The sequence below is a fragment of the Sarcophilus harrisii genome, chromosome 6 (assembly GCF_902635505.1).
Source record: "Sarcophilus harrisii chromosome 6, mSarHar1.11, whole genome shotgun sequence".
Classification (NCBI taxonomy): Eukaryota; Metazoa; Chordata; class Mammalia; order Dasyuromorphia; family Dasyuridae; genus Sarcophilus; species Sarcophilus harrisii.
The window spans coordinates 176870836-176942924 of NC_045431.1; the positions used below are offsets into that span (position 1 = coordinate 176870836).

General features: G+C 41.6%; 1 protein-coding gene and 1 long non-coding RNA gene across 3 annotated transcripts; one reads left to right on the forward strand and one right to left on the reverse strand.

Annotated features, from left to right (window-relative positions):
- Window positions 1-19256: 19256 nt before the first annotated feature.
- PPP1R3B (protein phosphatase 1 regulatory subunit 3B) lies at window positions 19257-30676 on the forward strand. Of its 2 annotated transcripts, none has more exons than XM_031941457.1 (2): window positions 19257-19454; window positions 27115-30676. In XM_031941457.1, the coding sequence occupies exon 2, from the start codon at window positions 27135-27137 to the stop codon at window positions 27987-27989; it is 855 nt and encodes a 284-aa protein (XP_031797317.1). In that variant the 5' UTR covers window positions 19257-19454; window positions 27115-27134; the 3' UTR covers window positions 27990-30676. The 2 variants fall into 2 exon arrangements, with proteins under 2 accessions (XP_031797317.1, XP_031797316.1); XM_031941456.1 differs by lacking the exon at window positions 19257-19454 and adding an exon at window positions 20277-20520.
- Window positions 30677-39204: 8528 nt separating this feature from the next.
- LOC111721561 lies at window positions 39205-43062 on the reverse strand. Its single transcript, XR_002770683.2, has 2 exons — window positions 40189-43062; window positions 39205-39491 (listed from the first exon to the last, which is right to left on the reverse strand). It is a non-coding gene; the product is annotated as an uncharacterized LOC111721561 (long non-coding RNA).
- Window positions 43063-72089: the final 29027 nt, after the last annotated feature.

The window sequence follows — 72089 nt, forward strand, 5'->3', positions numbered from 1 at the left end:
ACAGGGAAAATCATAACACAAATTCATAAGAGGATAGCAATGGAAAAATACCTACATGTGAAGCCTCAGAGGGGAACATGAATTGATCTCAAGCTCAAAAGATTCTCTTGGAAGAGCTCAAAAGGTTTTCTTGAAAGATCTTGATTTTTAAAAATCAAGTAAGAGAGGTAGAAGAAACATTGAAAAGAGGAATGAGAGCTATACAGGAGAATTATGAACAAAAAGTCAACAGCTTGGAAAAAGAAGCACAAAAATCAAAAACAATTCTTTAAAAATTAGATTTGACAAAACAGAAAAAGCATAGATACTAAAGAAAACAATTCCTTTAAAAATAGAATTGGTGAAATAGAGAAAAAAATCACTGAGCAAAACAATTCATTTAAAAGTAGAATTGGCCAAATGGAAATCAAATGACTCAATGAAATCAAGAATCAGTCAAACAAAGTGAAAAAATAGAAATGAAAACAATAGAAGAAAATGTAAATTACTTCCTTGGTAAAATAACCAACCTCGAAAATAATCCATGAGAGGCAATTTAAGATTTATTGGACTATCTGAAATACATGAATAAAAAAAGAACCTGGACAGCATCTTTCACGAAATTGTCAAAGAAAACTACCTTGATGTCTTAGAAATAGAGGGTAAAATAGTCATTGAAAGAATCTATCAATCAGCTCCTGAAAGAGACCTCCAAATGAAAACTCCAAGGAATATCTAAATTCTAGAATTATTAGATCAGGAAGAAAATACTGCAAGCAGACAGAAGCAATTCAATGATTCAAAGTTATCAACAATTCAAATATCGAGGTGCCACACTCAGAGTTACACAGGGACTAGTAGCTTCCACAATAAAAGATAGGAAGGTCTGGAATATGATATTCAGGAAGGCAAAGGATCTTGGACTACAACTAAGAATCAACTACCCAGCAAAATTGAACATTATCTTCCAGGGGGAAAGATGTACATTCAGTGAAATAGGGGATTTCCAATCATTTCTGATAAAAAGACCAGAGCTGGCCAGAAAATTTGATCTTCAAATATAAGACTCAAGAGAAGTATAAAAAGGTAAACAGGAAAGAAAAAAATCACATTAGAAATAAAACACCTTAGTATTCTTATAAAAATAATTTTGATCTCATGGACCCTTAAACTTGGAGAATTGAATTGTGTTGCTGGAGTCCTATACTTTAAACTGTTTACATCCTCCACCAGAAAATGATACTTGTAACTCTTGAACTGTATGTTTGTTAGAGCATTTAGAAGAGATATACATAGCCAGAGGGTGTAGATATAAGTTGACTTGATGTGATGATGTAAAAAAAAATTAAAAAGGAGGAAAAGAATTGTCCTGAGAAAGGAGGAAAGGGGAGGTAAAATGGGATAAATTAAATCGCATGAAGAGGCCCAAAGGACCTAGTATAATAGAGGGAAAGCAGTGAGGAGGATGAGCATTGTTTGAATCTTAATCTCATGAGATTTGGTTCAAAGATAGAATAATATACATACCTCATTGGATATAGAAATTGAATTTACCCTCTAGGGAAGAAGAAGGGGAAAGGGGAAAGAAAAGAAAAAGAAAAGTTTGATGAAGGGGAGGGAAAAAGCAGAAGGGGAAAAGGATAAGAAAAAGAGGGTGCTGATAGGAGGAAGGACAGATTGGAGGTCAGAAGTAAAATATTGATGAGGAGGGAAAAGGTGAAAAAAGAGAGAAAAATATAAATGAGGGAAAATAGAATGGAAGGAAATAAAGAATTACTAATCATAACTGTAAATGTGAATAAAATGAATTCTTCCATAAAATGAAAGCATATACCAGGGTAGCTTAAAAGCCCAAACCCCACAATATGTTATAAGAAAAACATTTGAAGCAAGAAATACACACAGAATAAAGATAAAAGGCTGGAGCAGAATATATTATGCTTCACCTAAATTCAAAAGAAAAGCAGGGATAGAGAGCCTGATCTCAAACAAAGCAAAAGCAAAACTAGATCTAAAAAGAGATAAGGAAGGAAACTAAATCTTGCTAAAATATGCCATAGATGATGAAATAATATCAATATTAAATATATATGTACCAAGTGGTATATAGCATCCAAATTCTTTGAGAAGTTAAATAAGCTGCAGAAAGAAACAGATAGCAAAACCATACTAGTGGGAGATCTCCACCTCCCTCTCTCCAAACTAGGTAAATCTAACTACAAAATAAACAAGAAAGAAGTTAAAGAGGCGAATAGAACTTTAGAAAAACTAGTTATGATAGATCTCTGGAGAAAACTGGAAATAGAAAGGAATATATGTTTTTATCAGTGGTGTATAGCACTTACACAAAAACTGACCATACCTTAGGGCATAAAATCTTCACAATTAAATGCAGACAGGCAGAAATATTAAATACATCTTTTTTTCCAGATCATAATGCAATAAAAATTATGTGGAATAAAGGGCCATGGAAAAATACACCAAAATTAATTGGAAAGTAAATAATTTAGCCCTAAAGAACAGATGGATCAAACAACAAATCATAGAACCAATAATTTTATCCAAGAAAATGGCAATAATGAGACAATATACTAAAATTTATGGGATGCAGATAAAGACTTAGGGGAAATTTTATATCTCTTGGTGCTTACATGAATAAAATAAAGAGGAGATCAATGAATAGAGCAAGCAACTAAAAATAAACTAAAAGAAGAAGAAATTAAAAACTCCCCATTAAATACCAGGTGGGAAATTCTGAAAATCAAAGAAGAGATTAATAAAATTGAAAGTTAAAAAAGTATTAAACTAATAAATAAATAAAACTAACAATTGGTTTTATGAAAAAATTAATTTGATTAGAAAAAGGAAAGAAGAAAACTAAATTACCAATATCAAAAATGAAAAGGATGAACTTATCACCAATAAATAAGAAATTAAGTAATAATTGGGAGCTATTTTGCCCACATATATGCCAATAAGTCTGACAATATAATCAAAATGAATGAATATTTACAGAAATATAAATTGCTCAAATTAATGTAAGAGGAAATAAAATATTTAAGTTATCCCATTTTAGAAAAAGAAATAGAAGAAGCTCAAGCAATGGACTCCCTAAGAAAAAAAATCTGCCCAACCAGATGGATTTACAAGTGAATTCTACCAAACATTGAAAGAACAATTAATTCCAACACTATGTAAACTATTTGGAAAAATATGCAAAAAATGAGTCCTACCAAATTCCTTTTATAACACAGATATGGTATTGATACCTAAACCAGGAAGAGACAAAAACAGAAAAACAAAATTATAAACCAATTTCCTAATGAGTATTGATGCAAAAATCTTAAATAAAATATTACTAAAGAGATTACAGCAACTTATCAACAATTGGGATTTATATCAGAAATGCAAATCTGGTTCAATATCAGGAAAACTATCAGCATAATTGATCATATTGATAACAAAATTGATAGAAATCATATGATTATATCAATAGGTGTAGAAAGAGCATTTAACAAAATATAGTACTCATTCCTAATAAAAACACTATAGAGCATAGGGATAAATGGAATTTTCCTTAAAATGATAAGTATCATCTATCTGAAACCAGCAGCAAGCATTATATAATAATGGGAATAAGCTAAAAACAATTCCAATAAGATCAGGGGTGAAACGGTTGCCCATTACCACCAATATTATTCGGTATTGTAACAAAAATGTTAGCTTTAGCGATAAGAAAAGAAAAATAAATTGAAGGAATTAGAATAGGTAATGAAGAAACAAAACTATTACTCTTTGAAGATGATATAATAGTATATTTAGAGAATCCTAGAGAAACAATAAAAAAACCCTACTTGAAACAATAAATAAGTTTATTAAAGTTGCAGGATATAAAATTAACCCCCACAAATTATCAGTATTTCTATATATTACCAACAAACCCCAGTAGCAAGAGATAAACCCATTTAAAATTCTGTAGACAATATAAAATAGTTGGAAATCTACCTGCTCAGACAAACTCAGGAACAATTACAAAATACTTTTCACACAAAGTCAGATCTAAACAAATGGAAAATATCAATTGCTTATGAATATGCTGAGCTAATATAATAAAAATTATAATTCTACCTAAATTAATCGACTTATTAATTGCCATTACCAATCAAGGTATCAAAAATTTGTTTTATAGAGCTAGGAAAAATAATAATAAAATTCACCTGAAATAATAAAAAGTCAAGAATATCAAGGGAATTAATGGGGAAAAAGTTATAAAGAAGGTGACCTAACTATACCTACCTAAAACTATTATAAAGTAATAGTCTTCAAAACCATTTTGGTACTGACTAAGAAATAGATAGCGGAGGCAGCTAGGTGGCTCGGTGGATAGAGGACCAGCCCTAAAGTTAGAAGGACCTGAGTTCAAATCTGGTCTCAGACACTTAACACTTCCTGGTTGTGTGACCCTGGGCGAGTCACTTAACCCCATTGCCACAGGGAAAAAAATAGATAGTGGATCAGTGAAATGTTCTGGTTGGTTTTCTGGAGGTCTTTGGAGCAGCCTTCCTTTCAGTAGGGTGATCACCACAAGAATAACCAGGTGTTAAAGTCCAAATCCTTTATTATCTCCTTCAAAGTCTTGTCTCCTTGCCTGGGGCTTTGGCTAGCTTTCTGGAGGCCCTTCAGACCCGCTTTGGTCTGTGTGGAGGAAGTAAGAGGACAGGCCAGCTACCATGGTGGTGTGAGATGGAATGAATGAATCTGTCTCTGAGTCCCACCCTGGCTGAGTTTGTTCCAGTTTATATGCTCTGTTATAATTAGATCATTTACAGTATACTGAGTATAAACCAATCATTATATCACTAGGGAAGCATTATTTGTTGTAAGATTAAATCAGTCATACTGAACTAGAGAACTATTAATCACCAAGCTAAATTAGATAACCATTGTCTTATCAATTCCACTGACTTAACACCTTGTAAGAATCCTTATTTCAAGTACAAGAGCTCTGGCCCATAATAGATCAGTGGAATAGGTTAGGTACACAAGACACAATAATTAATAACTGTAGTAATCTGCTGTTGGATAAACCCAAAGACTCCAGCTTCAAGGATAAGAACTCACTATTTGACAAAAATTTCTGTGGAAAATAGATAATAGTATGGCAGAAACCAACATCTCACATCCTATATCAAGACAAGGTCTAAATCAGTTCATGACTTAAACATAAAGGGTTAATACTATAAGCAAATTAGAAAAGCAAGGGATACTTATCTTTCAAATCTTTGGAGAAGGGAGGAAATTATGGCCAAAGAAGAACTAGATTACATTATGAAATGCAAGGTGGATAATTTCAATTACATTAAATTGAAAAGTGTTTTGCACAAACAAAACCAATGCAGCCAAAATTAGAAGAGAAGCAGAAAGCAAGAAAACAATTTTTATAGCCAGCGTTTCTGATAAAGGCCTTGTATTTAAAATATAAAGAACTGAGTTAAGTTTATAATAATACAAGTTATTTTCCAGTTGGTAAATTGTCAAAGGATATAAACAGACAATTTTCAGAGGAAGAAATTAAGATCATCCATGTGCAAAAATGTTTGTGGCAGCCCTTTTTGTAGTGGCAAGAAACTGGAAACTGAATGAATGCCTATCAGTGAGAATGACTGAATAAGTTATTGTATATGAATGTTATGGAATATTATTGTTCTATAAGAAATGATTAGAAGGATGATTTTAGAAAGGCCTTGAGAGACTTACCTGAACTGATACTAAATGAAATGAGCAGAACCAGGAGATCATTGTACACAACAACATCAATATTATATGATGATCAATTCTGATGAATGTGACTCTTTCCAACAATGAGATGATTGATGACAGTTCCAATGATCTTGTGACGAAGAGAGCCATCTATACCCAGAGACAGGACTTTAGGAACTGATTGTAGATCACAGCACAGTCTTTTCACTCTTTTTGTTGTTTGCTTGCATTTTGTTTTCTTACTCAATTACTTTCTTTTTTTTTTTATCTGATTTGTACAGCAAGAAAATTGTATAAACATGTTTATACATATTGGATTTAACATATATTTTAACATGTTTAACATATATTGAATTGTTTGCCATCTAGGGGAGAGGGTGGGGGGGAAGGAGGAGAAAATCTGAAACACAAGACTATACAAGAGTCAGTGTTGTAAAATCATTCCTGCATATGTTTTGAAAATAAAAATCTTTATTAAAAATATATATAAATTTTAAAAAATTTTAAGAAATTAAGGTCATATGAAAAATGCTCTAAAGCACTACTGATTAGAGAAATGCAAATTAAAACAACTTTGAGATACCGTTCCACACTTATCAGTTTGGCTAAGATGACAGGAAAACATAATGATAAATGTTGGAGAGGATGTGGGGAAAATTGAGACACCAGTACATTGTTGATGGAGTTCTGAACTAATCCAGCCATTCTGGACATTTGGAATTATGCCCAAAGGACTATAAAATTGTGCGTACCCTTTGATTCAACAGTGTCATTACTTGATCTACATCCCAGAAAGATCATAAAATAGGGAAAAAAACTCACATGTGCAAAAATGTTTATAGCAACTCTCTTTGTGATGGCAAGGAATTGGAAATTGAGTGGATAACTATCTGTTGTGAAATGGCTGATTAAGTTATGGTATATAAATGCAATAGAATATTATTGTTTTTTAAGAAAGGATCAGCAGGCTGATTTCAGAAAAGCCTGGAAAGACTTACATGAAATAGGGAGCAGAACCAAGAGAACACCATACAAAGTAAATTGCATCTAAAAACTAAATTTAGAAATCCAGAGGGAAAGCTAGACCACAGCAGGTAGGAGCATACTGGAAGCCCTGATGCATTGCAGGTATGAGAAAATTGTCCCTCCCCATGTATGCCCTGACCACCCATGCTCCCAACATGTGTGCTTCACTGGATGGATTCCCTGTATATGTACGTCCACTCTTCCCACTGATGTCAAATGTGTTTGTGTTTTCAAGTGTATTCCATCCCAGATTTTTAGAGAAAATGTTTTGTTGTGATTTTTCTGACAATCAATTGGCTGTATTTAACAAAGGCAAACTCATTGAGGCTCATGAACTCTGATTTGAGTGGATGCAGATCCAGAGAGTATCTTAAACCTATAAGTAACCTCCCACCAAAGGACCCAGTCTATTTGTTAGGGAAGGGGTGCCCTCAGTCACCACAAATATAATATGGTCTAATACTCTCGGGCATCCATCTTGCTGATGACAGTGCAAATCATTCCAATTGTCTGAAGGGATAGTCTCTCCACATTTAGTTTGAAGATTCTCTTATCCCTCTTTCTATTCTGGTCTGACATGGGAATGTTGACCTATTTGGTGATTCATTCTTACTACTGGTTATTTTTAGTGGTCTAGAAAGAGCATCATTGTTGGGATCCAGTGACCAAGATGCAAATCCTGCCTTTCTCACTTCATTTAGTTATCCTCCTCCCCCAACTTCAGTTTTTTCCTCTGTAAAAGATGGGGGGGGGGGGAAATCCTGTCTTCACCTGTTTCACTGACCCATCAAGGAGGAGTACATTGTATTTTTTTATCTACCTAAAAAGGATTTTCAACTAAAGAAGAATTGCATGAAGTGAAGGTCTGAGAAAACACCACATGTATTGTAAATGCTGTCATTGAGAACAGAAATAATGTGTTGAACTGTGTAATCAGAGATTCTTTGATATGGAAAAGATTTGGCATCGATGAACCCCGCCTCTTCATTTTACAAATGAGAAAATTGCAAAGGCCTAGAGAAGAAAAGGATTGGAGAGAAGGAAGAAGGGAGGTATAAGGAGGAAAAGAGGGAGGGAAGGAGAAGAGAAGAAGGAAGGAAGATTATTCAACACACCATGGTGTTAAACTTGCAAAAATGAGACAGCCCTCAAGGAGCTGACAGCCTAATGGGGGAGATTATATTCCCAGGGAATAGTGGCCAGAAAGGACGTTTTAGTGTCTCATCAGAGTCAGGACTCCAAGTCTTTGGAGACTTTTCACTGTGCACACTTTGAATGCCCCCAAATGAGACAAGGCCATTTCAGAACAACAAGTTAGGTGGTATTTGGTTTGCTTCAGCAAATAGGCTACTGTTGCATACTTAAGGCAGCAGGACTGTTTCCCATGAAATGGTGGGTACATTTAGACAAGGATTTTACACGAAAAAGAGAAGGATAGGGGTAGCAGGGGAGGAAAGAAGACAGACAAGGGCCTTCACTTTTGATTGTCTCACCTGATCTCTTTATTTCATTGAAGCCTCAGCCTCTGATATCACACAGAGTTGTACAATCCACGAGAAGGACATAAGAGGGAACCTGGAATAGAGAAGCTCAGAGAAGGGCTAAATATGGAGAATATGGGAGCTCAGAGGTATGTTGGACTAATAGAGGGACCTCTAATCAGAGAGACTTTAAGATTCATTTAATGCAACCTCCATATTTTACAGATGAGGAAACTGAGATCTATCCAAGTAAATGACTTGGCCAAGATTGTTCATGCTGTCAGAAGAATTGCAGATTATCAACGACCACATGAAAGGTTGCAGAATATCACTAATAATAAAAACCTCAAATGAAAGCCATTCTGACTTTCCACCTCCCATCCAGCAGACATTCAGCCTTGGAAATTTACCAGTTATGCGATATTGGGCAAGTCAGGTGACCTTTCTCAATCTCATTTTCCTTCTCTGGAAAAGGAAAGATTGTTGTGAGGATAAAATGAAAGTATATTTGTAAAGTACTAGCAAACTTTTTTTAGGTGCTATTATTATTTTTTATTTTAATTTTTTCCTGGTATTACATGTAAATTCATTTTTAAAAAACACATTTATTTATGAGTAATGTTGGGAGAGAAAATCAGAACAAAAGAGAAAAATCATGAGAGGAAAAAAAAGAAGAAAAAGGAAAACAAGTGAACATAGCATGTATTGATTTATATTCAATGTCCATAGTTCTCTCTTTGGATGTGGATGGCATTTTTCGATCCAAAGTTTATTGGGATTGCCTTGGCTCACTGAACCACTGAGAAGAACCAATCTTTCATAGTTGATCAGTGTACAATCTTTCTGTTACTGTATACGATATATTCCTGGTTCTGCTTGTTTTGCTCAGCATCAGTTAATGTAAATCCTTCTAGACCTTTGTAAAATCATCTTGGTGATCATTTTTATAGAACATTACTTTTATATACCATAACTTATTCAGCCATTTCCCAATTGATGGGCATCTACTCATTTTCTAGTTCCTTGCCACCACAAAAAAAGAGCTGCTACAAACATTTTTGCACAAGTGGGTCCTTTTCCCTCCTTTATGATTTCCTTAGGATACAGATGTAATAGTGGCCCTGTTGGATCAAAGGGAATGCACAGTTTTATAGCCCTTTGGAGTTGGATCCCAAGAATGGTTGGATCATTTGACAATAATGCAGTAGTGTCCCGCTTAGCATTGGCAAACTTTAAAACACTCTTTAAATGCTAAATATTAGCATTAACTATCTGAAATTTATTTGTATTTATATCTTTATATTCGTGCTATTGTACACATGCTTCTTTGCCTTATTAAAATGCAATCTCTTCAAAAGTAGGGATTGTTTCATTCTTTTGTGTATCTTTTGTCACATGTTTCCCCAAAGCCTAGAATAGTGCCTGACATATAATAGGTACTTCATAAATCCTGGATTGGATTGCATTTGATCGATTGATGAAGAGTTTCTCATTATTGAGCATATATACTTATAAAGTCAAAAGAAAGAAAACCAGGTACCCTAGACTCTAAAATATTCATCATGGCACTTTTTGTTGGAATGAAAAACTGAAAACAAAGCAAATACACTTTCATTAGGGAATAGCTGAACAAAATGGGAGTCAATAAATGTGATGGAAGTATCAGAAATAAAGAATATGAAGAACCCGTAAAACATGGGAGAACCTGAATGACCTGATGAAGAATTAGATGAGATGAAACTGTAGTTACATAAATGAAAACAACAGTAAGAGGCAGCCACACTAAAATTACTTGTAATGACCAATCTTGGTCTTGGTCTTCATATCAAATGTGGAAACACATCTCCCTCCTTTTGATGGAGAGCTAAGGAAATATAGGTGTGGAATATTGAATACATCATCAGCTGAGATTTTTTTGGTTTAATAATATTTTTCCTTGAACTGGGGAAAGAAGAACAAAATATAGAAACCACTGATGAAATATTTAAAAATTAAGCTGAATGAATTGGTTCCTAAGGTGCCTGTTTGCTCTGATGTCTCAGGAAAACAGAGCAATGAAAAAGGTAGCCTTTCCCAGGAATCTGAGCTCACTCCTGACAATTTCTCTTCAGGAGGACCAAAGGGTGGCATTTAAGGAATCCTGTCCTTAAGTTTTCTGTTCCTATGATAAGGAGGCCCTGGGCAATGCCCTGAAGGAAAATGAACTAGAAAGTCCTAGAAAGGAAAAAGGCTTGAGGGCAAATAACTCCCTTGATAATAAAAAACAAGTTAAGATGAGGGAAGAGGTTGTCCCTTTGTTTGAAATCACCTTGCTCACTTCTTTCTAGGCCATTGGGAGCAGGAGGATTGTGCTGGAAATGTCCACTCTGCTTATGGCAGGTCCTTTACCTGGAATGTTCTCCCTCCTGGAATTCTGGGACTACATTGGAATCCCCACCTTCTGCAGAAAGCTTTTCCTGATCTCCTCCTCCCCCAATAAAATGACCAAACCTCAGCCTTTGGCAGAGGCCCTCTGAAGGTCAGGTCCCAATTTACTTGTACTGCAATTCCTCCCAGGTCCCTTCTAGTCTTACATCTCAATGCCTGTTGCCTTGGCAGCATCCCCATTTCTGAATACATAGACTGCTCTCCAGGACCCAGCCTCCTTCTCTTCCAAATCCCAGGGAACTATGTAGGGAGGAGGAGGAATAATCAGGTTTGAAGATGAGGAGGGGTTGTTTAAATTTTGTTCCCCATCTCAAGCTCAAGTGATAGCAACCTGACACCTTCTGAATGCAATGTATAAGAATAAATAATACACATTTGGAGTAACACAGCATGAAGGTAAAATCAGTCTATATTTGAAAAAATTATTTCAGGCCATTTATTTGAAGGCCAGATACTGGAGCTGAAATTGAAAGACTCTGACTACATAATGAGATGACAGAACTTATTGGGAAAGACCCTGATGTTGGGAAAAACTGAAGGCACAAGGAGAAGGAAATGGCGGAGATGAGATGTATAGTTAGTGTCGTGGGAGCAATGGACATGAGCTTGGGCAGATATTGAGAGACAGTGGAGAATAGAAGGGCTAATATGCTATGGTCCATGGGGCCACCAGGACTCCTGGCTGAACAAACACCAAATCTTGAGGGCAGGGATTTTTGTTTGCTTGTTCTTGCCTTTGCCTCCCTAGAGTCCAGCACTGTGCCCAGCACTTAGTAGGCACTTAATAAATACTTTTGAACTGAATCCTTGTTTCTAGTTTGCACATGAGGAAAAGTAGTAATTCTGGCAGTGATTTTTGCCTCCATTCAGTTTGCTGGTCCAAAGTTCCAAAGGCAAAATTCCAATGGAAGCCAAGTGCTATTACTGTCAGAAGGCTGTCTCTTGCACCAGCTTTACAGAACCTAGGATAACCCACCATCCTCTCTTCCAGGACAGTATTCTCTCCTGGCTCTCTTCCAGCTGGGCTGCCTACTCCTTTGGTCTCCTTGGCTGCTAATTTTAAAATGGGAAGGTCACCAATGAGGAGTCTCTAATCTCCTAAGGGGTGGAAGAAAGATTAAAAAAAAACACACACATAAATTTGATTCACTGGGATCTGGTCCCTTTGGACACCTTCCTTATTCTATAAAGGAGAAACTAAGTTTATAGTGGTTAGAGGACATAATTTGTTCTCGGTCACAAAGGTACTAAGTGGCAGGATTGAAAGTCAGGCCTTCTGCTCCAAATTCAATGCTGACTCTTCTGAAATGACAAAATATTATCTAAAGATAATGCAGTTTTTTCTGCCTTTGGGAAGATGAAGCAGACCCCAGATAGTCTCTTAATCACAAGAATGGCTGAAGGAATAGGGATAGGAAGGGAAAGAGGAAAAGGGGGAGAAAGAGAGGGAGAGAGGGGGAAGAAGGATCAAGAAAGAAAGAAACAAACAGACAGAGACAAAGAATGATAGAAACACACAGATAGACAGAGAAAGAGAGACCAGAGACAGAAAGATATACACAATCTAATTTATATTTAATATATTTAACATCTATTGGTCATCCTGCCATCTAGGGGAGGGGCTGGGGGGGGGGGGGGGGAAAGAGGTGAAAAATTGGAACAAGAGGTTTGGCAATTGTTAATGCTGTAAAGTTACCCATGCATATATCCTGTAAATAAAAGGCTATTAAATAAAAAAAAAAAAGAAAGATATACACAGAGAGGAAAAAAACATCATTTGCTATATTCTCTCTCTATATATGAATTACATATTATCATACATCTGATGGAATTGTTGACTGAGCCAGAAGTAGCCTGTTTAGAGAATCTTAAAAGGGAAATGACTTCACTTTCTGTCTTGGCAATTTTTGCTCACTAAATTTCCTGCCAATGGATAGCAATTAAAACAGGGGCATAGTGTAGGTAAGATGTACCTGTATCCTGGGGTCTGATTTTGTGTTTTCTTTTATGAACACAGATAACTAAGAAGTAATCCCAAGAAAAAGTATGTCTAGACTTATGGCCAGTCTTATAGTTGCTAAAGGTTGGGAGAACCTGAATCTCTCAGTCTGAGGTGACTGGCAATAGAGGGTTTTATCACTGGAGAGACTAACTATGCACAGAAAAATAAGCCAAAGACAGGACATAGTTCTAATGTTTGAACAGTGCAAAGCCCAGGTGAAATCTAAAATACCTACTCAATAGCCCTACAACCTGTTTTGATGTTTTAAGTATTAACCTTAACATTAAGTTTTAACCTTATGAGAGAGTATATAGTAGTTTTAAGTTTAAGTTTTTCTATTAATGAATGCTCTCAAGTCTTGTATCCTTGGAGAAATTCAAGGATTTCTTCTGTGCAGAGGAAATAAAATAGCTGTCCAATAGCTGATCTGTCATATATTGATTACCCTCTTACTTTTCACATAGAAGAGATCTTAGATATGAATCAAAACCTACGTTTTAAGTAATTGTCCTCCAGGACCCATCTGGGTTGGTATATTCACAGGCCTAGACCCAGTCTACCAATGCACACATTTGGAGATGAAAGTGATCTCTCACTGAGAAGAAAGAAACACTAAGCGTGTTATATGACATAATAGGTCCATGACTCGTAGGAATCCCTGGGAAGACTCAGGCATGTGACCACAGTGATGGAGGGGGAGAGGGAGCCCGTGACAGGAAGAGGGATGATGCCCTAGGCAGAGAGAGTGGCCAGTGTGAAGCTGCAAAGAGAAATCACAGGAATGTGGGAGCTGTAGAAGAGCATAAATAGTTTGCCTAAAAAGATATAATGGGTGATAAAAGTCAAGGCAGAGTGAGAGATGTAAGACATTTAGGTGCCAGAAAGTCCTTGGAATTCAAAGTATTTGGTTCAATACTAGAGGCAGTGTGACATGGTAGGAAGAGAATTGACCTGAATACCAGAAAAACCTGGATTCAAGTCACAGTTTTGGCATGTCCGGACTGTTTGACCCTGCTCAGGTCACTTAACTTCTCAGTATTCTAGGCAACTCTGGAAATTTTCTATACAAACTAAATCACAAGTACGCTGGGGTGGGGAGGAGACAGCAGGATATCCCTAATGCAAAGGACAAGCTGTAATTCAGTATGGGATGAATGGATGGATGCATGGGAGATGGAACCCAAGAGACCATGGGCAGGATCTTGGCATTTGCTCTCAGGAGTAAGGGAGGCAGTACATTATGAACCAGGGCTGTGACTATCTACAGAATATACATATATACAAAAAAGTTTGGAATTCAAGAAATATTCAGGTGGGGAAAAAATGGAAGGCTGTGAAAATGACTTGATTAAAGGGACAATGGGAAGACAGCCAAAGGTCACATCACCCCCTGATCATGAGGGATCTCAGAAAGAATCTAGGTCAACTTAAACCCCTCCACAGGACTTGCAAGAATTGGCCATAGTCTCTTTTTGGAGCCTCTTCAGTGATGAAGGGTTTGACTCATTCCAGGTGGGGCTAGTTCTGATGGGTAGGAAGCTTCTCCTAACCTCTGGGTCACCAACCTTCATTCTTTGCTCTTGGTTCTCTATTCTCAGGTCATGCAAAGCTAATCCCTCTTTCAAATGACAGGTCTTCAGATACTCATAAATAGCTCTCTCCCAGCCCCTAAGTCTTCTCTTCTCCACATTGGATACCCCAAGACCTTCAATCTGGGGCCATTTTGGTGTGCTTTTGGGTCCCTCTGTTCTCAGCATGCATCCCCTTGCCAATGCCTTTCCTAAATGGTGTGTCTGAACTGAATTCCTTTCTGAAAGAAGTCTGAAAAAGGCAGAGAAAGTAAGGGGTCTTACTCCCCACCTGGGGCATTATGCTTTTGTGAATGAAGGCTAGGAGAGCATTCACTTTTCTTGGTTGACCTGTCCTGGGGTTGATTCACATGCTTCCCCCAAACCTCCAGATCTTACACAAGGTATAACTTGGCTCCAATTGTCCCATCCTGCTCTTTTTGTGCAATTGGTTTTTGTAACTGCAAATATTGGCTTTTATGCATAATCACAATCACATTTAATACATATGTAATTTATCATATTAACAGCCCAATGTTCCAGTCTCTCATGATCTTCTTAAGTTCTAGGAACAAGAAGTATTGATAATAATGGGAAAGGAGTGATGAAAATGAAACTCATATCATAGATTTTGACCCAAAAGAGATTTCTGAGGCCCTTATTTTATAGATGAAGAAAAGGGGTCAGACAGATGTGATGTGACTTGCCCAGGTTCACACATCCAGGAAGTATGTGAGTTTGTGTATCTCGGACTCCAAGTTGAGTATGTTGTGCTTTATTCCACGGTTCCTTTGTTCAGCCTTAGGGTTTGGAGATTTTGTTTTTAGCTATTAAACAAAAAATCCCTAATCTCCTGACATGCTTACTTGACTTTGTCCTTACCAGACTTCCCCAGACCAAGAATGGATGGATCTGAGCCACAAGCTTGGGTTCACGCCTTGAACTTGTCCTGTTACCCAACAAGGGGGTTGACCCAGATGAACTCCAAGTCCTGCGGGATTCCATGGTCTAAGATGGCTTCCTTCTCAGACAATCCATATTGGATATCAATGTGGGCTGTTGTAATAAGCCCTCAGAGCCCTAGGGGCAGACCTAAACTACAGTGGTAGCTTCATGCTCTAACTCTCCTAGTCCCTGGGAGAGAGTCCTGCAAACTCCAGCGTTCCCAGCCTGTGTTTGCTCATTCTGAGTTTTTCCCAGCTGGGCTCAGCCCAAGATGTTTGCACACATTTTGCAATGCCCAGAGTGCTGGCTCCTTAGCTCATCGAAGATTCTGGCAAGCCCACTTTCTTGAGAAGCTGAGCCAACTAGAGCCCCCATAACCCTCCATCTCATTCATCAGCCATCAATCAAGGGCTTAGAATTGGCAGAGCAGAAGATTGCACAGGAAGTTGGTTTGCCAACCACTTCAGAATAACCACCTTCATGCCAGGTGGTCCTACATCAGACTTGTCCCCAGAGAAATGAAGGTCTGGGTCAGCCAGCTAAATGAACTCTTCTGAGGTCTGTGGGTCTGTGAGCCCATTGGGGTTATAGCCTCCATGTTAGACTTGTCTTGTCTTATTAAACATACTGGAAGGTCCTCATGGTTCTTTCTGGCCTCATTTCTCCTCTGGGACTCAATGAGCCAGTCAAGTTGACTTTTTTGCTGTTTCTTGTATGGCACTCCTTCCCCTGCCTCTTACCTGGATTATACTCACTCCTCACCTCTATCCTGAAGATTTCTTGTTTCAAAATGCACTAAACTCAAGCATCAGTTCCCAACTGCTAATATCTCCCCTCAAAATCACTTTGTCTCTATGGTATAGAGATCCATATTTTCTTCCCTGACTAGATATAGGGTCTTTGAGAGTAAAGCTTGTTTTACTCTAATATTTGGTTCCCTAGCACTTACCCCAAAGATGAGTAAAGAACACTTGTTGAATGAATGCTTGTTGACTGACTGATCAATAGAGCATCAAATCAGCTATATTCCCACTATCTTTGCAGAGCTTATCCCAGCACAGAGGATACTAGAAGAGCTTCATAATTTTCAGTGGCTGCACCTTTTAAGAGAAAGACTTCATACAAGCCTTGGGCTTTACTCTGGGGGTCAGGAAGATTTATCCAATCTCTCTAGTTGTTATGGTTCTTTCCCTCCTCTAGTGATCCTGTATACCTTTTTGTGTTTATCTTCAGCCCTTCCAAAATGTAAGTTTCTTTTTTTCTGAAAAAACTTTATATTTTATTTTATTTTTTATTAAAGCTTTTTATTTTTTTAAAACATATGCATGGGTAATTTTCCAACATTAATCTTGCAAAACCTTGTGTTCCAATTTCCCCCTCTCCCTGCCTCCCCCCCCCCCCCCCCCCGGCTTCCCCTTCCCTACATGGCAAATAATTCAATATATGCTAAACATGGTAGAAATATATGTTAAATCCAACATATACATACCTATTTATACAATTATCTTGCTGCATAAGAAAAATCAAATCAAACCATAAAAAAATGAGAAAGAAAATATAATGCAAGAAACAACAACAACAACAAAAAAAAAAAGAGTGAAAATGCTGTGTTGTGAACCACACTCAATTCCCACAGTCCTCTCTCTGGGTGTAGATGGCTCTCTTCATCACAAGATCAATGGAGCTGGCCTGAATCATCTCCTTGTTGAAAAGAGCCGAGTCCATCAGAATTGATCATCATGTTATCTTCTTGTTGCCATATACAATGGTCTCTGGTTCTGCTCGTTTCACTTAGCATCATTTCATGTAAGTCTCTCCAAAATCATCCTGCTGATCGTTTCTAACAGCACAATAATATTCCATAACAGAATGTAAGTTTCTTGAGGAAAGGGACTGTTTTTCATTGAACCCTTTCAATGAGTTGAACTAGGGTGGAGATCCTATAAGAAGAAAGGGATTGATGTTTTCTTTAGCAATCCCTCTCTCTTCTCTTTCTCCTTTCTCTCCCTTCTCCTTCTCTCCTTCTCTCTTTCTCTCTCTCCTCCATTTGCAATCCTTATCTCCTGCCTACAAACATACTCAGTCACTCCCATCGTCAGGGAAAAATCTCTCCCTAGATACAACCATCCCCTCAAACTAGCATCACATATCTCTCTTCCCTTTCATAGCCAAATTCCTCGGAGGTGGGGGGGGGGGGAACTTGCTACCTTTGGTGCCTCCCCTTGGTCTCTTACCCACACTTTAATCCTTTGCAGTCTGGCTTCCAATTTCATCATTCCACAAAACTACCTTCTCCAGAGTAACCAATGACCTCTTAAATGCCAGATCTGAGTTTTTTTCTCTATGCCCTTTCTCTCCACTTTCATAAGCAGCACCCTATTTCAGACTCTCAAAACCTCTCCCCTGGACTACTGCCATAGCCTCTAAATTGGTCTCCCAGCCTCCAATCCAACATCTACGCTGCTGCCCAAAAAATTTTGTTAAAGTATATCAATATAATACTCCCCAACTCAATAAACTCTAGTTTATTGAGTTATATATCTCTGGAATCTAACCTAAGTGCCTCTGTTTAGATTTCACAGCCCTTCACATGTAGGAAGTTCTATCTCCCAGCTCCATGCCTTTGTGAGCCTGTTTTTCATGCCAGGAATGCCTTACACACTCATCTCAGTCATTCAGAATTTGTAATTTCATTCCAGACTCAACTTAGGTGCATGTTGGACATGAAGCTTCTGATTCTCTGCTCCTCCCCCCTTCCCAAATCACTTTGTATCTATTACCTATTATGAGTATGTATATGTGCATATGTATATACACACAGAGAGCTACATGTTTACAGTATCTTCCTTGGTGATACAATAAGCTTTTGGGGGCCAGATATTGTCTCTATATGTTTCTATATCCCAAAGGCATAGGGCAGTGTCTGGCACATACTCTGTTGTTGAGAGGGCACAGACTGGACCTGTGATTTTGTTTGTATAGGGAACTTTCATATGGGAAACTTGTTCTTTTAACACAGTTTGACATTCTGGGTCAGAGATTTGTCCAGGAAAGTTCAGTCACAAGTGGGACATAAACCTTCTCCCTGGGTGTCCCAGCTGGTTCTCTAAGTCTCTAAACAAAATTCCCTCTTTGATCGATTTAACCAATAATTATTAAGTAGCATGCAAATTATTAGGTAATATGCAAAAAGCCTAAAGTTGAGGATACAGTTAAAAACTGTCCTTGACCTTAAAAGGCTTACATTCTGGGAAGAGGCAGGGGAGAATCAGACCGGAGCACGGAGAATGGATTCTAGATCTGGCCCTGGAAGGGACGCTGAGATAAACAGAGAGAGGTCCCAGGTGGGGTCCCGCTCCACCAAGGTCACACAGGTGCTAGGGGTGGGATTTGACGGCAGGCAGGTCCTTAGTCTATTGCACTGTCCCTGGCCCAAGAGAAGTAGATGCAGGGTGTAGGTATACCTATATATCTATATCTATCTATCTATCTATCTATCTATCTATCTATCTATCTATCTCTGCAATGATGCAGGGAGGTACTAACGATGAGCCAGGAGCAGGGCTCTGAAGGGAGGGAGCTGGGGTCCGGCGGAAGTCCTCCTTCCGCCTGTGGGAGTCCAGAGGCATCCTTCCAGCTGGGGATGCTGCATCCCCCTCCGGAATCTCCATATGCATCAACGCTCGGAGGATGTTCTGCCCTGACGGGGATGGGGGCGGGGGCAGAGCCGGACGGGGCGGGGGGATCCCTCTGGGTATCCATCTTCAGGGCCTAGCCCCGTGCCAGGCACTCAACGCCTGTTGAGTGACTGAGGGACCACCTGACAGACTGTGAGGCGGTTCTGGATGTCACCTCGCCGCGTTCCGTCCCCTTTTCATTTCTACCGGCCGTCTAAGCCTCTGCCAGCGGAGCGCCACGCTGCCGGCACGCCGTCTCCTCAATCTTGGCTCGCGGCCCATCACGCGGCGGGCAACCGGCCTGCGGAGCGCTGACCCACCGCTCCGACGGCCGACTCCGCTATTGGCCGGCCCCGCGGCCTGAGCCCGCTCATTGGCTGGGGTCCGTGGGGGCGGGATCGGAGGGTCAGGTTGGCCTGGGGAGCGGGCGGCCTGGTGGGGCAGAGGCTTAAAGCTGCCCACGGGCCGCGCCCCGCGGGAGATGACCTGGGCGCCGGGCGGCTGCACCACCCGGCGCTGGCCCCCGAGGGGAGGGAGCAGAGGCTGCCCAGGCCCGGCTCTGGACGGCAGAGACGGTTAAGCTGAGCCGGTAGGTCCGAGCTTTGGGAAGTGGTTCTGGGCTAGGTTCGGTCCATCTCGCAGATGGTCCGGATCTCCTAGCCCTGTTCTTGGGGCACCCGGAGCCGAGGCGGCGTCAGGGGGAGCGCTAGTTGTTGTCCGGATGATAGAAAGGGGGACGCCGGGTTTGGGACAGCCCCCCCCCCCCATCCGTTCTCCTTCCGGGCTATGGAAAAGACCCTTCCTCTCCCCCTCGCGCACGAGGTCCCCAGGGTTCCCACCTAGAAAATCGGGGGGATGGGCAGGAAGCTGGGATGGGCCAGCACCCGTGGCTCCCAGGAATATCTCGGATTTTTGTGCCCGGGAGGTCCTGTCCTTCTAATCAATTCCAAAACAACCGGTCCTCAGTTTCCTCCTCTGTAAAACGAAAGTGCTGGACTGTCTGACCTCAAGCTCTCCCTTCCCCTCCCCCAGTCCTAGATCCTCCTGGGGCCGCCTCTGTATTCCACCCCACCCCCATCTCTGCTGGGCCTCCCCGCATACCAGCACACACTCATCCCCAAGGTCCTGAGGGACCAAAAAGGGACCCGGTTCCCCCCGCCCCCCCATCCGCTAGGTAGCCTGGGACGAGTAGCTGTCCCACTCTGGGCTGCCCTGGTCGAGGCTGCCTCAGTTTCCTTCTGGAGTGGTGTTTGCTGGGGTGCTCTGTGGCCGCAGCGCGTGGGGCTGGGGGCTGCGGACACCGGAGCGATGAGCGCACGGCTCTGTGCCCCCTCCCGCACTTCTCCCCGACCTGCCGGGCTGTATCGCGGGCTGCCACCCGGGGGAGCTCGCGGGGCTAGTGAGTGGACCAGGATGGGGGGCGGGCCCCTAGCTGCTGTTTCTCCGGTTCGTCCTTCCGCTCCTCCTCCTCCTCCCTCTACTCCCCTGATGGATCTCCTGCAGCGGGGCCCGCCCTCCCTCTCTCCGTTTTCCGTCCAGGTCGGCGGTATGCGCACGTAGTCCCAGTTTAGGGGCTCAGGCTCCGCGCTGCCCCAACCACCGTCTCCTCCTCCCCTTCACCGGGAGAGGGACGGGGTTCCCCGGAGCCCTGCTAGGTGAGTGAGAGGCCGTCCTCTATGCCGGGATGGGGGAGGGACAGCTAATTCTTCCCCTCCCTTATCCCCCAATCTTATCCAGGGTCTGCCTGGGGGTGGGGCGGAAGGTTAGTCAGAGATTCACTGCTGGAGGAACGGCCATCGAAAGCTCAGCGGCCCTCGGCCCGGCCTAAACAGGTTTCGGGCTCCTGGGCCTGGGCCAGGCCGAAGCACCGGGTCCCCACCGGCTGTGAACAAGTCACCGGCCCCTTGCAACCTCAGTTTCCCCATCGTTAGATGAGTGGCTCTCTATGGATCCCTTTCATCAATAGCTCCAATGAGGCACTTTCTGGATGTCAGGCCTGTTTCTACCTCTCCTTTCCAGCTCTAAATGCTAGAGTGAGCCCGGGGGAAGGGGGTGGGCTGGGCTCTCTGGTGGAACCGGGTGCTGTACACGCACCTAAGAGATTCAAGAGAGGAAGTGACCGGCCCTTTCTTATTAAGCTAATTGGTGACTGCCTAGTCTCAGGCTCTGGGGGCTCTTGCAGGGGAGCTGCCTGGTTTCCATGGATGGTTAGCCCCAGAGGGGCCATCTTGCAAAGGAATCAACCCCAGTGAGGCGGTCCTGCAAGGGGCCAGTTCCTGCCTCCCAAATATACATCTTCCATAAGGTCAGAACTGTGTAGCTGAGATAGGGGGTGGGGAGAGGATGATGCTGTGGTCCAGCTGGCAGCCTGCAGCTGGCTTTTGGGGAGAACAGAACCAGAATGTAAGAGTTTTGCTTTCACCCTGCATCCCCCCCATTTTACAGCTGAGAACTCCAGAACTAGTGAGAGGCTGTGACTAAAGTGGGGAGGTGAAGGGCTCTGGTCTTGGGATCTGGAAGACTCATCTCAGATACTTAGAAGCAGGATCTACTTGGGCAAAGGATTTGCTCTCTCAGCCTGTTTCCCAATTTGTAAATTGTGGAAGTTGAACTTAATTTCTTTTTTTCCTGTTTTTTGTTTTTTTTGTTTTTTGCTGAAGCAATTGGGGTTAAGTGACTTACCCAAGATCACACAATTAAGAAGTGTTATGTCTGAGACCAGATATAAACTCAGGTCCTCCTGACTTAAGGAGTGGTGCTCTAGCCACTGCACCAACTAGCTGTCCCTGAACTTAACTAAATTTCTAAGAGACCTTTCTAGCTCTAACTCAGCTTCGGGGAAAGAAGAAGTTGGGCAATTTGAGTACATATTGGGGGAAGGCCAACATTAGAATGAGACCAAGCCTCTGAGGAGGATTTGAGGTTCTTGTGAAGGGCAGACCTGCCATGGGGGGGGGGGGGGGGGCGAAGTAAGGGACTCCCACCACACAAGAGGCACTCCTGTGTAAATTGCCACTGTACTTTTGGGATTTTCCAGAAGGGCCCCTGATTTTGGAAATAAAGTAGGTAGTGGAGGCTCATATATGTCTGGCAGCCCTGCGGGGCTTGAGGAAAGCTGAAGAGGGAGAGAGCAAAGAGAAATGCCTGGCTTAACTTGGCTGGAATCCTTACTGATGGGCTTATCTAATGTTAGAGTTGTTTTGGTTTCTCATTCCCTTCCCCCACCTCTCTTCCTTCCCTAAACAATCAGACTAGCACTTATTAAACCAGGCAATGTGCTGTATACAATGACAAAAGGCAAACCCTCACAAAAGCTCACCTAGGAAAGTGAAAGCCAGGGACAGGTGCTTAGGTCTAAAGTCCCAGACTGTGTGAATGGGGCCAGGGAACAGCTGATTGACAACCAAACTGCTTTTGGTTATTGGACCCAGAGGTGGCCAGAGTGGGGTAGTGAGGGAGGGCAGCATTCTGGGACTGGCTTGAGCTCATTCTGGACAGTTTGAGAACCAAGTGGGCTCCCAGGGTACATTCTGAGGTCCATTCTCCCATTTTAGGAGATACAGGATAGCACGACTCATGAAACGCTTTCCAATTGAGATCTTTTCTTTAGCTACTGGGAGCCAGTTCTCCTTATCAGTCAAGGCCTGTGGCTCTGCAAGGGTCCCCAGGGCCTTCTGGGACACTTGTTCAGGTCATCCTGTCCATTTGAAAAGAACCATGAAGCTTTGTCTGCGCAGTGGGAGATAGCTGCTTGTTGCCGTGGAAACCACATTTTATAGAAGGCTGTCAGGATCGGCTCTCTTAAATACCCAACTGTTCAGAAATTATGAAAAAGAGCCCTTGGAGACTGACTGGCTGGTCCAATCTCCTTTGCTGCCCAGAGGAGGAAGCTGGGGCCCAGAGGAGGCAAAAGATCTCCCCAAGATCACCCATTAAGTGAGAAAGTGAAATGGATCTAGGACCTAGGTTTCTTGACTGCCAGCCCAGGACAGTGTTCATTAGAACATGTTGTTCTTGTGACCTTGGTAGGATTCCAGGCTTAAGAACTGAGGGCTCTTGGTATCTGTAGTCTAACCCTGTGGTGGAGAGAGAGAGAAGGTTTGTGTAATATGAATAGCTGTGAATGGATGAAGGGAATGGAGAGAGAAATGGATGGATGGATGGACAGGTGGACAGATGGAAGGAGGGAGGGAAGGATGGAGAGATGGAGGGATGGATGGACATTTGGTTGAATGGAAGAATGGAAAGAGAGTTGGAGGGAGGGGAGAAGGGATGGATGGAGGAATGGACAGATGGATGGATGGATGGATGAAAAGAGGGATGAACAATTGGATAGATGGACTGCCGGATAGAGGGGTGGGCAGGTCGACATATGGATGGATGGAAGGGTGGATGGAGAGATAGGCAGGTGGACAGATGAATAGACAAATAGAAATATGGATGGATAGATGGAGGGGTGGATAGATGGAGGGATGGACAGCAGGCATGTAGGCTGTAAGGAAGAAAGTCTGGATTTGAATTTGGGTTCTCTGCTTCAGACTTCAGGGCTCTCTGATGATACAAATAGGTTTCTGGGTTTCGGGGGAGGCTTCCAGCCTTGGGCTAGTGGTCAGGGGAACAGGCTTAATCCTGTGCCTTTGCCTGAGAGCAGCCTCCAAGACTGGGGCTGGAACTTTTGGGGCCACGCAGACGAGTCTATCATGTCTCTGGGGAGGCTCTCTCCCACCCCCACTCCCATCCAGTCCCTGCTTAGAGCCTGCCATGGCTTCCAATTCTGGACAGAACAGCGAGTCTTCCTGAGACAGCTGTCATAAAAGGACATAGGGAGGGTGTTGAAAAGTACATTCCCTGCTGCCCTCACTCTGTGCTTGGTCTCCCTGTGTCCTTAGAACTGGAAAGAAGCTCGGTCTTACAGCAAAGGAAACTGAGACTCAGAGAGGGGAAGGGTCTCAGCTGGAAGGTGAAGTGGGTGCAATAGAGTATGGGGCCTGGAGTCCAGAAGACCTGAATTTGCACCCTGCCTGTGACATGTAGTAGCAGTGGGATCCCGAGAAAATTACTTGAACCTCTCCTGGCCTCAGTTTTCCTGTCTACAAAATGGGTGTAATCATAGCAAGTACGATCTCCACAAATCAAGCATGAGCTATTATAACCTTAGGTCAGTCAGATAGGAAGGACCAGAGCCAGGAACCTGCCCATTTCCTCTTTCCTCAAGCTGGGGCGGGCTCTTGGGAGGGGCTGTTCTCAGCCCAGCCTCTGGAGAGCAGGTCCCTGCTCTGTCTACCAGGACGTTCTCACTCTGGGCCAGGCTCTTGGCTCCTGTCCACACTGTTGCCCTCAGGGGGGATTCTGGGGAGGTCCCTTGTGGGATGCATTAGGAGGCAGAAGACATGGCTTTGAACCTGCTTAGGTGTGTGACTAACCTGGACCTTAGGCTTTTGTTGTTGTTTGCTGGGACAGTGTGGGATGATGGATAGCCAGGGGGCTGGACTCAGAGCCAGGAGGGCCTGGTACCTAGGAGACATGAAGCAGCCCAGGGACAGCATCAGCCAGGGCTGCTTCAGACTGGATCAGCAGCATCTGCAGCCGGCCTCCCCCAGGGATCTCCTGGAGACAAGGTGCTGGAGATGGGGACGAGAGGCCTTGGCCTGGCTTCTGGCAGAGCTGGACAGTGCCAGGCTCCCAGGGCCCCCGGGTCTCCCAGGATAGCCGCCTCCCCAGGCCTGCTAGAGAGGGTGGTGTACAAGCAGCAGGCCCGGAGCCTCTGCCTTCAAAGCTGTGGCTCTGGGTCCAGCACATGCTGCCCCACCTTGGGGCCTGGGGGGCAAGGGAGGGGTGCCATTGACGGGGGGGGGGGGAGGCTGGCGCCCAGGAGAGCCTCCGGCCTTATTTTGTGCTGGCATCCCTGCGGGCAGGGGTGGGGGTACTGCCATCCAGCAGGTTTGTGAGAGGCTGGAGATTTTCTACCCAGCAGGAGATAGGCCCAGAGAGAGAGGGTTGCACAGGGAGGAAGCGTCAGGCTGGGATTTATTCTGTTCTCTGGGGCACAGGAAAGGCTCCCCAAGACTCGGGACCAGCCAGCAGAGCAGGAAGGCGGGCACTACCTGGTTCAGCAGAGAGAGGGTCAGAATGGCACCCTGGTGTGGGAAAGCCCTCCCAGGGACCCAGGCCAGGAAGTCTCCGAAGCTCTTCCTGTCCAGAGCTTTGAATGATGAGCCAAGCTGGGAGCTTTCAGCAAGAGGCCCTCTCTGAGCCTTGGTTCCCTCTGTTGTGAACACCACTTGTTCTTGTAAACCTTAAAGCAGAAGTGACCAGAGGTGAATCTTTGTTCTTAACTGAGGCTCCTTCACTTGGGGCTAGCCAGCAGTCTAGTCTTCTCATTTGAGACTTTCTGAAGGTCCCCCAGCAAAGTCTGGATTTGAATGCAAGTCCCCCCCACTCCAATTACATCATGCTTTCACAATTTGGGGTGCCAGGGGAACAAAGCCCGCCGGGATCCTTGAGTTCACACCACACCCCAGTATTTCAGGGGATGAGACTTTGGGACAGGCCTTGGATTGTCTGCATGAAATCTGGCCCCCCAGACAATGGGAAAGAGGGTTATCAGGACCCCAGCCCTTTAATAGGGGAGGAGATCATGCTGGGGAACAACCTCAGCCCCCCCTCTTTTGGCAGGAGAAGGCGTCACCTGAGTGACAGTCCAACCTACCTGTCCAATTCAGGGACAGATTTTAAGACTGGTTTTGCCATGATCTTGCTCTATGAGTTCAAAAGTTGTTTTCCTAAGGGGGTGTGTATGTAGATTTTGTATGCTTGGGTTTTTTTAATGGGGTCATTGAAATTTGTTTGAATGGTTCTTTGAACCCTGGAAAAGAGATGGGAGGCTGGCCATGTCCACTGTATGTAAAGGGCAAAAGACTTTCCAAGTGGATTTGTCTCACAGACCATATTGAACTTCTTGATAAAATTCATTTATTGAGTACCTGTTTTGTGTGGCTCAGCGGGCATGTGAGCACCTATTGTGGGCCAGGTGCTGTCCCAGGAGCCAGGGATACAGAGACAAAGGGGCGGCTTTCAGTCTAGCCAGGGCTGTGTCCACACGCATATAAAGTGTTTGGGGGACACAGGCCCTGGCAGCTGGGGGGGCTGGGAGTCGCTGTAGCTTAACTTGAAGGCAATTGGGTCTTCTGAGAAGTCAAGGTAAAGGGATGCATTCTAGGCATGAGGGGCACCTGTGCAAAAGTCTGTATAAGTTGGGGGGTAGAGCATCATATGTGAGGAAAAATAAAAAGGCCTCATAAGGGGCCTGAGGAGTGTATGAAAGAAAGACTGAAGAGGAAGGTTGACTGGAAACCACTTTAAATGCTTTATTGAGAACCTTAGGGATATGAACCCCATTAGTTCTTTCTTGCCTTCAGTAAGCTTAGATTTGATGTAGGGAGTAACAGAGATATCTAGGCAAAATGCTCTTGAAAAATATCAAGGAAGCCCTTCCTCTCCTCTCCCCCAGTTTCAACCTCTTTACCCCAGTGGGAATCTGGGCCATATTTGCCTTCCATAGTTACTGTAGCCAGCACTGGGGCCTTCCCTCTTCTTCCTCTCTGAGTGTTTGTGGGAGACATGGGTAATTTTTTGATTCTTGGTTTATTTTTTTGCCTCTTAAACTGCAATCAACTTTGTCCATTATTCATTTTTTAATCCATTATTTGGTTGTTCTTGACCTAAATTCTAACTCTACTAACTATGTAACACTGGATAAATTGCTTTTCCCCCCACTGTTGTTCATTTCTAGAATATGAGACTTTGTTTTTTTTGCCCCTTAAATTGCAATCAGCTTTGTCCATTATTCATTTTTAATCCGTTATTTGGTTGTTCTTGACCTAAATTCTAATTCTACTATGTAACATTGAATATATTGCTTTTCCCCCCACCCTCTTCCATTTCTACAACCTGAGACTTACGCTGACTCGCATTTGGGGGACAGCCAGGCTCTAGGTTAATTCCCCCTAGTTTAGCCATTCGTTAATTTCCCTCGCATGAGCCGTGGGCCCACGGCCAGCTTCCCTCCCCCATGTTTGCTTCCCTGTCTCTGCTTGGGGCAGGGGCTGGAATCTAGCTTCATAACCTTGGCTTTCAGACTCCCATCCGGATCTTCTCCCTTTGAGGTTGCTAAGCCTGAGGGGCAGCGAGGGCCTGGTTTGCCCACCGGCCGCACTGACCACTCTCTCTCCTGCTCTCTTCCCTCCCAGGGTCCTCCTCCTTGCCCACCATGGCGGTGGATATCGAGTACAGGTACGGCTGCATGACTCCCCCTTTGCGCCGGGACAGGTTTGCCTGCAAGATCCTGCCCAAGCCCACCAAGCCCCTCCGGCCTTGTATCCATCTGAGTGGCCGGAGCGAGACCAACGGCATCGTGGCTCCGCTAGTCCAGGAGAAGAAAGCCAAAAAGCGTGTGTCCTTCGCAGATCACCGAGGACTGGCCTTGACCATGGTCAAGGTGTACTCAGAGTTTGATGACCCCCTGGACATCCCCTTCAACATCACTGAGCTTCTGGAGAACATCGTGAGCCTGACCACAGCCGAGTGTGAGAGCTTCGTCTTGGACTTCGAGCAGCCGTCCACTGACTACCTGAACTTCCGCAACCGGCTGCAGACCGACCACGTCTGCCTGGAGAACTGTGTGCTCAAGGACAAGGCCGTCTCGGGCACGGTGAAGGTCCAGAACCTGGCCTTCGAGAAGTTGGTGAAAATCCGCATGACCTTCGACACGTGGAAGAGCTTCAGGGACTTTGAGTGCCAGTATGTGAAGGACACGTACGCGGGCTCAGACAGGGACACCTTCTCCTTCGCCATCAGCCTTCCCGAGAAGATCCAGTCCTACGAGAGGATGGAGTTTGCTGTGTGCTATGAGTGTGGCGGGCAGACGTACTGGGATAGCAACCAGGGCAGGAACTACCGGATCGTTCAGGCAGAACTCCAGGGCATGCAGGGAGGGATCCCGGCCCAGACTGGGTCTGACTTGGGGATTTCCCTGGATCACTTCGGGAGCCCTCGGTGCTCCTACGGCTTGTACCCGGAATGGCCAAGTTATCTGGGATACGAGAAGCTGGGCCCTTACTATTAGCTGCCTTGTCTGTGTCTGGACGGACACTTGTCTGTGAGGTTCTGGATGTGTCTGGCTGAAGGGTCCTAGGGCCTTATGCCGAAGGCCTCTGAGCTCCTAGCAGCCAAGGAGAGACACAGAGGGAGTCCCACCCTTCACTTCAATGCCAGCCGGTCCAATCAGGATTCTATCCCACTTGCTACCACTGGTGACTTGGCAATAGACTCTGGTGCTGGAGCCACGACCGCAAGAGTAGGGGTGTTGGGAGGTGGAATCAGGGGTCTTCCAGGTACTCCAGGGCAACAATCACTAACCAGGAGAGGTTTACAAAGTGCTTTCTTCACACCAGCCCTCGGAGGGGTAGTGTGAGTGCTTTTAGCCTCATTTTACAGAGGAGGAAACTGAGGCTTTAAGATGGGAAAGGTTGAGTGGCAGGTCTCTCTGACTCACGCTGTCTTTTAGCACTTGTGTGTTGCATTCAGCTGTGCTGGGGGACATTGTGGCCTTCTCCATGCATTTCTTAAAGCACTAGGAAACGTTGCTTCCAAATGGGGGGACGGTGACTGTCTCCCCTTCTCTGGAGGGGCTGTTGTTGCTCACTGTTAGTCTCTCCTGATTAATGCTGCTATTCCTCACCTGACAGACACTGAACACTCACTTTTGTTGTTAAGTGTTACAGTTAGTATTGGACACTAAATGTATTTCCCAACACGGTTCCTCTTCCCTTCAGGAAAAAAGAGACAAAGTAGGTAAGTCCTGCCCTCTCTGCCCTCTTCCTGGCCCATCATGGACGGGACGGCTGCGAGCCCATCCCAAAGCCAGCGCCCTGATGGATTTTGGCCATTGGCCAGCCTCCTTGTCCCCACACAGGCTTTAAGGGAGTCTGCTTACCTTGTAAAGCTTCCGTCCCTGTGATTGGGCGCACCTGTGGCCTGGTGCTCCCTGTTCTATAGTAGCCTCCGTTCCCCAGGTCAGTGATCTCGGAGGATTACACAGCAGGAGAATGAATGGGACGGCGATGTCTTCATGTCCTGCTGAAACAGCATGGAGGGTAGTTTACTGAATAACTTCCAAGATCAATCTCAGTGTGGTAAACGGGTTACCCCAGGTCATTTTAAACTTGACCCTTGAAAAGAAAGAGCCAGTTATGGCGTAGTACATTTGGAGCTGGAGACCCGAGTTCAAATCCTCCCTTGACCACTTGTATGGCCTTGTCCCAGGATTTAGAGCCCCAAAGGAACTTAAAGATAATTGTCTAATCTCTTTTGTAGGAGGAGGGAACCCAAGCCCACCTGTTACCTACTCAAAGTCACTTTGCTGGTAAGAAGTAAAGCTAGAATTCAAATCCAGATTAGGGTCTCTGGACCTCTGTTTCCTCATCTGTAATGTGAATGGAACTGCTTGTTTATGTCCTTTCCTGGTTCCTTGCAACTGAATCTATTCCTTGCCTTTGGGAGTGTGACCTGGCCTGGGTCAGAGCTAGAATGGGAGGGGCAGCTCATACCTAGTCCCAGGGGGGAGAGACAGCTGCTCCCTGACTCCCTAACAGAGAAGCGGGTGTTCAGGACCCACAGAGATGGGTGAGCAGGGTCCCTGCCCTCTCCCTCCACTAGAGATCTAGGACTAGACTGTGCTAATTATAATCATATACAATTATATATGTGTGTGTGCACACACACACATATATAATTGTATATGATTATAATAAGCACAGTATAGGGAACTCCAAGGGAAGAAAAATCCCTTTACCAAAGTCAGCACCTTCTTCGCTATTTACTGGCTAAGAACATTGCCAACAGGATGAGAAGTTAAGTCACACACCCAGCATGTACATGAGATATTTTTCCCAAGTCTTCTTGGCTTTGCCCCCCACTGCCTTTAATTATCTAGGAGGATGGATCAAAAATCCTGTAAGCTAAGAGAGGTCACCTTGTGTTCTTCACGTCCTTGAAGACTTTCAGTGATCTGGAGCTCACTCCTCAAGCCCATTTCCCTGCCCAGTTATTTAGGAAATGAATCATCTGTCACAACTCTCATTCCCATTCCTCTTCCGTAATGCCCTCTCCATGGCAGACGTGCCAGACTAAGTGCAATAAATGAGCCCAGTGACTCACTAGCTCTGGGGGAGCATAAGCTTTATTTTTTTTAAGGTAGATTTACAGTGTGGGTGAGTGGAGAAGGAGATTGAAGCTCTCTCCTCTTCCCCGAGGAACATGGAAAGATTTTCTTGGGTATCCCAGATTCAGCGTTAGAGGAGGAAGGGTACTCAGTAGGACATCCTCGGGGAAGGGAATCCACACCTGGATGATCCCACAGGTGCTTGCTGTGGAATCCAAGTCCATCTCCGCTCCTTAAGCAACAGCCACCCAGCAGGAGCCATCAGGGAAGTGATGAGCGGTAGCAATGGCCGCCTCTTGCCTGAGGTGATGACCCACCTGGGGCCTTATGTAGTGGGACAGGCGGGGTTAGCTCCCAGACACCTGCTGTTCCTTGAAGCCCCACCAGCAGTGGCAGAGGGCCCTTTTCAGCCCATATGAATGTACAGCCTAGGAATTTTCTTCTGCCGTGTGCTCACTAGTGCCTTGTAAAGATGTTTCTGTGTGTTCTTTCAGAAAGATATTTTTGTATACACATGTTCCAGGGAAATGCACTTTACAATCAGGGATGGGTGGGCACCAAGCTCTCTATCAAAGAAACTGGGTTTTATTTCTAATCTAAATGATGAAAAGGCAATAAAGCTTTCAAACCAAACAGGCCTGTAGCTGTTGTTCCTCTGTTGGGCAGGTATGGGTAGCTGAGACCGTCCATCTCATCTGACATGCTTATGCAGGAGGAAGAGATGGAAACAGATAGGAGGGCTGTCGCCAGGATTGTTCGGGGTATTAGTCACAGCTGTGATGCAACCAAAGAAGACTTCCCTTATCTAATGCCATCTGATGTCTAAAGAGGAGAGTGGACTCCCCCACAGTCACACAGCCTTTTGTGCTGGGGGTATAAATTAGGACTGAGCCCCAGCCCTGCCTCGGAGGACTCTTGGAATTTTCCGAATCTGGTTCCCATGTGCATAGCAGAGGATAGGAAGAGTTTCCCTAGATCATCTCTCCTAATCTCTTGGGGGTATTTCTGGGGCTTTCTCTTCTGATCCTCCCCCTCGTGTACCCATTGCAGATGCAGAGATGCCCAATGGGACACCTTTCCTGCCGTAGCATCCAGAATTGACTTGGCTAGCTTCAGGCACAGGGCATCTCTGCATTGTCTCTTTCCATGAGGATCCAGGAGCTCCTGTCAGGTCTAGACAAATAGGGCACTAGAATAAAAAGACTATGGAGATCAAAGGCTTTCTACTCCTTCCCCTATAAGTAGCCATTTAGCTCTTATCTGTTTCAGTGGTTCTCAAAGTATGATGTAGAGAATCCTGGGGATCTCTGAAACTCTTTTAGGGGGTCTACAAATTCAAAAATAGCTTTTATTTCCAATATGGTAAATGTCTATAAATATAACCCAGATAAACAAAAATTCTTTAGAGAGATCCTCAATAATTTTTAATAGGATAAAGATACTGAAAACAAAAGTTTGAGAACCACTGGTTTAGATCATGTGTAAATCAACATTTCCTAGGTGCCTACCATGTGTCAGGCCCTGGGACCAGCACTTACCTGCCTATGAAGCCCCTGGAACACAAGCCAGGCTGACATCAATCTCATTCACATTGAGGTTACAGGTATCCTGCCAAGCATTTATTTTTAATAGCTTTTTATTTTTCCACATACAGGCAAAGATAGTTTTTAACATTCACTATTGCAAAACCTTGTCTTCCAAATTTTTCTCCCTTCTGTCCCCACTTCCTCTCACAGACAACAAATAATCCAATATAGGTTAAACGTGCAATTCTTCTAAGCATATATCCATATTTGTCATGCTGTGCAAGAAAAAAATCAGATCAAAAGGTGAAAGAAAAAAATAAGAAAAAAAGCAAGCAAACAAATACAAAAAGTGAAAATACTATTCTTTGATCCACATTCTGTCTCCATAGTTCTCTCTCTGGATGGGGATGGCTCTTTCCAACACAAGTCTATTAGAATTGCCTTGAATCACCTCATTGTTAAAAAGAGCCAAGTCCATCACAATTGATGGTCACACAATCTTGTAGCTATATACAGTGTTCTCTTGGTTCACTTTACCTAGCATCAGTTCATGTAAGTCTTCCCAGGATTTTCTGAAATCAGCCTGCTTGTCATTTCTTATAGAACAATAATATTCTATTATCTTCATATACTATAACATCCAGCCATTCCCCAACTGGTGGGTATCCATTCATTTTCTGGTTGCTTGCCACTACAAAAAAGGCTGCTACAAACATTTTTGCATATATAGGTCCTTTTCCCTCCTTTAAGATCTCTTCAGGATGCAGATCCAAAAGAGACACTGCTGGATCAAAGGGTATGCAGAGCTTGATAGCCCTTTGGGCATAATTTTAAATTATTTTACAGAATGGTTAGATTAATTCACAACTCCACCAACAATGCATTAGTGTTCCAATTTTCCCGTATCCCCTCCAACATTTATCATTATCTATTCCTGTCATCTTAACTAATCTGAGAGGTGTGAAATAGTACCTCAAAGTTGTCTTAATATGCATTTATCTAATCAATATTGATTTAGAGCATTTTTTCATTTGACTAGAAATTAATTTAATTTTATCGTCTGAAAATTTTTCATATCCTTTGACTGTCACTTGGGGAATGGCTTGTATTCTTATAAATTTGAGTCAATCTTTCATATGTTTTAGAAATGAGGCCTTTATCAGAAACACTGGATGTAACATTTTCCCCAGCTTTCTGTTTCCCTTCATTTAATCTTGGCTGCATTGGTTTTGTTTGTACAAAAATTTCATGTAATCAAGATTATCTATTTTGCCTTTCATAATGTTCTCTAGTTCTTTTTTGTCATAAATTCCTCCCTTCTCCAAAGATCTGACAGGTAGACTATACCTTGTTCTCATAATTTGTTTATAGTATCACCCTTTATATCTAAATCATGAACCTATTTCTACCTTATCTTGGTATAGGTATATCTTCATTTCTCTCTCTCTCTCTCTTTCTGTGTCTCTCTCTGTCTTTCTGTCTCTGTCTCTCTCTGTGTGTGTCTCTCTGTCTCTGTCTGTCTCTCTCTCACTCTCTCTCTGTCTCTGTCTCTCTCTGTCTCTCTGTCTCGCTCTCTCTCTTTGTCTGTGTGTGTGTGTGTTTCTTTTCTAGCATGTTATACAGTGAGGAAGAAGAGGAGAAAGATGATGATATTGAGGAGGTGAGCTGCTCACTTAACCCCTCTGGTGCCAGGGCTTTCAAATGCTTACAAGTTAAGCTACTGGGAATCCTCTGAACCAAAGCTGTCCAACTATGGACCAAAACAAATTCAAAGTATAGGAACCCACCGCATCACAGGAGAAATATTTTCAGAAATTATTTGCTGCCTTAATAATAACAGTTAGCATTTCTTTTTTTTTAAGCTTTTTATTTTCAAAACACGTGCATGGATAATTTTTCAACACTGACCTTTGCATAGCTTGTGTTTCTGATTTTCTCCTCCTTCTCCCCACCCCCTCCCCAGATGGCAAGCAATCCAATATATGTTAAACATGTTAAAATATATATTAAATCCAATATGTGTAAACATATTTATACAATTCTCTTGCTGCACAAGAGAAATCAGAACAAAAAAAGAAAGTAAATGAGTAAGAAAACAAAATGCAAGCAAACAACAAAAAGAGTGAGAATACTATGCTGTGATCCACACTCAGTTCCTAAAGTCTTTTCTCTGGGTGTAGATGGCTCTCTTCATCACAAGATCATTGGAGCTAGCATCAATCATCTCATGGCTGAAAAGAGCCACGTCCATCAGAATTGATCATCGTATAATATTGATGTTGCCGTGTACAATGATCTCCTGGTTCTGCTCATTTCACTCAGCATCAGTTCATGTAAGTCTCTCCAGGCCTTTCTGAAATCATCCTGTTGGTCATTTCTTACAGAACAATAATATTCCATATTATTCATATACCACAATTTATTCAGCCATTCTCCAATTGATGGGCATCCACTCAGTTTCCAGTTTCTGGCCACTACAAAGAGGGCTGCCACAAACATTTTTGCACACGTGGGTCCCTTTCCCTTCTTTAAAATCTCTTTGGGATATAAGCCCTATAGAAACACTGCTGGGTCAAAGGTATGAACAGTTTGATAACTTTTTGAACATAATTCCAAATCTCTCTCCAGAATGGTTGGATCCATCCACAACTCCACCAACAATGTATCAGTGTCCCAATTTTCCCGCATCCCCTCCAATATTCATTATTATCTTTTCCTGTTATCTTAACCACTATGACAGGTGTATAGTGGTATCTCAGAGTTGTCTTAATTTGCATTTCTCTGATCAATAGTGATTTAGAGCACTTTTTCATATGATTAGAAATAGTTTTAATTTCTTCATCTGAAAATTGTCTGTTCATATACTTTGACCATTTGTCAATTGGAGAATGACTTGGATTCTTATAAATCTGAGCCAATTCTCTATATATTTTAGAAATGAGGCCTTTATCAAAACCCTTAAATGTGAAAATGATTTTTCAGTTTATTGCTTCCCTTCTAATAATTTCTGCATTAGTTTTATTTGTACAAAAACTTTTTAATTTGATATAATCAGAATTACCTATCTGGTGTTCAATTATGAGTTCCAGTTCTTCTTTGGACACAAATTCCTTCCTTTTCCACAGATCTGAGGTAAACTATCCTATCATCCTCTAATTAGCTTATAATATCACTCTTTATGTCTAAACCATAAATCCATTTAGATCTTATCTTGATATGTGGTGTTAGGTGTGGGTCTATGCCTAATTTCTGCCATATTACTTTCCAATTTTCCCAGCAGTTTTTGTGAATTCTTATCCCAAAAGCTGGGATCTTTGGGGTTATCAAACACTAGATTGCTATAGTTATTGACTATTTTGTTCTGTGAACCTAACCTATTCCACTGATCGACTAGTCTATTGCTTAGCCTGTACCAAATGGTTTTGATGACTTCTGGTTTATAATATAGTTTTAGGTCTGGCACAGAATAGCTAGCATTTCTAAAGAGCTTTAAGTTTAATAAATCACTTTACATGTATTATCTCCTTTCACCCCCACAACAATCTTGAGGTAGGGGGAGGAGTTACTATTATTATCCCTATTTTGCAAAATGGGGAAACTGAGGCAGACAAAGTGAAATGACTTGCTCAGCATTCCACATCCACAAAGGATCTGAGAATAGATTTTAACTCAGGTCTTTCTAATTTTAAGTCTCCTTTACCCATCAAGTCACCTAGTTGCCTTTAAGTGTTCTGAGAATACACAAGTTATAAAATAGCTCTTTCAGCCTAATTTAACTGATAAGGTTAAGTGGCCTAGAGCATCTTAAACTTTACAGACCACTTTATATTCATCCTCTTGATTCCTGAAACAACTCTGAGAGGTAGGTGCTATGGATGTGAATTAGTATTATTCCCCATCCCAGTTACACCCTTCCCAAGGAAGAGATGAGATGTAGAGAGATGAAGGGGCTTATCCATGATCTATCAGCTAGCAAATGTCAGACATGGGCTTTGAAGCTGGTCCATTCTGTTCCCAGACCCCACGGGGTCACACTTGTCTTTCTGTGGCTGGGATGCCTCATCATCTCATTTCATCTTTCCTGTGACCCAGTCCTGCTCCTGGCCAGTGGTTGTTCAATGCTTCTCTTGAGAGCTTAGTTAACCATCTGTAAAATAAGATGGTTGGGCTGGATCTCCAAGGACCCATGCAGTTATAAGCTTCATGCCCTATGATTTGGAAGCTCATTCTCTTCCTCTCAAGCCCCACATTGGTGAAAAAGTTCAATTCTTTCTTTTTCTATGTGCACCTACTATGTGCCACGCCATGTTCTATGCACACAGAACTTGGCACATAGTAGGTGCTTAATAAATAATTATAAAATGATTAATTAGTAAAGGAAGCCTCTCCTAGAGCTTCTTTCCATCCAGCATTCCAAGTTCATCCATATCCGTAAACTTTTGAGTGACATTTGTCCCCAAATGTGTAAGGATAGAGGGAGAGAAAAGAAGTGAAATGGGGCTGATATTTAGACTGTGATTGAAAATCAGTCCTGAGAAGCCATTTGAGACACAATCCCTGGAGAATTCACTAGCCAGGGTTCAGTAATGAAGAGCCAATGGGACCACCATCTTCCCAGACACCTTATGGATTATAGCCACACCTGTGCTGGCTCAGACACGCCATTAGAAGGGAAGAAGTGAGTGCTTTAATTTTCTCAAAAGGACAACTATATGGAACTCATGATTTTTCACCCAAGTTAGAGCACTACAAGGTCCTCTTCTTTGCCAGCTATAAAATGTCTGGTATAGCCCCCCTCTCAAAAAAAAAGTCCAAAATTTAGCAGAAAAGCTTTCTGTCTCATTAAGACCAGAAAGAGAAGAATGGGAAGATTTCCCTGGTGGAAAAGTTGTGAACTTCGAATGGAGAAATACTTGTTCCATCTTCAAAAAGTGAATGAATTTTGATTTTTTTTTATTCTGTGCCGATCTCTGAATGTAACTACTATGGAATGCAAAAGCTGGTAAATGAATAAAATGATTTTTCTATATAAGATAATTCAGAAATGCGTTCAACTAAATTAATGTCACAACAGGCAATAGTTTTATTTCTAAATCATGGGATTCCTTAATGTTAGTATTATGTTTATAATTTCCTGCATTCTAATTTTAGGAAATGATCATATAAGAAATGTTGTTAATTTGAAATATAATACCCAGAGCGTAATGCATTTGTATTACATCTAGTACTTAGCACCATGCTTGGCATGCGACAGCTTCTTAATAAATGCTGACTGATTGATTGATGATTGATTTTCTGCAGGTTGGCTCCTCTCTTAGTCTGAATGATGTAATTTTATAATTTTGAGCCGCTTCTCTTTGGAGACTTGTCTTGAAGGCAGAATGCCTTTTTGGATAAAGGCTCTCTCATATATATTTGAGAATGCTCTGGTTGGTCAAAAGTTCATTGTTGATTTGAGAAGACTCATTATCTGGGAAAGCCTTTGCCAGACCCTTAAAATTTTCAACCCTGTTATGATCAACTTTGTGGGGAAATGGAAAAGAAAAAAAAAAAAAAGAATTACTTGGAAGGAATATGCAAAGGAGAGTCTTCTGTGAATTCCACCTAGAAGTTAAATATAATTACATTACAAGGGTTCTAAGACCCGACCCAATCCATCTATTCACAACCAAAGTGAGAAATAATTTAAGTTTGCTTATGGTGTAGAAATGATTTATATAATAAATTGTCTAAAAACAGATAATGAAATTATAGCTAGAATAATTATTTATTGAAGTTATATTTTTGAGCCAATAGACTTCAGTTTAAAGAATTTTTCTTTTTTCCCCTTTACGGGCTAATATTCAATGCCTTAAGACAGCCAAGTTAAGAGTAGCCAAGTTTAAAATTTATGTTTTTATATTTATGCATATGTATTCTGTATTCACTTTATGCATACAGCTCCAAAATATGAGCATTTTCTTAATTTTTTTCTTATTCGATTTTCATATTAGGATGTATTTAAACTAAAAAGAAAATGATAAATGCTTTTAGAAGTTCCTTGTAGGTATGTAATAAGGACTGAAGAAAAAAAAATTTATTTGTTGTTATTGCAACATGGAAAATTACTCTATCCTTAGCCAAAGGAATTCTAATTTGATTTGCTCCACATTTTTAATTCAAGCATAACTTTGATTATGGAGAAGTAAATACTCTAGTATTCACAGGAAATTCCAAGAATTACCAGCAGAGAGTATCTTCTGGAAAATATCACTGATTTCTGACTGGGAAAGTTGAGAGAATGGTCTCTTGACTCTGTTTTTCCACTGTGCTATTTCCATTCTGAAGAATTTGAACCTGGCTGTAATATTCAGTGAGTAATACAGAATTCACTTACATCGTTGACTATTCCAAAAGGCAGCTATTAATGTTACCTGAAATCAAATAGAGCTGAGGTTTTTTGTTTTATTTTTTCCTGTTATACTTAGGGTAGATCAGTCTGTGACTTTAGACTTAAGTTTGAGGAAATACTTTTGATGTGGTAATAGTTTTCATAGCAAATTTCTCTGACTATGGCAGGGGAACCACAAATATTTTATAGATGAATCCTATTGATATGATATGATTGATATGATTACATTGTGCAGTTCTGAGCTACTATCATGAAATGCAAGCAAAATTGGTTTGATTTCTCTCTTCTAAATCTGTAATCATTACTTGTTTCGACTTCCTACCTTAGGCACCCAGGGAAAATCCATTTTCAGACTTGCCATTTCCTTGTTCATTGATTTAATACTTGTGTGTTTATCTATAAACACAATATCACATCTTTTCTGAATGCTGTGAGGACAGCGTATATTCTTGAAGATTCAAAGATGTAAAAGCTTTCATTTTTCATAGATTTGCAAACTTCATTTTGAGTAAAGCAAGAAGCAAGACTGTCTATAAACATGTTTGGTGTCCATTGGGTAAAAGAATCTACTCGAAGGATCTGTGACAGCTATAATCATATTGATAGCCTTAAAACTTCCACAATGTAAACAATATAAAAGGCTAAATAATATCATGAGCCCAAAGGAAATACTTTAACTTTGATCTTGGAGATAATTGAGAAGATGGCCCAAGAGGGAGAGCAAAGATCATACACAGTCCCCACCATATACAGTCCCCCTGAGGTCTACTTGAATATTTGCAGGTTGGCTTTGACTTACGAAAGACCATTAAATTTTTATTTTCTTTGGTCAAAAAGAATGAGTTGTAGTCACACAAATACCCCCAACCTCAGGCTTTGGATAGAAGTGAGTCGTTATCTAGAACATCTCAAGTTGGATGGAAGCTCTCATCGCTAGAATTGCTCTAATTAGTTGTGAAGAGACTTTTCAATCATGATTTTTTTCTGTTTGAGGTTTCTGATAATATCAAGAGAGAGAGAGGAAGGACTTATTTTACAAAGTTAGGTTTTCAATATTTTTTAAAAGACTCTGTTTTTAGCCTATGGATAGAATTATGCATACCATGGACAGGGTTCAGGCGGAGGAAGAACAAATAGCCTGTGAAAAGTGGGTCATGAAGAGTGGAACATGACTGGAAAATGACTGAACAAGAACAGCAGGTCTCATAATTTAATTTAATTTGATCTTTACAATAACATTGTGAGATAAGCTATTAACATGGCCCCATTTTATAAAAAGAAAATTGCAGCTGAGGTATATTATGGGACTTGCGTGGCTTTGGGCAAGCCTTTCTGTTCTTTGAATGATCTTCTTCCCAGACTGGATCTTAAGTTCTTTTAAAGGAGGTGAGGGAGAAGTCCAAAGAGTCCAGGCCTGAGGATGCTCCCACAGATCATGGGGAGGAGGCAGGAGCAGTATGGGATAGAGGTCAGGAACGTTTACTTTGCCTTTCAAGAAGAGAGAAAAACAGTTAATTCCTCTTCTTGTTCAGAGCCTTTTTTCTGGGCCAGCATAAATCATGCAAGGGCCCTGGCAGGCACCTGTGTCCCAGGGGTGTTCTCAGACACTGGCACTGAGTCCGAGCCAGGTGATTGGTCCTTGCTGGGACCCCTCCGGACACCTCTTAGTCCTCTCCCATGGCACATGTCAGTGCTGTTCTTCTCCTCCTGTCCTTCCACAAATCCCCTAGAGAGGGTCCACCCAACGTGCAGACAGCCTTCCAGGAGCCCCTGAGGGTCCCAGCCATCCCGAGGCCATCCCCACCATTCCCCTTCTTCTCCTTGCCTTTGACAATGTTTCTGATTCTCTGCATACCCGAGAGCAGGCTCAGAGAAGGATACAGACCCAGAGATAGGGGAGAAAGGTAAACCCTGAGAAAAGCGGAACAGGGACAAGAAAAGAGGGATGGATTCTTCTCAGCAGGAAAAAGTGGGAGACATAATGAAAGCAGTTACTCTCACTTGCCAGCGAGGAGAGGGTCACAGATCATAGCAAATGTGCACACCGAAGGGAAGAGGGGTTAGCGCAGTGGGGACCACCAAGAACTGAGGAGCACCCTTCCCTGGTCACACAGATGTCCTGGCTAAGATCACTCCTTGGGGTGGCCGTTCATCAGACTGGCTCTTCCAGTCCTTCCAAGCTTACCAGCTCATGACGATCCAGATGGTAGAGATCAGGAAAGAGGAGAGAGCTTTCTAGCTCAGCAGCTGATTCATTAAGGGACTTTGGGCACTGTGCAGGAGGGGAATAGGGCGTAGAAGATCCCATTCCTAGTCTGCCAGAGAAGAAAGCTGAGAGCCACCCATCCTGCCTTCCCAGGTGAGCAGACTCAGCCAGCCTCCTGGAGCCTCCTCGGATTTTACGTGGCCCTCATCAGATGGCCTCCCCTTACCCTTGTTTTGAGATTCCTCCCAATCCTAGGCAGAGCATCCCACGGTCCAAGGCTCCAAGGGGCTAGGACTTCAGTAAGTGACCATCCCTTTCGCTATCACCAATCAGTTTCTGTAACTGGCAAGTGACCTCCGGGAGCCACTGCGGCTGACGTCGTCCCTCAGACGGCCAACTCGGAGCCCCCCACCAGGCCCTGCTTGCTGCCTTCTCTGCTCAGTGGAACCAGCCAGATTTGCCTTCTGCTGCTGATCCCTGGACCCCCCGAGACAGGACTAAGGGGGAGTTCCATTTTACAGATAGGACAAGTTGACTTGCCTAGGGTCACACAGCTTCTAAGTTCCAATGCCCGAATCTGATTCTTGCTACCAGGGCTCAGCTCCCTGCCCACTCTGCCCCTGGCGCAAATCCATGATTCTCACGGTTACAAAATCATTGATTTCCCCTCTCCCCTTTTGGACCAGGGATCAAGGACCAGTGACCTTTGGAAATGGCACACTAGTGTTCCGATCTTTCCTTCGGGCCAAGATGGGACGCTGACCAAGCACTATCCCTAAGAGCACTGGACAGAAGCGAATCGGGGGAAAGAGGCAGGGAAACTCCCCCCAGCACTAGCAAACTCAGGTGGGGTGAGGGAGGGGCCAAAGCAGGTGGCACCTGGCCTGAAGGTCGGCCTGGGCCAGAGGGGGCCTCTTGCCAGCCATTGGTGTGGATAGGGAACAGCTGTCCCTAGAAACTGGACCCCATGGGTTCGGCCCACAGCAGCTCTGCCACAGAGCCGACCAGTGCCTTGCTTATAGTGGACCATGGAGGTCAGATGGATCCTTCCAAGAAGAGATAACCCAGGGAATTCAGAGGCAGGGAAGAAGAGACCTTTATCCCGAGTCCAAACACCCAAGACTGTTGGGGAAAAAGCATCGTACCATGGAGAGGGTCCCTGCTGGACTGTGGCTGAAACAGTCAGGCAGGGACAGAAGGGAAATCCAAGTGGAAGGAGAGGGCCCGGTCCTCCAGGGCCTCCCCACCAGCACCACTTGTCTGTCAGCTCATTAACACCCCTCAAAACCTCTCCTTCCCACCTCCGGGAGACCATCGCTTCCTGTTTTGGTGCAGAAATGATCTATAACAGCTACATGAGTTCAGATCTGACCCTTTCTAGCTGCGAGACCCTGGGCAAATCACTCGGCCCACTTGCCTCAGGAGCAGAAAATGGAAAACCATTCCTGTAGCTTTGCCAATAAAATCCCAGATGGAATCACGAAGAGTCAGGACCGAACAAAATGTGTTCATATGGCTTTCTAACATCTTTACAATGATCTTATCGGCACCTCACAACAACCCTGGGAAGCAGGTGATTCTCCCCGTTTTATAGTTGTAGAAACTAAGGCAGACCAAGAACTGAATCTGAACTCAGATCAACCTCTTCACTGTGCCAGGCTGGGGCTCAGACCAAAACCCTCCGTCTGAATGCCAGCCCTTAGCAAAGCGTGACAAGCCTGCAGTTCTCGGGTTGCCAGCTTGTCCAACAGCCTTCTTGCACTGAGGGGCAAGGGGGGGTATGTGCAGGGAGAGGGTGACTGGGGCACTCTTGGCTGGGCAGAACCAAGAGTCTGTCTGTCAGTCAGTCAATGAGCATTTATCAAGGGCTACTATGTGGGGCAGATGCTGCCTGCAGGGGGGCAAAAGCAGAATATAGGGAGGGAGTCGGGGGCAAGGAAGGAAGGAAATTTGCCCAGAGACCCTGTGGGCAGCCGAGGCTCCTGAACTCTGGGCCTTCTGGTCTGCCTTAGGCAGTGGTCACAGTGGACCCCAAGTTGGGGTAGGGATGGGCTGGGCCTTTGGGGAGAGTGGGGCTCCTGAACCTGGACCTTCTGGTCTGCTTTAGATACCCAGATAACGGTCAGAGTGGACCCAAGCTAGGCTTGGCTGAGCCTTTGGGGATACTGAAGCAGGAGCTCTCTCAGGATAGGAGGAGGCCATAGGCAAGCCTTCCCCTTCCCATGGTGGGTGGGCACCCTGCCAGAGGGGGAACAACAAGGGGTGCTCCACGGTGAGGGACAGTGGGGGGCAGGACACACCCAGAAGCAGGAGGAGGTGAGGAATTTGGCTGTGTCCTGTGGGCAGCCAGGGGCCGGCAGCTCAGTCTGCCCCTTCCCCCATTCCCACAGGAGCATTCCTGCCTCTCAGCGGCAGGGGGAGGGGGAGGAACCTCATTCCCATCACACCAATCGTCCTCCCCCAAATCCTCCCCTTCCCCTGACTGCCAGCCTCCAATCAGCCTTTAATTTAGTAATTAAGCAACCCATCAATGAGTTAATTCTACAACCATTACGAACAAATAATTAAAGGATAAATAACGAAATTAATTAATAATTAATTAAATGATTGATTAATCTGCCTCCTTGGGAGGGGGCTGGCTATGAAATCTAACTCTACCTGTGGGACCCCTCCCCAGGACTCAATTTCCTCCCCACGCCCGTCCAGCCCCTCCTCAGAAACCAAGGACTTTTTCTAACCCTTTGATGTGACCATTGCATCCCCCATCATTTACTGTCCGGAGGGTGGAAGCAGGAAGGGGGGGGGGGCGCGGTGTCGGGGGTCAGCGCCCCGGGCCTGGAGCCGGAGCCGGTCCCTCCTACCTTACTCCTTCGCCTTCCCCCTCTGCCCGGCTGCCGGGCTCCCGGACTCCTCCCGCTTCGGCCGCAGCTCCCCCGTCCCGGTCCGCGTCAGGTGCTCAGCCTCCGGGACCAAAGGGAGCTAGTTATCACCGTCCCGTAATTCGCGCTCTCCGATGTCAGGCGGGCACCGCTGTGGTCCCGCTCCTGGGCCGGGAGCCGCCCGCCCCGGACCCTGCAGGGCCTTCTGGAAGAGGTCCGTAGTTCCTCGGAGGAGTCCCGCCTCCCGTCCGCCCATCAAAGGCCCAGGGTCAAACATATCCGCACCTCAGATTGTGCTGGTCAGCCCGGGTCCGTTTGATGCTTCTCCCCCAAGGGGATTGCAAAACTTCGGGTGGAAAACGCGTCCAGAGAGAGAATCATGGAGCCCGAATTTTCCTGGTTTTTCCCTTTTTGGGTAACTTTTCTCTCCCGACATGATTCTATATTTAAAAAAATGAATGTGCCCGTAAAATAAAATTTTAAAAAATGTTGTTTTACATGTGACTGAGGAAAATAAAAAAATTAATGAAAAAAAAAAAGAACAATAAAGCTCTTGTCATGGTAAAAAACAAAACAAAACAAAACAAAAATAACCTCACTTTGGGCATTTGTGCCTTTCACAGCCTGATTTGAACTCAGATCCTTCCGAATCATTAAGCAAATTTTCTTCGTTTTGTGTCCCAGAAAACTGGGGACCTAGAGAAGGGACTTTGCTTGAGGTCCCACAGCGAGACATTTCTCAGGCAGGGACTTGCCCTCCATTCACTTAATAAACAGCCCAATTATCCACTATCTTCCCAAGCCTCGTGCTCTCCCTCCCACCTCCCAGCCTCTGCTTGCCCCTTCCCCGTGTCTGGAATGGCCTTCCTGGCCCGGTGAATTCCTTTTTGTCCTGGAGGCTTCCCAAGGTTCCTCTGGGAGGGTGTGGGTGCCCCCTACACCTCACAGACCACTTAATCCTGGGAGTCTTTAATGAACAGATCCCCTAATATTGTAAATGGTCCGTTTGTATGCTCTCTGCCAGACTGTGAGTCCCAGAAAAGCAAGAAAAGGTTTTATCATCAGGCAGGTGTTTAATAAATATTTGCTGAGCTAATCCGAGAGGGAGGGCACAGGTCCCAAGATTTCCAGGCAGAAAGAGGCAGTCCCCTTATTTTAAAGAAGGGAGTATGGAGGTCCAGAGGGCCACAAGCCTGGAGTTGGGAGTTGGGAATTGGGAGGGACCATAGAGTCACATAAGTGGTAGGTAACTGGCCTCTAACGGAGGGCCCCTGGCTCCAAAGCCAGCCCTATTATCCCTTTCCATCTGTGGCCTGTATCTGGTTTAACCTGCTTAGTAACATTCTTTTCTCACTTTCTCAAATCTTAAATCAACAAACCTATGGGTCTAGCTCTGATCTCCAAGGTATAAATGCTCACACTGATAATTTAACAATTGGTTCTAGGGTCCAGTTCCTATATTAGGCCCCTTCACAATTTGCTAAATTGAATTGAATTAATGCTGTGGGTCATTATAATTGACTAAATTAAGTAGGAGGGCAAGAGCCGGACCAATTCTGGCCAGCCAAGACCCTTTCCTCTGTCTCTCCCATGGGGGAAGCCAGGACAGACCAAATCTCTCAAGTTCAGCGTCCTCTACACCTCAGTTTCCCCATCTCTCAATGGCACTGATAGAGAGATTGGCCTGTGAGGGATCTCTCTGGGCCTAAATCCTGCAGACAGGGCCCCTTACAGAGAGTTTCTGGATTGTGGTTCTGGTTTCCATAATCCTGTGACCAAACAGAGCCTAGAAGCCTATTATCACTAGGACTCTGGGAAGTTGTCCAGCCCTGACCAGATTCATGAAAACATAAATTCTGAGAAGCAAATATGAGGTCGCTTGGAGATTTTTTCCCCAAATTTATTTTATTTGAAGAGAATAAGAAAAAAAGAAAAACACAAAAGTAATACCAAAAAAATGAAACAAAAGAAAAAAAACATTATCATGTGCCTGGCAGAACATCAGGGAGGATTATATATATATATATATATATATATATATATATATATATAGTATATAACAAATAATAATTTAAGAGAGTGTATATATATATAAATTAGTAGAAAAAATTATATTCATGAGTGTCCATCTTTTCTTTATTTCCTTGTAAATTGTTCTTTTCTCTGCTCATACCTTTTTTTACTTTATTCTTTTTTCCCCCTTTCATCCTTCCCACCACCCTCAAGTAGGCTATAGTTAAGAAAAGATATATTTATATATATATACATGTAGATATATACATATACATATATACACATACTTAGACACATACATTTCTCCCTTTCATCCTCCCTACTACCCCCAAGCAGGTCATAATTAAGTGAGGATATATATATATTTACACTTATACACATATACACAGAGAGATACACATCTTTCATCTCCCCCATTACCCCAAGCAAGCTAAAGTTAAAAAAAGATATATTTATGTATACATATGTAGATATATACATACATATACATAGTCACACACACACATTCTTTCATTAAATTCTGCTCCATAACTTGGCTTACTATTACTTAATCTCCCCCCATCCATGGATCTCTCCCTGGTCTTCTTCCCTCATCCTTTGCTTCCCTCTCCACCCAACTTCACCCCTTTCATTTCTTTACAAATTTTGGAGGATGATATACCCTTCATGGTATATATGTAGTATTCCCGATGTGAGTAAGTTTTCAGAACTCTGCACCTCACTTATATTGCATGATTACTATTTTTACCTTTACTCTGTCAATCTTTCCTTTGAGTTTGCCCTATTGTTGATGTAAATTTTAAACATAAAGTATGCATTTTTCATGTAAAAAAAACATAAACAATTTGTCCATGTTTAAACAGTTGGTCCATGCTGAGTTCCTTAAAATTTCTTTTTGATATTGGTTCTTATATGTTAAATTTTCTGCTGTTTGGTTTTGGTTGATAGAAAGTCCTGAAAATCTGCGAGTTTGTTGAATGTCTGGTTTTTTTCTCATTCAAAAATATAGATAATTTTGCTGGATAAGATATTTTTGGCCATAGGCCTAGTTCTTTTGCTTACCTGCAGATATGATTCCAAGATCTGCAGTCTTTTGTTGTAGCTACTGATAAGTCTTGTACAATTCTAACTGTAGTTCCAGCATATTTGAATTGTTTTTTTCTTGTTTCTTGCAAAATTTTTATTTTTCATCTGGGGATTTTGAAATTTGACAATAATATTCATATGTGTTTTCCACAAAGGATCTCTTTGAGGTGGTGATTGATGGATTTTTTTCTATTTCTACTTTTCCTTCATATTCTATCACTCCGGGACAATTTTCTAAGATTATTTCCTGCATTATTGTGTCAAGGTTCTCTTTTTGGTCACAATTTTCTGGCAGTCCAATTATTCTTATATTTTCTCTTCTTGATTTGTCCTCGAGATCTGTTGTTTTTCTTATGAGTTGTTTCACATTCTGTTCTATTTTTTCATTCTTTATACCTGTTTTGTTATTTGTTGGTCTCCCATAGCTTCACTGGCTTCCCCTTTTCATCTTTGAGATTCTGTAACTTATTTTCTAACTGGTTAACTTGTTTTCATAATCTTGTTTTTCTTGAATGGTTTAATTTTTTTTCTTTAGTTTTTCCTCAATGTCTCTCATTTGATTTTTGAATTCTTTTTTGAGTTATTTTATAAATTCTCTCTGGATAGGGAACCATTTCACATTACTCTTTGAAATAGACTTTTTTTTAATTTGTGTTCTCCTCTGAAGATGAACTTCCTTGTTCTCACAATGTGTTTCAATGATGAGGTTCTTTCTTCTTTGGTGGTTCATTTTTTAAAAAATAAAAGGTATTAGTGTAGCATCATGAGGTGGGAAGGTGCCTCAAGCTTCTCTTCAGCTCTCCACTATGACCAGGACTCCCAAACCAAGAGCTCCATCTTCCTGCAAGTGCCCACAGCCAGCAACGTCTCTTCCCCCCTGCCTCTGTACTCGCCCAGTGCTGGTTCCTTCTCACCCAGGGCCCAGCTGGGCCTGGCCATCCCACTCAGCCGAAGCTCACTCTGTCTTCTTGGACTCAAACCCTGACTCCATAAACCGTCTGGAAGGTGGAGGTCTCTGAGGTTCCTGCTGAGGCTCCAGCCACACCCAGCTAGCCCAAGTGGTCCCTACTTGATGTTTCTGCAGAGCTGGCTTGGAGATGTTTGCACTTCAGACGGGTTAATCCCCAGCCTGGGGTCTTTCTTGAGACTTTGTCGGTTGTACCAGGAGGACCCCAGTTCTGCCCCAGTCTTCTTGGTTTTTCACCAATCTATATTCACTCTGAGGAGCAAATTTGTTCTATTTGTGGGAAAATTGGGAGAGCTTGAAATGTATCATCTTGCTCCACCATCTTCCCAGAATCCTCCCTGCATGGAGATGTGACAGGTCGCCAGCTCATCCCTCGAACAAGAAAGCAGACATCACCTGCTTCCTCCTAGCCAGCTGGCCAGCAACAGACCTGTGGAAGAAAAGGCAGGACAGGGCTGAATTCTTAAAGATATGTAGGATTTGGACTTGAGAACAAAAAGGAAACAATTACAGGCAGGAGGCACTGTGTGAACCCCAGCACGGAGGTGGGAAAATGAACACGCATGTTCCAGAGGAGACAGGGAAAACTGGTATAGCAGTTTGGGTTCGGAAACACAAAACCAATCAACTTCCATGAAGCACCTGCTTTGTTCCGGGCACTGAGCTATACTAGGAGACAAAGTGGAAGCGAGATCAGTATCAGCTTGGGCAGGGTCTTAAATGCCAAGGGACATGAGGGAAGTAATGCAATAGAAGCAGAAAGTGTCGTTCTAACCACTGTGATCACTCTTCCAGCCAGCAGCCCGAGGCAAGGACAGGGAGCCTCTTGGTTCTCATTATAAACATAGCAACATTCAGCAAAAACAAGGACAAAAATGGAGATACACAGTCAGAGGCAACAAGGGACTCCTGTCCCAGAAGAACCAAGAAAGCCAACAATCAGCCAACCAGCAGAGATGGCTTTGGCTCTGAGCCCTCTGCCTGTAGTCCAGCCACCTGGGGCTTGTTTCCTTTCTTTTGTTTTCTTTCTTTCTCTCTTTCCTTCTTTCCTTCCCCTTCCTTATTTCCTTTCTTTCTTCTTTTTTTCTTTCTTCTAGTTATCCTTTTTCATTCCTTCCTCTTCCTTCTCTCCTTTTTCATTCCTTCCTTTTCCTTCTTTCCTTCCTCCTTCCTTCTCTTTCCTTCCTTCTTTTCCTTCTCTCCCTCTCTCTTTCCTTCATTCTTTCCTACTTTCCTTCCTTCCTTCTCTCCTCCTTCTCTTCTTTGTTCCCTACCTCCCTCCTTCTTTCTTTCCAGCTCATTGGCCATGTGCTCCATCAATCTCCAATGCACATTGTTGGAGAAGCTCTGGGAGTTTCCATTCAGGTGCATGTTGAAATCTGGGTGATGGACATTCTTCATTCACTCAGCCTTTTTTGTGTGGGTAATGAGGCTGAATTCCTTTAAATGATTACAGACTTGTCCCAGAAGGCTCAGCAATGCCCTGGGGCTGAATGTACCCAATACATGTTACCTGCTCACAGGTACATGGAGTGGGAGGAAATCTCACCACCCCAAGGGAATCCCTTCTTCATCTGAACTCTGAATTGGTTCTCCCCTATCGCTGTAGCCAATACTTTTGCCCTGTTTTATTCCTCTCCTGAAGTTTATTATCTGAGGGCTCCGTGCAGAGTTAATTCTATTGTTATGTCTTCCAAAGAGCCTGGAATGACTTTGATGTATGACTCTGGTGTCAATTAGCCTATAAGACAGTATTTCATTCTACCAACAGATCAACAAATAAACACAATGGAATCTTTTATTCCCTAGGGCTTTCATTAAGATGTGAGAAAGTGATGACGTGATCCATTGCTGAGTATATCTGGTGCCAACTTGCTTGTTCCCTACCAATTCCTTAATCAAGAATGCCCTTCATAACTGATGGGATGCCCATGGAGAATGGCTGAATAAGTTATGGTATATGAATATTATAGAATATTAGTGTTCTGTAAGAAATGACCAGCAGGATGAATACAGAGAGGATTGGCAAGACTTAATGATGCTGAGTGAAATAAGCAGAACCAGTAGATCATTGTACAAAGCAATAGCAAGATTATACAATGATTGATTCTGATGGATGTGGCTCTCTTCAACAATGAGAGGATCCAAACCAATTCCAATTGTTCAGGGATGAAGAGAGCCATCTGTACCCAGAGAGAGGCCTGTGGGGAGACTAAATGTGGATCAAATCATAGTATTTTCACCTTTTTATTGTTTGCTTGCTTTTTGTTTTCTTTCTAATTTTTCCCCTTTTTGATCTGATTTTCCTTGTGCAGCATGATAATTATGGAAATGTGTATAGAAAAATTGCCTATGTTTAATATATATTGGATTACTCGCTGTCTAGGGGAGGAAGTGGAAAGGAAGAGAAGGGAAGGGAAGGGAAGGGAAGGAGAAAAATTTGAAACAGAAGGTTTTGCAAAGATGAATTTTCTTTTTTTTCATCTTTTTCTCTCATTCTTTTCTTTTTTATTATAGCTTTTTATTTACAAGATATATGCATGGGTAATTTTTCAGCATTGACAATTGCAAAACCTTTTGTTCCAATTTTTCCCCTCCTTCCCCCCACCCCCTCCCCCAGATGGCAGGTTGGCCAATACATGTTAAATATGTTAAAGTATAAGTTAAATACAAGGATGAATTTTTAAAACTGTCTTTCCATGTATTTTGAAAATAAAACTCTATTATTTTATTTATTTTTCCCCTGAGGCAATTGGGGTTAAGTGACTTGCCCAGGGTCACACAGCTAAGAAGTGTTAAGTGTCTGAAGTCAAATTTGAATTCAGGTTCTCCTGACTTCAGGGCTGGTGCTATAGCCACTACACCAACTAGCTACTTCTATAAAAAGCTATTATTAAAAAATAAAAATTGTAACATTGGTCGATGTCAATAAAACCAAAGAATAATCTTCATTTGTGGCTAGCAAATGCTCATAAAGATTTTGTAGAGATATAAGAATAGCTGTATAGCTCAGGAATTATTGATTAACTCTTAGTCAACTTTTTTGTGTAATAAGAGTTGAGATTTTCTCCCCCTACTCTTTTGATATCTCCCTCTCCTCCAGATACCTCACCCTCACAATTGTGTCACTTCTCCAGTAGGAACCATTCCTCTCTAGACTTGCTCCAGTCTGGCTCCTTTCCTATCTTCACGTTCTTTACAAGAAGCTTAGGGACTATGCTGTTTGAAAATCCAAGTATAGTGGTTCAATTATCTTCAGTGGAGAAAATAGCTTTCTGAAAAAAAAATTACAAGTAGTTTCCTTTTTTTTCTCTTTGTAGTCTTCTTTCCATTTTCATCAATCTTTGGAATGATTTGACTCAATTAGCTATCTTTCCATGCTATCTTTAAATCTGTTTTTACTTCCCACTGTTTCTCTCTGCTCATAAAAATCCATCATTTTTTTTCATGAGATTTTAAGAAGGAATTTATATTTGAATTGGCAAACATGAGTCAGCTGTCTGTACCGGGTCAATTTACCAGAGCTAACATCAGAATTTAAAATAAACAAGAGGAATAGCAATTGGGGGTGGGGGGAAAGTACACAATTGGAATACTTCTCCTGAATTGTTTAAACAAGTTACTAAAAATAAACAAATGGGAAAAGTCAAAAAAAAGGAGTAGGGGAAAGAGAATATGCATTTATAAAGCATCTACCAAGTGCCAGACACTGTGCTAAACACTTTACAAGTATTGTCTCATTTGATCCTGTGAGATCAGTGTTAACATTATCATCATTTTCCAGGTGAGGAAATTGAAGTAGGTAGAGGTTAAGTGACTTGCTCAGAGTCACATAACCAATAAGTGTCAGAGGCTGGATTTGAATTCAGATTTTCCTGTCTCAGACCCAATGCTCTAATCATTGCACCATCAACTGTAGGCAGAAATTAATCTTTTTTTCACTCCACTCTGCATCTCTGCTCTGTTTAGTTTCAACTCCATCAAACAAGATGTCTCCATGAAGGGGGTACCTCCTGGTCTCTCCTCCTCCACTTCCCCACCTTCTTTTGTGTGTTGTTCCTCTCCCCCCATTCCTTAAATTGTGAACTGTTAAACATCAAAGCCTGCCTTTCTTTTTATTAATTGTATCTCCAATGCTTAGCACTATGCCTGGCACACAGTAGGTGCTTAATTTTAAATATTTATTATTTTGGATTGACTGCCTCCCAAATGACACAACATCCACATCAATTATGATAATTGATATATAGAAGTGAAACCAATGTAAATTAATTGTCACAAGGGGAATCAAAAGTCTGGATAAAGCCTGGGTCAGCAAACATTTGAATTAGTTGTTAAGTGCTTCTGGCTTGTTATTTGTTCAATCATTCTGCAATCATTTGACCCACAATTGCAATTTTTTATTGCTGCAATGACACAGTTATGAAGGATTTTTCTGCATTTATTATATTTTTTAATTTAAACTTTTTTTAATTTTAAAAATTTTGGACTTAAGAAATAAAGCAAGCATTTCCATAACAAAGTGCAATAGGAAAACAGAAGATTGTGCCTGAAACTGTAGCTCTATTATATATAATTTGCTATTCCTTTCAAATATATAACAAAATTATCATGTTATTCTTTTTCCTCTTTCTCTCGCCATCCCAGAGAAGGCTACTACTAAACACAAATGTATGTCTGTTCTTTAGTTGAATGCAAATATCTACCTTCATAGGCTCTCTACAGGGGTTTTTTTGTTGTTGTTATTTATAATAGAATGACACTTATTCAAAGTTATTCTTTTTTTAAGTAACAGCTTTTTAGTTTTCAAAATACATGCAAAAATAGTTTTCAACATTCACCATTGCAAAATCTTATGTTTCAAATTTTTCTTCTTCACTTCTCCCCTAGATATCAAGTAAGCTAATATAGGCTAAACATGTGCAATTCTTCTATACACATTTCCACAATTACACAATTATCATGCTACACAAGAAAAATCAGATCAAAAAGGAATAAAATCAGAAAGAAAACTAAAAAACAAGCAAACAATAACAAAAAGGTGAAAATACTATGTTGTGATCCACATTCAATCCCCACAGTCCTCTCCATCACAAGACCACTGGAACTGGCCTGAATCATCTCATTGTTGAAGAGAGCCAGGTCCATCAGAATTGATCATCACATAATCTTGTTGCTGTATACAATGATCTCCTGGTTCTGCTCATTTCACTTAGCTTCAATTCATGTAAGTCTTTCCAGGCCTTTCTGAAATCATCCTGCTGGTCATTTCTTATAAAACAATAATATTCCATAATATTCATGTACCATAACTTATTCAGCCATTCTCCAATTGATGGGCATCCACTCAGTTTCCAGTTTCTAGCCACTATGAAAAGGGCTGTCACAAACATTTTTGCACATGTGGGTCCCTTTCCCTCCTTTAAGATCTCTTTGGGATATAATCTCAGCAGTAACACTGCTGGATCAAAGGGTAGGAACAGTTTGATAACTATTTGGACATAATTCCAAATTGCTCTCCAGAATGGTTGGATCTGTTCACAACTCCACCAAAAATGCACTAATGTCCCAGTTTTCCTGCATCCCCTCCAACATTTATCATTATCTCACAGTTATTCTTAAAATAATTTTGCTATCACTGTATACAACATTCTTTTGGTTCTGCTCATTTCATTCTTCATTATTTCTTGCAAGTCCCATGCTTTTAAAAATCATTGAGCTCATCATTTTTCATAACACAATAATATTTCATCATGAAAATATACCATAATTTATTCTACTATTCCCCAATTGATAGACATTCCCACACTTTCCAGCTCTTAGCCTTTACAAAGAGAGCTACTATAAATATTTTAGAATATTTAGGTTCTTTTCATTTTTTCCCAACCACTTGGGAAACAAACCTAGTAGTGGTATTGTTGGATCAAAGTTGTATGAACAGTTATTAAACTTGATTAAATTTGAGTATAATTCCAGATCATTCTCCAAAATGGTTGTATTAACACAGAGATCCACAATTATTGAATTAAGGTCCCAGTTTTTCCACATCTCCTCCAATATTTGTCATTTTCCTTTTCTATCATTTCAGCAAATCTGAAAGGTCTATGAATACTTTTGAGAAGACTAGTCCTTCTCACCTCCCTTTGATGTTTTAGGGATAGATTTCATGAGCTAAAAGGCATTATTGGTTTTATAATTCCCATGAACTTTCACCTTTTGTGGATGGGAAAAGATTCTTAATTTTATCAGCATGGGAAAGTCTTCTCACCTCTAAGCCTAGCACAATATTGCGCCTGGTGCCATATTGCTTCCCAAATGTTTACAAACTCTGAGGTTTCTGCAAGATCAGAGGGTCCTATTAGGGTTGAAGCCATGCAAGATTTGAGCCAGGAGGACCACTGTGGTCAGTGGAAACTGAATTGATTAGGGAGGTGTAGAAAAATTGTTTTACTGCAGTGAGGGATCCATCGAGAATATATAACATCAATTTGTAGTAGACCCAATGAGGACAGTTTCAAGACTTCCTCCAGCCCCACTGAGCAATTTGTGAAGTGAATGAAGATAGAGAATGATGGAAGTAATCCAAGATTGTGGTTTGATAAAGCATGATCAGTGGCAGGACAAAAAGCACAAGAGATACTAGGGTAAGGGATAGGGTTAAATTCAATTGGTTCTCTGAATGGTCAACACAGGGAGGGAGTAGAGTATGGTCAATGAGGGGTGATATCTTGTTGAAGAACTGAAAAGTGAAAGGAATGAAGGTATAGGGAAAGATGGAATGATACAAGATTATGACCAGAGAGAGAGGTCTCTTTCTTTTTTTATAGTTTGTGAATGATGGCAAAATAATAAGTGTGATCATTTCTGTGTGTAGCTGAGGTGGGGTGGAGGAATCCAAAATGTGGAGAATGAATAGACTAAGAACTAGGGAGTTAGAGTTTTGATAGAATCATCAATTTTTCTGTGTCCTAGGAAAAAGACAGCAAGTGGGTGGAAGAGAAACACTGTGGGTCAGGTCAGTTAAGGAAAGGAGACTTCATTGGACTCAATAAATAAAAGACACCAGTATTTTGGGACTGGGTAATAAATTTGTGTAGGGTGGACTTCAAAACAGAAGAGCTTTCTCCATGAAAGTAGTAGGAAAAGAGTCTAGGAGAGGCAGTGGAGGGCAGGGAGTATTCCAACTTATCCACTTCAATCAGCTAGTGAAGGTGCAGCCAGTTCTGGAAAGAATGGCCAAGGGAGCCATGTCATTGGGAAGGAACCAAGTCTCGGTGGGAGTCAAAAGATGGAGTGAGAAATGAAGATGTCCAAATTGAAAGGAAAATTGTTAACAATGGAGCAGGCATTCCAGAGGGCACAGGGGAAGGGATGGCTAGTTCTGGAGTGGCAGGTTGGGAAGTAGGATTGTGAGACAGGAGTAAGGAGCAGACAATGGAGAACTGTACATTGCTAACTAGGGGCTCAAAGTTACAGAAATGGGATTGTGTGAGGGTCACCTCAATACGTAATGAGCTCCCTGTCACTGAAGGTATTTGGGCAGAGGCTGGATAGGCAATTGGTAATCTTGATGTAGAGGGAAATGTTTTTCAGGCAAGAGATAGACAAATTGTCTTTGAAGTACCTTGCAACTCTGTTTTCCTATAAGAACTAACAAATCCTAAGGTAATTTCTAATTCTACCACATGCGAACAGACAAGGAATAATATACACACATGTACACACAGTCATCCAATCTCTACTTGAATACCTCCAGTGACAGGGAGATCACCACCTTTGCTACTGGACAGCTGAAATGGTAAGAGCTTTTTACTTGGTCTGAAATCTGTATCTTTGCTACTTTTATCCAGTCCTGCCCTTCAGGGGTCAACTAGCACAGTCAAGCTCTATAAGTGACTCTGTTCTTTCTCAGCTTTGAAATAAGAATGTTCCCCCTGCCCCATGCTGTCCCTGGTTCCAGGTTCCATTGGCACTGAGCAGGGAGCATCTGAGAAGATACCACTGCCAGCTTTCCATGTCCCCTGCCCCCTTCCCTCACCCACAGTCCTGGAGCAGAGACAAGTGGCTGATGCCAGATGGAGGACATGCTGTTCCCATCCAGGGATGACCACACACTGCTGGGCATTGACCAGCTAAGAACTGAGCCAAGGCCAAACTCCCCACCTGTGTCCTCCTGCAGGGCACACCTCCAGACAAGCTTCCCCAGAGGGACAGAGGGCTGGACAAAGGTCTCCAGAGCCCAGCTCAAAGAGACCAGGACAGGAAGTCTCTTCTCGAGATTCTATCCTTGCTGCACAAGCTCTGTCCACAGACCATTTCCAAAACCAGAGGCACTTTCCTTTATAAACTTTTCTATAAACTTCGGGGGGAGTCCTTGTAATCAGTCTTCTATTACCAATGAGGTATCAAAGAAAAAGAGGAAGGAAGAGAAGGAGGAAGGAAGGAGGAAGGAAGGAAGGAAGAAAGGAAGGAAGGAAGGAAGGAAGGAAGGAAGGGAGGGAGGGAGGGAGGGAGGGAGGGAGGGAGGGAGGGAGAAAGGAAAGGAAGAAGAGAGGAAGGCTAGGGAGGAAGACAGGAATAATGAAGATGAAGAGAGGAATAGCAAATTCCATTCCCTTCTTTCTGCACTAGTGTATTCCTCCTTTTTTTCTCCTCTTAAAATCTTCATATCTTAACCAACCCATCTTTAGAATTGTATTAAATGCCTTTCAAATACTGTTTCATTTGATCCTCACAACAGCCTTGGAAGGTAGGTGTTCTTATTTTCCCTATTTTACACTTGAAGAAACTGAGGCAGATAAAAGTTAAATGACACACAGCTAATTGGTATCTGAAGCTGTATTTGGACTCAAGTATTTCTGATTCCATCTTCAGTTGCTTTATTTGCTACCCACCCAGCTGCCTTGATGAATCAGAGTCTCAGTGAGGGGGTGAATGGATGCCCTGGTAGCAATCCAGCTTCTAAATGGGCCCAGTAAGGAACAAGCTGACCTGTAGAATTATCTTGTGCTAATAAAATGATCTTGCCCAGATGGAGCTATCCTGCACTGATGCCCCCTATTAACCTTATACAATCTGGAGCTTAATCTATAGTCTTGTACATAGACAGGACAGCAATGGACCACCGGCTGATTTACTGATGCCCACAATTAGCACGGTCAGCATACCTTGCTCTTGCTCCTTCCCCATAATAGGATCCATCTCTCCCCTTATTAAGTGCAAGTTTCACAAGGGTTCTTAGCCAGCCTTACGGTGTCATAATAAAGCTTTTTCTCTTGACTTGAAGACAGATTTGAGCCTGTGAATTCTTTCCAGACAACTCCCTACCTTCATGACTTGTACCTCATCATCCCTTAGAAAGATCTCAGAACCCCAACATCCCTTGGAAGTGGAAATCTCCCCAGAGTCCAGCCACTCTTGGTGTGTCACAGAACCCTAGATTTTTAGTTGGAAGGGCTCCTGGGACTTGATTTAAGCAAGTCTCCTTCTATCAAAGAAGAAATTGATGTCCCAAATGGGATAGGTGTTTGTCCTGGGTCACCTGGGCTGGATGCTGGCCCTGTGTGATCTGACAGCCCATCACTGCAGAGGGTGGTGTCCCAGAAGATATGGGGGCAGTGAGCCTGCCCACAGGACTCTGCCCCTGAGTGAGGGGCTGTCTCCAAACCCCATGGCTGCCAGTCCTCTCAAGAGCAAGACAATCAGGAACTTACCTTGTACCAAGAAGTGTGCTAACCTTTGGGGATTGAGATACCAAAGTGAGACTCTCCCTGGTCTAACTGAGCTTGCCCTATAAAAAGGGACAAGGAGGGAGTTACTGAATGGAGTCATAAGTCAGTCCATTAACACCCTTCTCCAGAGGCCAAGGTGTAATCTGAGCTTTGTTCTCAGGTTCTTTTCTTAGAAAGACAAGGGAAGAAAAAGGAGGGTTTTTGGTGGGAACAAGGGGGGCCTGCACAACAGCTGAGGGATGACTCTTCCCCTGTAGAGTCAGAACAAGAAAGGGACCAGAAATGCTCTTTTCCCCTCCCCTGGACAAAGCCTCTTTGAGATTTCTGAGCCCAGCCTTATAGGACCCTGATACTGCATGGGTTGAGGGACATACACTACTGTGGACAAGAGGCCCTTAGAAGAAATGGAGTAGCCCTCATAGTCAATAAAAGGATGAGAAAACCAGTATTGGGGTGTAATCCCAAAATGACTGAATGATATTTGTTTAAATTCAAGCCAAACCATCATTACAGTAATACAAGTTTATGCTCCACCTATTGATGCTGAAGAGGACTAAGTTGATCAGTTCTATGAAGACCTAGAACATCTAGAAATAACACCCAAAAAAGATGTCATATTCATCAAAGGGGATTGGAATGCTTAAGTAGGAAATCAAAAGCAAAATAGAAGAACAAGTCTGGACTTGGAGTACAAAATGAAACAGAGTAGAGACTAATAGAGTTTTATTGTGACAAACACTCTTTTTCAACAACCCAAAAGGTGACAGACACATGGACATCAATGGATGGTGAATATAGAAATCAGACTGACCAAAGATGAAGAAGGTCTAACCAATCACTTAAAACAAGTCCTGGAGCTGACTATGGCTCAGATCATGAGCTTCTCATTGCAAAATTCAGACATTAATTTGAAGAAAGTAGGGGAAACCATCAGATCATATAGGTATAATCTAAACAACATCCCTTATAATATAAAGTAAAGGTCATGAATAGATTTAGGGGATTAGATCTGGTAGGTAGAATATCTGGAGAATAAGGACAGGTTTGCAATATTGTACAGGAGAAAACAGCAAAAAACATTTCAAAGAAAAAAAAGCAGGAAAGCAAGATGGCTGTCTGATGAGGTTTCACAAGTAGCTGAAGAAAAAAGGAGAAAGGGAAAGTTATATCTAACTGAATTCCAAATAATGGCAAGCAGAAATAAACAGATTTTCCTAAATGAGCAATGCAAAGAAATAGAAGAAAACAATTGAATAGGAAAGAAGAGATCTCTTTAAGAAAATGTAAACCTCAAGGGAAAGTTTCATGCAAAAACCGGCATGTTGAAAGACACAAATGGTAGGGACTTAATAGAAGTAGACTACATTAAGAAAAGGTGGCAAAATATACAGAAGAGTGATACAATAAAGATCTTAGCATGAATTATCATGATCAGTGGTTCTCAAAGTATGGTCTAGAGAATCCTGGGGATCTCTGAAACCCTTTTAGAGGGTCTACAAATTCAAAAATAGTTTTTATTTCCAATATGGTAAATGTCTATAAATATAATCCAGATAAACAAAAATGCTTTGGAGACATCCTCAATAATTTTTAATAGGATAAAGATACTGAAAACAAAAGTTTGAGAACCACTGATCATGATGGTATGGTTGCTGATCTAGAACCAGAACGTCCTGGAGAATAAAGTAAAGTGGACCTTAGGAAACAATGGCTAGTGGGGAGGTGATGGAATTCCAGCTGAGCTATTTAAAATCCCAAAAGATGAGGCTATTAAAGTGCACTTGATATGCTGACAAATTTGGAAAACTCAGCAGTGGCCACTGGTTTAAAAAAAAAATTAGTTTATGTCCCAAACCTCTGTATAAGTTTGGGACATAAATGCCAAAGAATATTCAAGTTATTAAACAATTGAGCCCATTTCATATTTCAGTAAGGTTATGCTTAAGAGTATGAAAGCTAAACTTCGGCAATATGTGAACCAAGAATTACCAAAAGAATAGACTGACTTTCAAGGAGGGGGGGGAGACTAGAAATCAAATTGTCAATATTTACTGGATTATTAAAGAAGCAAGGGAATTCCTGGGAGGGAAACAGCTACTTCTGCTTCACTGATTATACTAAAGCCTTGGATTGTGTGGATAACAACAGATCATCTCACTTATCTCCTGAGAAACCTGTGTGTGGATCAAAAAGAAACCATTAGAATGGAACATGAAACACCTGGTTGGTTTAAGGTAGGGAAAGGAGTACAAGGCTGTATATTATTAGTTTATTTATTTAACATATGCACAATACAACGTTCAAAATGCCAAGCAGGAGGAATCAAAAGTCAGAATTAAGGTTGCTGGGAGAAATATCAACAGTCTCAGATATGCAAATGATACTAGTCTGATGGCAAAAAGTTAAGAGAAATTAAGCAGCCTCTTGTTGAGGGTGAAAGAGGAGAGTATAAAAGCTGGCTTGAAGCTTAACATTGAAAAAAAATTAAGTTCTTGGCAAATAGCTTCATCATTTCTTGGCAAATAGAGGGAGAAGAAATGAAAGCAGTGTCAGATTTTATATTCTTGAATTTAAAGATCATATGGTGACAGCAGTCATGAAATTAAAAGAAGCTTGATCCTTGGAAAAAAAGCTATGGCAAGTCTAGACAGTGTCCTAAAAAGCAGAGATATCACCTTGCCAACAAAGGTCTAATGTAGTCAAAGCTCTGGTTTTTCTAGTAATGATGTATGGCTGTGAGAATTGGATTATAACAAAGCTGAGTGCTACAGAATTGGTGCTTTTAAATTGTGGAGCTGGAGAAGACCTTTTGAAAGTCCCTTGGAGAGCAAGGAGATAAAATACTTAAAGAAATTATTCCCTGGAAAGTCAAATACTGAAGGTGAATTTTAACTCCTTTGGCCACTAATGAGAAGATGGGGTCTATTAGAAAAGACCCTGATGTTGGGAAAGATTAAAGGCAAAAGGAGGAGAAAGCAGAGGATGAGATGGAGAGATAGTATCATGGAAATAAACAAAAAATTCACAAGATCTCTGGGAGATAGATACTGCCAATCCTCCCATTTCCATCTTATTAAGATAGAAGTCATCTGTCCATGGTTACCCAAGGCAGACAGCACTGCAATTCAGGCCTTCCAAACCCTATGCTTAGGAAGGCTGTTTCCACATTACAGTCACTGAAGGTGAGACAAAGTGGTCTGCGTAATTAGACAACCTCTGTGAAAGACTGGGACTCACTGTTTTCCCTAGCAGTCTCTATTATTCAGCTGCATTAATCTTGAAGAGAATAACACTCTTAAATCTTCCCTTTCCAGGGAAACCTCTGGGGCAATAGACAAGAATGGAACTAAAGACCCTGTGTAGTGACAGGAGTCAAAAGCATTGGAGGGGCACTGGGGGAACTGGGCTGCAATCCTGGCTCAGCCATGTCCATAATCTGTCCATGATTATGTCCTTCTGGAACCTCAATTTCCTTGTCTGTAAAATAAAGGGATTGGACTGGATGACCTCTCCTTTGAGCTCTGAACAATCTATGATCCTCTGGCCCTGAAGATCTTTCCAGAGGAACATGGATGGAATGCTGGACATTCCAGTAGCGATTCCCACTTCTGACACCAGTTAGCTGTGAGACACTGAGCAGGTAGTCAGTGAATCTCTCAGTGCTGTTTCTCATTTGTAAAAGAAGATTGAATGTGAAAGCCTTAAATTAAGCCTGGTCTGGGTGTTTACTTCTTTCTGCTCTGCTCCCCACTGCTCCCCCTCCCACAGCCAGAGGGAAAGTATAATAGTTTGTGGGTTAAACCACATTTTTTTTGATCTAGTGTTGACATTGAGCAATCTACCTTGTAGACAGCTTTCTGCTGTTGGCCCTTTATGAGACCCAGACTTCAATCTAGCTGACCGTTGAACAGATGGTCAATCTCCTCAGCTTTATAGCCCATGTGGTTACCTGGCCCTGGATGAACTGGAAAGACCAGTGTCCTTGACCCAATGTGGCACCCTCTCCTTCCCCACTCTTGAGGAACTAACTTCTCCCCATTCAAGTCTGTTCTCTGAAGTGAAAACCACATACAGATCCTGAGACTTGGGGAGTTTAGGAGAGAAGGCACCTTAAGGGTCATCATTCAGTTGACAGAAGGGAAAACTGAGGTCTGATGAAGGGAAAATCACACAACAAACCAGTGAGAGAACTGGACCTAGGACCTCGCCTTATCAAGTCCTTTCCAATCAAGGTTTTATTTTGTGTCTCACTAAATAGCTTAAAATGTCTCCTACCCTGGATAATTTTTGATTTGACAGGTTTGAGGTGACATAGAACATCAGGCTTGGAGGGTACCTGAAACTCAAGGGCATGAACATATTTCTATATTTATCATACTGCACTTGAAAAATCAGATCACAAAGGAAAAATAAGAGAGAGAAAATAAGCAAGCAAATAACAATCAAAAAGGTGGAAAATATTGTTGGAAAACACCACTTTCTAACAGATATCACATTTATCATGGTGCACAAGAAAAATCAGATCAAAAAAGAAAAATGACAAAGAAAGAAATCAAACAAACAACAACAACAAAGATAAAAATACTATCTTGGAAAACATTTTCTAGTAGACATCTTTCTCAGTGCTCCTTAGAATAGCACCATCCTCTGGGAGGACCTTCAATTTATCCTCTCTATATCTTGTTTGAATATAGTAGTTTGCATGTTGTCTCCCTTATTGGATTGAGAACAGAGTTCATGTTTTGGGCTTTCTTTGTACCTCCTATGCTTGGCATACAGTAGGCACTTAATAAATGCTTATTGCCAGGATAGTTAGAAAGAGTATCCTCTCGCTTTACAGGAGGTTGCAAATTCAAGATTGGTGAGTTTGCAGTACAAGCTGGTGGATGGGAGACGGAAGACTTCCCCACACTTCTTGTACCTGTAGGGCCCATGGTCAATACCAGGGAGGACAGAGAATGCTCTGGAGGTGTCAGAAATAGACCTGCTTTTCAATGATCAGACCTGACATCTTTTGTCTTATCTGCCAGCCACAGGGCAACATAGCCTTGACCTTAGAGAAGGACTCACTAATAAGGTAGACAGGTGTGATTGGGAAACACTAAATCTAGAAACCAAGGAATGGAATAAAGATTAATTGAAGCACATTATTCCTATCCCCAAACAAAAAAGCTCAGGCTGAGGCACTAACATGAAGGAAGCTCGGAGTCACAGGATCCTGGCAGGTGCTGTCCACATATGTGTGAAGGGAGTTAGAGCCAGAAGATCTAACTCTGGCTCATGTTTTATCATTTTTTTTTTGGTATCAATATTTATTAGAAACATTGGCCTATAGTTTGATAGAATGCCTCATTTTTACTTATTTTTACAAGCAGTTTATATCATCCTGGAGTTGATTGCTGTTTGAATATGACAAAATTCATTTGCAAATCCCTCAGGTCTTGGTTTTTTCTTTGTGGGTTCCTTTATAGCTTCTTCTATTTTCTGAAATTGACTTACTTTAATTTTTTAGTTCTTATTCAATTACTCTGGATATTTTATGTTTTTGTAATTATTTACACATTTTGTTTATATTATCAAGTTTTTACCCTTATCATTGAACAAAAAAAATTTCTAACAATATCCCTTTATTTTTTTTCTATCTGTAGTGAATTCTGAAATTAAAATTTTTTATTTAACAACTTAATTTTTCTATCTTTTAAAAATCAAATCATCTAACATTGTCTACTTTATTGGTTCACTTAAAATTATTTATTGATTAATTCAAAGAGATTCTTCCTCAGTATTTTGTTTATTTCTTCTTTGATCTTCATTTTTGTTTATAGTATTAAAATTTTTTAGTTGTATGACAAATTCATGATTTTGCTTCCCCACCCACCCACAGTTCAATACCTGGAACATAATAGGTGCTTAATAAATGCTTATTAATCTGTTGACTTGACTTTCTTTTGTTGTTAAAAATGTTTAGAGTTATAAATTTTCCCTAGCTGTATTCCAAAAGTTTTGACATATTGTTTCTCTGTTGTTATTTTCTTCTGTGAACAAAATTTATCATTTCTATGATTTGTTCTTTGATCTACATGTTTTAGTATTATGTCAGTCTCCCATTTTAAGAATTTTTATACCAAACTCTGCATTTGTCCAACCTTCTATTTTAGCCACTTTACATAAGAATGGAGTTCATGAGATGCCTATTCTCCTAGCCCCTTTCCATCTTTACATGTTAGTATGCTTTACCTTTATTATAATCCAATTATAAGATATATTAAGTCCCCATTGATGCATTGGTGGTGGAGCTGTGAACGAATCCAACCATTTTGGAGAGTAGTTTGGAACTATGCTCAAAAAGTTATCAAACTGTGCATACCCTTTGATCCAGCAGTGTTACTACTGGGCTTATATCCCAAAGAGATCTTAAAGAAGGGAAAGGGACCTGTATGTGCACGAATGTTTGTGGCAGCCCTGTTTGTAGTGGCAAGGAACTGGAAACTGTGTGGATGCCCATCAATTGGAGAATGGTTGGGGAAATTGTGGTATATGAATGTTATGGAATATTACTGTTCTGTAAGAAATGACCAACAGGAGGATTTCAGAGAGGCCTGGAGAGACTTACACGAACTGATGCTGAGTGAAATGAGCAGGACCAGGAGATCATTATATACTTCAACAACAATACTATCTGATGACCAGTTCTGATGGACCTGGCCATCCTCAACAACGAGATCAACCAAATCATTTCCAGTGGAGCAGTAATGAACTGAACCAGCTACGTCCAGAGAAAGAACTCTGGGAGATGACTAAGAACCATTACATTGAATTCCCAATCCCTGTATTTATGCACACCTGCATTTTTGATTTCCTTCACAAGCTAATTGTACAATATTTCAGAGTCTGATTCTTTTTGTACAGCAAAATAACGGTTTGGTCATGTATACTTATTGTGTATCTAATTTATATTTTAATGTATTTAACATCTACTGGTCATCCTGCCATCTAGGGGAGGGGGTGGGGGGTAAGAGGTGAAAAATTGGAACAAGAGGTTTGGCAATTGTTAATGCTGTAAAGTTACCTATACATATAACCTGTAAATAAAAGGCTATTAAATTTTAAAAAAAGATATATTAAGTCCCCCCCAATTCTTCTTCTTTTCTTCTCCAAAATGCTCCTTTCCCCCTACCTTTTCTTTCCTCCCTTAAGAATCAACAAGATGGAAGGAGGTAGGGGAAAACCTCTCAGATCCTATATTTGTCTTCTCTTTGACCACTGAAGATGGTGGGATTCCAAAGAGACACATATCTCTTTGTCCTCTATTAGGAAACATGCTCACCAACCTCATTTAATCTTTTTTAATTGCTCAAATGCCTTTCTAGATTTCTCTTGTCTTGGGTTTTCATATGAATGATCCTACTAAGCATTGGTATTTTCTTTAGAAATGTTTGAAAGTCTCTTTCTCTCTTCCCTGGAAGCTTTTGCCTGAAGATAAAAAAAGAAATATCCTGGGCCTCTAGGTGGGGGGAGAGAGATCAGTAGCAGTAGACATCTACAGTTGTTGGTCTCCACTTGGCAGCCTTGTGGACATCAAGGTATAGTGCTTCTGTCTGTCTCTGCTATTTCATTCATTCTTGATCTTAAGGAAATGAGTACCGGAGATGGAATGGACAAGACTTATGAGCTTTAAATGGTTGGAAGAGCCATTAACCAGAGTTAGTAGGAGTAGCCGAGTCCAGTGAGAGGAAAAATTCTTGACTCAAGCAAGCAGCGAACTAACCCAGCAGCCAGAACTCAGATCTGTATCTGTCTTCTCTCCATCATCCTTTAGGAGAGTCTTATGAAAATTTCCCCAGTGTTGCTGGAAATCTAGATTATATTACGACTTTATATTTTCTTATTTCTTATTACAATGACTCACCCACAATCTAGGCTAAGCTCCCTGAGGACAGGAATTATTTTCATTTTTGTCTTTGTATATTCAATACCTAGTATAGTTTCTACTATATAACAGATGATTAATTAATGCTTGTTGAATTGAATTGAATTATTATTCTCATTTTATGGGTGAGAAAGCAGACAGAGACATTTAAACACACAGACAAACCCAGGTCGAAGTTCAGTCTGGGTGTGGTACAAACCTAAGGAAGTACTGCACAACAGAGGAAGTTTTGTAAAAATCACCAGCCACATTACCGACTTGTTGTTTAATTAACTCAAATGTCAACTTCTTGTTTAATTAACTCAAGTACCAACTTCTTGTTTAATTTATGTCACTTATACACTTCTGTAAACAGGCCAACTATTGGGCCATATCTTATCATTATGGGCAATATCTTTATATAACTTTTTTTTTGTAGAGTACCTTCAGCTCCAAGTCACACAGCAATATATTGCAAAGTAAGGAGCATAATCATAAGACATAGCTTTATTCCTAAAATCAGACAAAATATCCTCTGAAGCTGAAGAGCTAGTAAAATCTGAAGATGGGAAAGTTGAAGAGCCTTAGATCATTGAAAATATTTACTTAACACAAATTCCAGAAATTCTACTTAATAAAATGGATAATAAAATAATACTGGTACCTTGAATGATTTTGCAAATGAGAGGTTCACACTTAGATTACAATTTCCAAAAGCCCTTTTTTATTTCGAAGGCACAAAATCCAACTGGCAAACCAACTGTCCCAAAAGAAAACAATTTTTAAATCTAACATTTACTATGACAAACAAATGAACAAACTCTCCTATGGCATGCAACAAAAAATCTCACGACATGGACACAACTATGAATTCAGTGCCTATTGCTATGATAAGAGTCCTTGGAGGAAAAATGAATCTCTCAAAGAATATTACTAAGGGCACCACAAAGGCAAGAATAATTTGATAAATCTGTTGAAGATCCTAAAGAAAGGCACTGGAAATTTGCATCAATATGCTGTTGTCGTTGCACACATAGCACATTGCCTGGTATATAATGGACATTTAACAAATGCTTATTGTTGATATTTTCCAGATAAAGACAAGAAAAAAAAACTTGCAAAATGGAATCTGGAAATCAAAGAGTATCAAAAATTCTAGATTCCCTTAACCAATAATCACAAGAGAAGAATTGTGTCATAGCAATACAAAGAACAAAGAATTTAGCATCAATCCATACAACAAAGTCTTGAGAAGGAGGGAAATTGTAGAAGAGAGGAGGATGTGAAATGTTCTTATCCTTTCTATTATCATCATAAGCCCAAGAACAAAAATGGAAATTGGATCAAATGCAAAAACTGAAATCATGCATCTCATTAATGTAATGAACTACAGAACAGTTATGAAAAGGAGAGTGCCTGAAACTCTAGGGGAAAGAAACTCCAGGGACAGGAAAATATTCATAATTATTCGCTCAAACTTTTCACAGTGGTGAAGCAGCTTCCCCTCAGATGTGAGCCCAATTTTGACTTTATTAGAAGATATAGTATGTCTACCACCAAAAGATGTGAACTCTAGTGATTTTTTTCAAACTATTGGCCAATTTTATCTGTTCCCGTATTTGATGTCAAGCACTCACAGCATGAAACACTTTTTAAAAATCCATAAGAACCTAAAGAAAAACAATATGTTGACTGAGGAGTAAAACAAAAAGCACTTATAAGATTTATACAATCTTTATGAATTACCAAAAACAATGGATTCAGTTCTGCATTCATGATTTACTCACATATCACAAATGTATAAAATAGACACTAGTCTAGTGAAAATATTTTGGTATTCATATGAAAAATTATTTCCTATTGAAAATAGGCTACCAATATCATAATGCCAAAAACAAAGGAATAACCAAAAGGGTATGATAGCAGGAAGAAATATAAAATGTCCCCCTCCATCATTCTAAAAAAGAAAACAATCTAAAAAATCCTCGAGACAGATCTAGAAAACAGACCACATTAAATCCAGATTGGAAAACAAGAAAAAAAATCATAGTGAAATATTTTCCAGCCCAAATTGGCAGAGAAGAGACAAATAAATCTACTGACACCGGGGGCAGGAAGTGGCCAGATCATCCCTATGTGGACCATTCCAGCATAGGGAAGGGCCATGTGCCAGGCCAAAGAGATGTCCCATATCTAGCACTGAGGGATCTAATCTTGTAAGGAACAGAGGACTAGGTGCTCACCACTGAGTTCTGGATCACAGATCCAGAGTGTACTGAAAAAAGGGACCTGAACCCAAGAGTTGTGAAACTGTCACAGAGCAAGGAGCAAATTCAGAAGTAAGAGCTTGTGTGACTTTGGCCCCAAAAGCAGAGCAGGAGGCTCAGTTAACAGTTTCCCAATCAGTCTGTAACATGTAGAAGAACAGGAATCCTAGACCAAAGGTGAGTTTGCATTTCTGTTACTCTGAACCCACAGCTGGCTGACAGAGGTGGAGTCCAGCAGTGGTTACTGTAATTCCAATCAGACAAGGGCTCAAGTACATTGCTCAAGCTCAAACACAAGTCAGGAACTTGCAGAACTCAGATGAGAAAGGTTGCGATTATTCTGTGCCTTGGATCAGACCACTCAGAGAGCACCAAAAATTTGCAAGTCCCTAAGATCTGGAATAACATAACACAACACTCAATGCTCCAAGAAAGCAGCAACAGGGCCAGTCCAGACCCTCCTTCCAGAAGGGCCACAGAGCCCAGTCCTCATCTCAAACCCTTGGAAGAGTGAGCAAACAAAAAAAGAATTCCATCAACATGAACTATTATGTTATCAGAAATGCTTAAAACACATATGCAGAAGAAGGGAATCACTCCAAAACATTTATTAGCAAAATCTCAGACTGGATTCTCTACTAGAACTCCTGCATGAGATGAGGGAATGGATTTTTTAAGAGGAGTTTAAAATGTATTTATAGATGACATGAGAGCTCTTCAGGGAAAAATTGGAAAATCAATGAGAGGTATGGAAAAAAGAATCAAAAAGGGAATTAAAGGCTTGGCCCAAGAGAGTCAAAACTGTGCCCAAACATCACATTACCTGGAAACTAAAATGAATTAAATAGAAGATCATGACTTCCTGAACTAGTAAGAAATATTTTTTAAAAAGTTAAAAAGCTGAAAAATAGAATGAAATGTAAGCTATCTCAATCTGGAAAACATATTCAGGAGAAAAAAATTTAAAAATCATTGAAGGATCTGAACACCATAACCCCCTTCCAAAAAAAGTCTACATATATTTCAAGAGAACTTAAAGTCTACATATCATATTTCAAGAAAAGTTAAAAGAATAATGTTCAGGTATTTAGACACAGAGAGTAAAGTTAAATAGAAAGAAGCCACTGGTCATTTCCTAAAAGAACACCAACACCACCATTACCCCTTTCAGGAAACCACAGGAACATCATAGCTAAAATCCAGAGGTTTCTGGTCAAAGAAAAAAATTTTGCAAGCAGCCAAAAAAAAAGAAGTACAAGTAACATGGCAAGGATCATACAGGATTTAGCAGCCACCAGTCTAAAAGAATAGAGAACAGAGAGCTTGGAATATAATATTCTAGAAGGCAAAGAATATATGGGCTGAAAGTCAAGAATATTTATCCATCAAATATGAGTGTACAGAAGGAAAATGGATTTTTAATGAAATAGATGATTCTTAAGAATTCCTTACAAAAAACCCAATAACGTGAAGAATCTCAAAAGTTCAAATGCAGGAGTGAAGAGAAACACAAAAAAGTAAACATGAACAATGATAATGAGCTAAGTGAGGATAACTGCTAATATGAAGAGATGATACATGTGTTCCTATGAATTCTGTCATCATTAGAGACATCTAATTAGATAGAAGTCCTGAGAGTGGTTCTGTTATGTCTACATAATATTTTTTAAAAGAATGGAAAGAGAAGAGTAATATACAATGTGGGAGGAGAGAAAGTAAAGCTAGAAGAAAATAGTCTCAAAATTGGAATGGAGAAGTCTATAGACATCCACATAAGCAAGAAGGAGGGAATGTTTGACACTTAAACTTTACTCTCAACTGGACTGGTAAAAGAAGGAAAGAATTTGCTCACACAATCATACACAGTTGAGTATAGAAATAGATTTCAGTCAAGGAAAATAGGAAGGAAAAAGGTGAAGGGGAAAGGGGAAGAGGGATTAAGGGAGGGATTTGTTTTAAATAGAACAAACTCTAAGGATGTACAAAAGTATTTGTAACTTTTTTAATAATAGCTTTTTGTTTTCAAAATACATGCAAAGATAGTTTTCAACATTCATCCTTGCAAAACCTTGGTTTTTTTTTTCCCTATCTCCCACCCTCTCCCATAGAGAGCAAGTAATCCAAGGTAGTTTAAACATATGCAATTCTTTTCAACATATTTCCACATTTATCATGCTGCACAAAAAAAATCAGATCAAACAGGGGGAGAATGAGAAAGGAAAAAAAGCAAGCAAATAATAACAAAAAAGGTGAAAAATATTATGTTGTGATCCACATTCAGTCTTCATAATCCTCTCTTTGAATGCAGATGACTCTCTTCATCACAAATCCATTGGAATTGGCCTGAATCATCTCATTGTTGAAAAGAGCCAAGTTCATCATAGTTGATCATCATATAATCTGATTGTTGCCATTTACAATGTTCTCTTGGTTCTACTAACTTCACTGAGAATCAATTCATGCAAGTCACTCCAACCTTTCTAAAATCATCCTGCTCATCATTTCTTGTAGAAAAATTATTATTTGATTCTTTCTGTGACACTTTAAAGTTTGCAAAGTGCTTTACAAATATTATCACATTGATCAGTTCTGACGGATGTGGCTCTTTTCAACAATGCTTTCTGAAGTGACAAAAAAACTGAGTGGATGCCCATCAGTTGGAGAATGGCTGAATAAATTTTGGTATATGAATGTGATGGAATATTATTGTTCTGTAAGAAACGACCAGCAGGAGGATTTCAGAGAAGCCTGGAGAGACTTACATGAACAGATGCTGAGTGAAGTGAGAACCAAGAGATCATTTTACACAGGAACAACAAGATTATGAGATGATCAGTTCTGACGGATGTGGCTCTTTTCAACAATGAGGTGACTCAGACCAGTTCTCCAACTTGATGGGGAGAGCCATCTGTACCCAGAGAGAGAACTATGGGCTCTGAGTGTGGATCATAACACAATATATCCACCTGTTTTGTTGTTGTTTGTCTGCATTTTTTTTCCTTCTCATTTTTTCCCTTTTTGATCTGGTTTTTCTTGTGCAGCATAATATTTGTGGGAAAATGTATAGAAGAATTGCACACTCACTAATATTGGATTACTTGCAGTCTAGGGGAGGGAGAAAAATTTGGAACACAAGGTTTTGCAAGAGTGAATGTTGAAAACTATCTTTGCCTGTATTCTGGAAATAAAAAGCTATTAAAAAAAAAAAAAAGAATGAAGGAGTTTTCTTGGCATAATGACCAACTGTGATTCCAGAGAACTCACGATGACACATGGTCTGATCATGTGGCCACTCCCCTGCCCATGAATTCTTCTGTAATAAAATACAAATCCCTCAGCCTGGAAGGTAAAACCCTTCACAATTCTGCTCTTCTCTTTTCAACATGATTTCATGTTAGATTGGAAATAGCAACTGGATCTAAAGAACTCACCTCCTCCTCCAACAACACAATGTGACATTTTTTCTGCACCTGATAGCCTTGGTCACTCGGAGTTCTAAGAGGGAGTCACTGGTCCAGGATCACGTGGCCAGGATGTGTCTGTTTCTTTTTATCTCTTCCTCCCTCTCTATTTTTTATTAAAGCTTTTTATTTTCAAAACATATGCATGGAACATTTTTTAACATTAATGCTTGTAAAACCTTATATTTCAATTTCCTTCCCTTCCCCCACTCCTTCCCCCAAATGGCAAGTAATAAGGATGTTACACATGGTAAAAAATATATATATATATATATGTCAAATCCAATATATGTATATATATTTATACAATCATTTTGCTGCACAAATAAAATCACCTCCTTCTCTATAAGGAGAGAGAAGGGTTTCTCCCGCCCTTCCTTTCCTTCTCCCCTCTCCCCTTCTTTTCCCCCTCTCTCTTTCTCTCTATCCCTCTCCTCCCTTTCTCCTTCTCCCTCTGTCCTCCCTCCTTATTAAATTATCTTTTATTTGCATATCTGTTTATAAGTTGAATCCTTAGGTTCTTGAAGGCAAGTATTGTTTTCGCTTTGTCTTTGCATTGTTCCCAGCATTGGGTACTTAAGAGTCTTGCACACAGTAAGACTGCCCAGTTGACTTGAGTTCAGCTTCGAGCACTGGTACCTCCAGAAGCACCCTCCCTGCCCCCCATCTTTACAGACAGTTTTATGTCTTGTAGCCAGAGGTGTTCATCCCCTCATAGCCAGATTTATGGTCTGGAGCACCCCAGTTTTCAGCTCCGCTGGCCTTTGGGGGTCAGACACACCTGGTGTGTCCATCTCTGGATGTGCTTGAAGATTTTCCAGATGGAGAAAGCCGGCCCAACTCTCTCTCTGCTGATCGAACCTCCAAGAACCCAGAGTCCTCTCCTTGCCACAATATAGGGTCTGGACAGCCTTTCCTTGTGTGTCTGTCCACTGAGGGCTCAGAACTGGAAGCTGAACCCCAGGGAAGCAGGTATTATTATCACCACACATTTAATACAACTGCTAAGATGAAGAGGGATTGAGAGCTGGGCTGGGGAAGGGTTAGAGAGAAAGTACAGCTCTTTAATGTACCCAAATCAGTATCGAGCTGGCAAATGGTGGGCTGTGGTTTAATGGGAACTGGCAATGAGGATTCCACCCCTGTCTCTGTCATTAAGCACTGTGCACCCCTGGGAAAGACCTCCCCTCTCTGACCTGCTCTCCTGCTTAGGGGTTGCTTCAGTTCCCCACCTCACCCAAATCCAGCTGCAGCCACTCTTTACTGGACCCCCTGACCACCTCCCTGGTCATGTTGCCCTCCACCTCCCTGCCTCCCATATCTCCTCCTCTCTTTCAGCTCTGGGATCATAAACAAATCAACCCTATCACTGTTAGTGGAAGGGCAGTATCATTCCCTTCTCTTATAGTTGCACTCGAAATGCTTATAAACTTTCCAAATCAAATCTCCTTCTTTGGCCATCCCTCTCCTCTAGGAATTGTATCCTCCTAGGAAAATGTCAGTTCCTTAAGGGAAGAAGCTTCTTGCTTAAAAAAAATTTTAACATATATTTCAACATATTTAACAT

Bases quoted from the DNA above. Each gene is read 5' to 3' on its own strand.
- PPP1R3B (XM_031941457.1), top strand. From the start codon at position 27,135: ATGGCGGTGGATATCGAGTACAGGTACGGCTGCATGACTCCCCCTTTG.